The sequence below is a fragment of the Scyliorhinus torazame genome, chromosome 13 (genome assembly GCF_047496885.1).
Source record: "Scyliorhinus torazame isolate Kashiwa2021f chromosome 13, sScyTor2.1, whole genome shotgun sequence".
Taxonomy (NCBI): Eukaryota; Metazoa; Chordata; class Chondrichthyes; order Carcharhiniformes; family Scyliorhinidae; genus Scyliorhinus; species Scyliorhinus torazame.
In genome coordinates, this window is record NC_092719.1 from 116,768,564 (window position 1) to 116,839,704 (window position 71,141).

The following is a 71,141-nucleotide window of genomic DNA, read 5'->3' on the forward strand; positions in this document are numbered from 1 at the left end:
TCTCCTGAATCCTCGTTGTGAATCAGGCCTCTGGAGATGAGTGGCAAGAGACAGGGAGAGCAGCTTCGACTTAGGTCTTTGACTCAAATCACTTAAAAAAAAAGAATTCTTGAGGCAGATTTGTCCTTGAATATTGAAAGGAGGAAGATTTTTCCTACAGAGTGAGTGGATTTTTGAGTGTGACCCTGAAAATAAATAGCTGCAGTGACGCTAGGACCCTGGGGACACGACTGCAGTGAGGAGTGGTGTAAATCTGTGCAGCAGAAAGCAATATTTCATAGGCTTACATGAATTTCATAGAATTTACAGTGAAGGAGGCCATTCGGCCCATCAAGTCTGCACCAGCTCTTGGAAAGAGCACCCTTCCCAACTGCACACCTCCACCCTATCCCCATAACCCAGTTACCCAAACCAACAATAAGGGCAATTTTGGACACTAAGGGCAATTTAGCATGGCCAGTCCACCTAACCTGCACATCCTTGGACTGTGGGAGGAAACCGGAGCACCCGGAGGAAACCCACGCACACACGGGGAGAACGTGCAGACTCCGCACAGTGACCCAAGCCGGGAATCGAACCTGGGACCCTGGAGCTGTGAAGCAATTGTGCTAATCACTGCAATGAAGTTACTGTGAAAACCCCTAGTCGCCACATTCCGGCGCCTGTTCGGATACACAGAGGGAGAATTCAGAATGTCCAAATTACCTAACAGCGCGTCTTTCGGGACTTGTGGAAGGAAACCAGAGGAGCCGGAGGAAACCCTGGCAGACACGGGGAGAACATGCAGACTCCACACAGAGTGGCCCAATCCGGGAATCGAACCTAGGACTCTGGAGCTGTGAAGCAACTATGCTAACCACTGTGCTACCATATCTTTGTACTATCAGCTAATGGGAGCAGCTCTTCTTTGCCTATCTTACCTGTTATAATCTTGTACACTCATCTCCCCTCAATTTCCTTTATTCCAAGAAAAACTGCCCAAGATTCTACAAACTAGCCTTCCTAACTAAAATCCTTCATTCCTGGGCCCATTCTGGTAAACCTCCTCTGCACCCTCACAGGGACTGTCACATCCTTCCTAAAATGCAGTGATGAGAACTGGATGCAATACGCTAGTTGGGGCCTAACCAGAGATTTATAAAGGTTCAGCATAACTTTCCTGATTTTGTACTCAATGCCTCTATTTATGAAGCTGGATATCCTATATGCTTTGCTAATTACTCTCTCAATGTGACCTGCCACTCTCAAACATCTATGCACATGAAACCCCGATATGGAGTGTAAGTAAATAATTAATTCCTGGTTTCACACACTGTTGCATTAATCGTAAAAAAAACCCAATTATAACAGCCCCAGTTTGGCATTTCTGTACTATCGGGACCTGCAATTTCACAACCCCAGAGCTCTAGCTTTGGATCGATCTGGATTGGGATCTTCCATCAATGGGAGCAGAGGTTGAAGAGAGAAAAGCAGCGAGCAGAGAGTTGAGGAGCAGGAGGTTTAGCGATCGGAAGAATCAGCAACAGGGTCAGTCAGGGAATGGGAGGTGCTGAAAGGCAGACAGCAGAAGAAAGGATCAGGGAATGGAAGAAGTCACTCCAAAATGGCAGCAATCAGGTAATATGGCCCCATGTCAGACCAGCAAGAAGCAATTTTAAAACAAATCTCTTGAAACAAAGTGAGATTACAAGCTCCATTAACTTATTGATGTTAAAACAAAACAATGTTAAATGGGGCAACATTAAGTGGGAAGTTATTGTACCACTTTATCCTCTCTTTTACGTTTATCTGCAGGTACTTGCCCAACTCCCTCTCCAATCCACAACTCGGACAAGACATTCACCTCCTTGTTAATTTGTCTTACTTTTCTAAATTTGATGTTGAATTCCAACTGAGGATTATTGTTAGGGACAGATCCTCTGAATAAACTGGTCAGAAACCATGGAATCAATCCAAACCTTTATTGTAAAATTTAAATAGTAATTTTCAAATAAGACAAAATGTACTCATTTATTTGAGTTCAGATGCACTCTCACCAACGCCTCTCAGTACATCACAGCAATGGGCAAATTCTCACTTTAATGTAACCAGTTTATAAAAGCAAAATATTGCTGATGCTGGGAATCCCAAATAAAAACAGAAAAAGCTGGAAATACTCGGGTAAGACAGCACCCGTAGAGAGAAACATAAGCTGAGAAGTTTGGACTTTAAACATTAGCTGTTTCTCTTTCCACAGATGCCACCAGACCAGAGTATTTCTACTAAATATATTTTGGCCCTGTTACAGGTGTGAGAAGGGCAATTAGATCAGCCTGCAGGTAATCTTCAGACTGAAGACAAGCACACACTGCCCACCCATCACATTATGTAGCAGGCTGCAGGGAGTGCCTCAAAATGAAGACAAGGTTACATCAGCAGTTTCTGCAGCGGTTCACTGTACAGAGCACTCAAGATTCTCTTTTCATATTGATGTGATTAAGACTTCAGATAAAAGCAGGAATATGAATATAACACCAGGGTCTGTTGTAAGAGTTTCTCTCAATACTAGCGACTTGATGATGGAGCAAGAGCCAAATGTAGCTCAGACATCCAGCAGTTTGAAGGATCATTCTTCCCCCGTGATCGTAAGCCTCGAATATTTAACCATGAGGAAATATCAGCCAATAGTCCCACATCTGCTCTGATGAGGAGTGGAAATTCCGACTCTTCTTTTCCCACCACCTACTTAATTAAGAGATGATGAGGGAAATTGTCGGAACACCACTGGGAATATTTCTGGTTCACATGTGGCATTTACCTAACAGGGTAAAGCATTCAGAAACCGAGGTATTGAGCCTAAGACTTTAGAGTGGACGACGGAAGTGGTGTGATGAGGGAAATTAATATGGGTGAAAAATTCAACCGTCAAAGAGGAAGGTTAACCTTTTCGAAAAGGAGGATATTAAACATTTACATTCCACCTTCTTTATGCATGTCATTAAAAAGGCAAGTGGAATGTTAGCGTTTATTGCAAAAGGACTGGAGTATAAAAGTAGAGAAGGGTTGTTGCAATTGTATGGGGTGTTAGTGAGACCACATCTGGCGTATTGTGAACAGCTTTGGTCTCCTTATTTGAGGAAGGATGTGGTGGCATTGGGGCAATTCAAAGGAGGTTCACCAGATTGATTCCGGGGATGCAAGGGCTGCCACATGAGTAGAGATTAAAAAGTTTGGGCTTATACTCACTGGTGTTTAGAAGGAGGAGAGGGGATCTGACCGAGGTGTATAAAATACTAAATGGGATTGATAAAGTAAACGTAGATCAAATGTTCCCCCTTGTGGTGCAATCTAGAACGAGAGGTCACGGATATCGGTTGAGAGGAGGTAGATTTAGAACTGAGATGAGGAGGAACTACCTCTCGCATAGAGTGGTGAATTTGTGGAACTCGCTGCCCCATAGTGCGATGGAATCGTAGTCATTAAATGGTTTCAAGAAAGAGATAGATATATTTTTGATAATAAAACAGTTAAACAGATGGGGAGATGAATTCAATCTAATCATGGACATCAGCCATGATCAGATTGAATGGCAGAGCAGGCTCAAAGGGCTGAATTGCCTACTTCTGCTCCTAATTCTTATGCTTCTATGTTCCTTTGTTTATAATACGACAGCCCCCCAAAAATGAAATGTTTGACACTGGCTGATACCTTTCAACAAGGGGCTGGGTTCTCTGCTCCACCAGCCGTGTGTTTCTCAGTGGCGCACCTTTCGTTGGCGGCGGGATTCTCTTCTCCCAACACTTGTCAGTGGGAATTCCCAATGAAGACATCCCATGCTGCTGGAAAACCTGCGGGAAGGAGTGTGCTGCCGGCAGGAACAGAGAATCCCAATGGCCAGTGAATTCCAGTCAAGATTTCAATATAAATTTTAAACATGGCAGAATAGGAAATTCTTAAACTGAAATGCAAAATGTTTCTAGTCAGTTAGCTTTGGCTCATTTGAAGGAAAGATTTTGCCCATTGTTTGCGTTCCATTTTTTACTTAGTTCTGTGCGTCTTACCAATATTAACAACCAACTTGGGAAATGTTGATCAAAGTTCAACATTGTATCTGTGACTGAAGATGGGGACATTCTCACCTGTTTCCTGAAGGTAAATGGTCACATCCAGTGTTACTGAGCTTACAATTTCTTCAAACTGTATTACCTTGTTCTCCTCTGAATTACCAAAGTGTTTGTTCTTGTAATGCTGTGCACCATCACCCTGTATTGTTCTGCCAAGGTGAGGCGCAGAAAGGCTGAAAATGGCATCCAACATCAACTGGCAAGAGAGGACACATATTTCCTTACCACTAGGACAGCAACAGTCTGTCCCTTTCCCTCTTTTCCAAAATGACACATTTATCCCACACAGAATATTTTCCACTGTGAGTGTACACTCCCAGCTCCTCCTACTCTTCTGTCGCCGCTTCACAGGGTATCTCCGGACGATCAGCAGATTCTTGAGGTGTCTTAAGTAACTTGTCAAAGGAAAGACCAGTGCGTTTCAGCAGGTATACAGCAGCGTGGAGCCCACCAACATTCACCCAGACGGTGTGAGACTTCTTCCAGAGGTGACCCATTCTGGACATGGCCTACAGTAAGAAAATGAACATGGGTTTTACATTCTCGGTCTTCAGAAAGGTTTCAGACCCTGATTGTTTGGGCTCACAAAAAATTATGTCCACAAAAAACTTGTTTAGGACCAGAACAACTTGTGGCCCTGGCTCAGCACGGAGTGGTACTGACTCGTTACTGGCCACACATACGTGCGCACATGGCAGACATGCAAAGAGACAGACACAGGCACACACTGACACACGTACAGACACATGCACATTCATAGACACACATGTAGACATTCACAGGTATAGACGCGCAGATGCTCACAGGCACGCAGATGCTCACAGGCGCGCAGATGTGCACAGGCGCACAGATGTGCACAGGCGCACACAAACAGAAATTTTTATGATGATCAAAAGCTGAAACAGGAGACACTAATGCCATGGCGTACTTGTATCACTACCTTTGCTGAAATTATGCATGTGTGCCATGTAAGCATCAGCTACTTAAAAGGTCGTATACTAAGCAGTCCATCTAATGGATTATATTAAAGTGTTACCACAGTAATAATCACCATTGGTATAGACAGGCAGGGTGCTGCTTCAATGCTGCAGCATTGATAAGCAATAGGTTCACGCTCCCTATCGTTTGCCCACTAATTTAGATCTTAAACTCCCATAATGCTGGGAAGAGCAGCAAAAATTGGTAGCAGGTTTGTCATCAGCCTATAGTCTATACAATCTGAACATAGGAGGGTGCCACCTTCTCACAGCTGCCATGTTAACACAGGCACTGTTCAGGGGAAATGGAAAAATGGACCACCTGCTTGTAAAATCTGTCATGGGTTAGGATGGCATCATGAGATGCATTTGGCTGGATCTGCCCCTCATATGACCAGTCTGGACACAGCCAGGGAAATGGTGGGTTGTGTAGTTTTTTTTAGGGGGGGGGGGGGATGGTTGCTCCGTAAACTTAATATGAGATGACTGAGTCACCGAGCAGAGACCCAGAAGATTAAGCGAAGTAGATTTCAGAATTCGATTCTCAGTATGGAGGGGGTGGCAAAGTGGTGCAGTGGTTAGCACTGCTGCCTGGCGACACCGGGGACCCTGGTTTGATCCCAGCTCTGGGTCACAGTCCGTGTGGAGTTTGCACATTCTCCCTGTGTTTGCTTGGGTCTCACTCCCTCAACCGAAAGATGTGTTGGGTAGGTAGATTGGCCACGCTATATTGCCCCTTAATTGGAAAAAAATTAATTGGGTACTCTAAATTTATAAAAAGAAATTGATTCTCAGCATGGCACATACGTCTACAAGGGGTCAGCGCATACCGTCCTTTCACTTCCAGGACCAAATCTAGTCCGTACTGATGTAATGAAAACCTCTCATCTGCCGGCTACAAAGGCTTGACATGAAGTAGGTAAAGAGTCATCTCGATCAGTCTCCCAATGTTCTGTGATTAAATAACAAAACTGCCCCAATATACTATAGACTTCTCAAACCGATGTCAGGATATCACTGCAACGAGCAACCTTTGATTGATACAAGGTCTTCCCTTTGATTGATACAAGGTCTTCACTTAGCAGGCTGCAACCAAATTCCCCTGTGAAACTCGATACATTAACATCTCGCACAATTTCAATTGGGGCTCCATGTTCTAGTTTGACAGGATAATCACAGGAATACAGCCACCGTCTTACCTTTATAAAGCATTTCTTGTCCTGAGTTAGGAGGGCTGCTCTGCCAGTCTCTGGTCTGCAAATGCGCCCCATTTCCTTCAGACAGGCTGGATACAGGTCCCAATTTTTTCTCCTCGAGCCCATCCTAGTTTTAGTCAACATATCGAAAGCAGTCAATATTTTCTGAACTTTAGGGTTCTCTTTTAACCAACCCCAAAGATGACAAGACTCCGGAGGGAAGACGCCAGCTACATTTCCTCTCCCTAAACCACAGGTTACCTCTGTACAAACCATGACCAGCATTTCAACATGGAACAGAGACAAATCAGACACCTTCAAGTGGGGGGGGATGGTTGCTCTGTAAACTTAATATGAGATGACTGAGTCACCGAGCAGAGACCCAGAAGATTACATCAGTACGGACTAGATTTGGTCCTGGAAGTGAAAGGATGGTATGAGCTGACCCCTTGTAGATGTATGTGCCATGCTGAGAATCAATTTCTTTTTATAAATTTAGAGTACCCAATTAATTTTTTTCCAATTAAGGGGCAATATAGCGTGGCCAATCTACCTACCCAACACATCTTTCGGTTGAGGGGGTGAGACCCAAGCAAACACGGTGAGAATGTGCAAACTCCACATGGACTGTGACCCAGGGCTGGGATCAAACCAGGGTCCCCGGTGTCGCCAGATGTAACCAGTTCCATCTCCTACTCAACGGGTGTGCAGGGGCCAGTGGCTATAATTAAATGACATGGGCCATGAATAAACATGGTTAACAGAAACAGGACCTGTAAAATTTCTGAGTGTGACACTCACAGTGGCATAGTGGTTAGCACTGATGCATCATAGTGCCAGGGATCCGGGTTCAATATCAACCTTGGGTGACTGTGGGGAGTTTGCACTTTCTCCCCATGTCTGTGTCCTCTGGATTCTTCTGGATGCTCCGGTTTCCTCTCAGTCCAAAGATGTGCAGGTTAGGTGGATTGGCCATGCTAAAATTGTCCCTTAGTGTCTAAAGGTTAAGTAGGGTTATGGGGATAGGGCGGGGAAGTGGTCCTTGGTGGAGTGCTCTTTCGGAGAGTCAGTGCAGACACGATGGGCTGAATGGCCTCCTTCTGCACTGTCGGGACTCCAGGATTCTATGGGGATTCAATGATAGAATTCAGAGTCAAGCTCTGGATCACCACTGTGCCTGCTTTGTCAGGGTAGGTACTCACTGACTGAAGCCAGTACCAGCAACAGTGAATATTTTTCTGTGCGTCAGCCATGGTTCAGTTGGTAGCATGCTCATCTCGGAGTTGAAAGGTTCTGGGTTCAAGTCCCTTTCCAGGGGAGCAGAAAAATCAAGGCAGACATATCAGTGCAATATTGAATGAGTGCTGCACTGTTGGATATGCCCTGTCTCATAAGATGTTAAACTGAGGTCCCATCTACCCCCTGAGATCGACGGGAAAGATTCTAAGGCACTAGTTCCAAAAATTGCAGAGAAGTTTTTCCTGGTGTCCTGGCCAATAGTTATCCCTAAATCAACATCACAAACACAGATTATCTGACCATTACCACATTTCTGCTTTTGGGAGCTTGCCGTATGCAAATTAGCTGCTGCATTTCTACATTACAACAGTGATTATACATCAAAGTATTTCATTAGCTGTTAAGTGCTTTGAGATGTCCGATGGTCATGAAAGTTGCTCTATAAATACATGTCTTTCTTTAGCTTTTCTCCCTCCTCCTCAGCAACCAGAACCCAGTTTGCTGTGGCTCCCGAGACTTTACGTCAGAGGCAGTGTAAGGTACAAGTCTCTTCCATTGGAGAACCAATAGGGTCTGGAAGGTGCAATGGGTGCAGCTATCATCTTCTGCACATGGACTGCAGCTGCTCAAGAAGTCAATCCACCATCACTGTCTCTTCACAACTAGGGATGGCAATGGCTGCTGGCCTCCTGTTATGCCCATAAATAAACAACAAATGCTAGTTCTTTATTTCCAGGGACACCATAATGTTCGCCACCACTTCCAAAACCGTGGGATTTTTCAGGAGCATAGTAGCCTCACTGAGGATTTCTTATCGCATGGGTGTTTCTCAAAATTATAGAAATGAGACAGCCTCATTCAGAAGTGATCTCGGGCTTTAACCTTCCACCTCTGATCCTATTGGATCTGTGGGCAGATTACCTAGGAACAACACACCTAATTTGGGTAATAATCTCATGGCATGGGACCTTTCAAATCTAGATTTTCACTGCATAGTGTACCATTGATATTTAATACATTATAATGTTAGTACTTATTTCAGTGCTACAGTTCAAGAGTGAGGTGGAACACAGATGTTTCCCTGAACCTACTAGCAGTCTAGAGTATTCCTGGGGTGGCATATTCACCAATGGACTCCAAAATCAATTGCAATCAGCTGCACTCGTGACATTTTGTTGGCGCTCCAAAAAAAGTGATATTTCGGATAAGTGATACTCAACCTGTATGCTGAGAATTGGAGAACTTAGAAAGTGTGGATGATAACTTTATGGCCAAGAGTTTTGAGTAATTCTTAAAGGTGGACAGATGGAGGGGTTTTGGGAGGGAGCAAGTGAATGTTCTGTCATCAGTGACAGGAGGAATACACAGAAGACCAGAATCAGACAACCCCACAGTATAGCATCTTATCACTTTTATGAAATGTGGCACAGCATTTCGCCATGAATTGCTTTGAACTGGAATGACTGTTATTACGTAAGCACATGGGGGTGACCATTTTTGCACGCCAGAATATCCCATAAACTGATGAATGATCAGTTGTTTTGTTTCTGGTGATTATTAAATTAATTTCACAGTTAGTGTCGTACCTCTTTCCAAAAGGCATGTCAGATATGACCACATCTACAGAGCTGGTTTTTAGAGGCAGGTTACAAATATCCCACTGGATAACATCCAACGGCAAGCCCCAGGTAATTCTGCAATGAAACACAATTCAATATAGGAATGGATGTTAACTGAGGTCACAGCGTGGTCCCCACTTCAACAAGGTGCTTTTCTTACACCTGCCCCCACTCTCACTTGTATGTCTCATTAAGCTGATTGGCTCAAGGACAACAGACCAAACACCAGATTATTAGGGCGAAGCTAGGAACTTAACTTATTGGTCCTTATCGGATGAAAGAGTTAGTTTAGTCTATATTGGTGTCGCATTCGCACACACACGCACACGCACGCACAGATACTAACAGAGTCTCAATAGTAGCCAGATGTACAATGTGCAGCTCCAGCAGTTAAGGTGAACTAGAGGATTTAGCAGTTAAGGTAGACTGGGAAATTAGAGTTGGGGGTCTTTAAGCTACAAAGGAACTTGTATATATGTGAAAGTTAAGTTGATTAAATTAAAATATTGAAAGATGTCACGAGTCAAGAGACCAAGTTCAGGGAATCGAGAAGAAGAGAAGACCCAGAGGTCCCTAGTCCACAGAAAAACAGTAAGATGTTTTAGAACACCAGGTTAAAGTCCAACAGGTTTGTTTTGATGTCTTGTTGGACTTTAACCTGGTGTTGTAAAATTTCTTACTGTGCTCACCCCAGTCCAACGCCAGCATCTCCAGATCACAGAAAAACAGTCCGACACGTGTTGAACTTCGCACCATGCTTCCACTAATGAATGTTAAGTATTAATAATTTTTGTCCATTTAATGTTGTTAGCTTGCATTCTAAATTAGCGACTGTCCTTTTTGCCAATAAGGTTATTCCTCAACAAAATTGTCTTACTCTGGTGTTTGGCATCGAGTCCAAATCTCAAAATGTGGATGAAATAATTGTTTTAGTTGAACAATGTCAAAATACTCAGATGGTAAAATACTACAGCACAATAGATATTCTTTAATCAAGCTTGATCCCATCTGACTTCCGGTTGCGGCTATGCAGAGCTAAGTCGCACGTTCGGCAGCTCCCGCTTGGAACGGACTTTTGGGCTCTTTTCAGGGCCCCCAACGGCATTTTTCTGACATTTCCCGGTGTGGGAAGAAGATTGTAATATTCCTCTGACAGTGTATGGCTTGGACCAGGAGCGGGACGACTAAAAAAGTGGTGGTGAACCCAAAGAAAGTGCGAGGGAAGAGGAGCAAGATGACGGCGGGCGGGGACCAGGCAGCGTGGATGCAGTGGGCGCAAGAGCTGCAGGAGGTTATCCAGCGCTGCTTCAGGGAGCTCAAAGCGGACCTGCTGGAGCTGATGAAGGCTTCTATCGACAAGCTGCTGGAGACCCAGACAACCCAGGGGGTGGCGATCCGCGAGGTCCGACAAAAGATCTCCAACAACGAGGACGAGATCTTAGGCCTTGCGGTAAAGGTGGAGGCGCACGAGGTGCTCCACAAGAAATGGCAGGAACGGTTCGAGGAGATGGAGAATCGGTCGAGGCGGAAGAATTTGCGGATTCTGGGCCTCCCAGAGGGGCTGGAGTATTCGGACGTGGGGGCCTATGTGGTCACCATGTTCAACTCGCTGATGGGAGCGGGGTCCTTCCAGGGGCCCCTGGAGCTGGAAGGGGCCCATAGAGTGCTGGTGAGGAGGCCCACGGCAAACGAGCCGCCGCGCGTGGTGCTATGTGCGGTTTCATCGGTTCGCTCATCGGGAGTGCGTACTCAGGTGGGCCAAGAAAGGGAGGAGCAGCAGGTGGGAGAACGCGGAGGTTCGAATATATCAGGACTGGAGTGCTGAGGTGGCAAAGAAGGGGGCCGGGTACAACCGGGCGAAGGCGGTGCTGCACAGGAAGGGGGTGAAGTTTGGCATGCTGCAGCCGGCCCGACTGTGGGTCACCTACAAGGACCGGCGCCATTATTTTGAGTCCCCGGAGGAGGCTTGGGCCTTTGTTCAGGCCGAGAAGCTGGACACAAACTGAGGGTCGGGATGGGTGGTCGGGGAGTGCTGTTGGTGTGTTACATTTTGAGGGTTGTTCTTTGCTTTTGTTTCTTTTTGGTTCGGTGTGGGTGGTTAGGGTGGGTTGGGCACTGTTTTGGTTGGGTCTGTCGGGTGGGCTCTTGGAGGGGGTAAGTAAGTGGAGTAGGGGTGGATGGCCGGTAGGAGGAATGGGGCCCTGCGGGGGAGGGGGAGGCCCGAGTCGGGGGTGAGGGGACTGGGCCTGTAAAAGGAGCTGCGCCAGAGGTGGCGGGGTCGAGCAGGTGGAAAGCGCGGGCTTTTTCCTGTGCTGAAGGCTGGAGGGGGCGGGGCCGGGGCGGAGTAGTGAGGGTTGTTTCCCGCGCTTGGGATGGAAGGGGGAGGTGGAGAGCCTGCTGACGGGTAATGGAGGAGGAGGGTATGTCCCACAATGGGAGGAGTCGAAGGAGAGGCGGGAGTGGCCGGGGTCAGCAGACTTGCGGGAATGCAATGGGGGGAGCAAAGCAGCTAAGAGGGGTCCTAGCTGGGGGGGTGGGGGGAGAACCGGGTTGCTGCTGGTATGGTCAAGGGGGAGCTGGAGCGAGTAGAGGGGGCTGGGACAGGGTGTTGCCGCCGTGGGGAACGGGCCGGGCGTGGGGTGCTGGCGCGTGGCTGGCCGAGGAGGGGTTACGGCTAGTCGGCGGGGGAGGGTAGCCCCCTGATCCGGCTGATAACCTGGAATGTAGGGGGACTGAACGGGCCGGTTAAGTGGGCCCGGGTGTTCGCGCACCTGAAGGGGCTGAAGGCGGATGTGGTCATGCTCCAGGAGACACACCTGAAGGTGGCAGACCAGGTAAGATTGAGGAAGGGGTGGGTAGGTCAGGTGTTTCATTCGGGGCTGGATGCCAAAAATCGGGGGGTGGCGATCCTGGTGGGATAGAGGGTGTCGTTCGAGGCGTCGAGCATTGTGACAGGCAATAGCGGCAGGTATGTAATGGTAAGTTGCAAGGGGAGAGGGTGGTGCTGGTCAACGTGTACGCCCCGAACTGGGACGATGCGGGTTTTATGCAGTGCATGCTGGGTCGGATCCCGGATTTGGAAGTGGGGGGCCTGATAATGGGGGGGAACGGGGCTTTAACACGGTGTTGGATCTGGCACTGGATCGTTCCAGGTCTAGGACGGGTAGGAAGCCGGCGGCGGCTAAAGTGCTGAGGGGGTTTATGGACCAGATGGGAGGGGTGGACCCTTGGAGATTTGCAAGGTCGGGGGCTAGGGAATTTGCATTCTTCTCGCATGTTCATAAGGCTTATTCCCGGATCTACTTTTTTATTATGAGTAGGGCGCTGATAGCGAGAGTAGAGGATACCGAGTACTCGACGATAGCCATTTCGGATCACGCCCCGCATTGGGTAGACGTAGAGCTGGGGGAGGAGAGGGACAAGCGCCCGTTGTGGCGCTTGGAAGTGGGGCTGTTGGCGGACGAGGAGGTGAGTGAGCTGCTCCGAGGAACCAAAGAGAGATACCTGGAGGCCAACGATAACGGGGAGGTCCGAGTGGGGATGGTCTGGGAGGCGCTGAAGGCAGTGGTTAGGGGAGAGCTGATCTCCATTAGGGCCCACAAGGAGAGGAGAGAGCAGAGGGAGAGGCTGGTGGGGGAGATGGTGAGGGTAGACAGGAGGCATGCGGAGGTGCCTGAGGAGGGACTGTTGAGGGGGAGGCATAGCCTCCAGGCCGAATTCGACCTGTTGACCACCAGGAAGGCGGAGGCACAGTGGAGGAAGGCCCAGGGGGCGATTTATGAGTATGGGGAAAAGGCAAGTCGGATGCTGGCGCATCAGCTTCGGAAGCGGGATGCAGCTGGGGAGATCGGGGGAGTTAAGGTTAGGGGAGGGAGTGTGGTGCAGAGTGGTGTTGGCATCAATGGGGTCTTCAGGGACTTTTATGAGGAACTGTATCGGTCCGAGCCCCCACTGGAGGAGGGAGAGATGGGCCGCTTTCTGGATCAATTGAGGTTTCCGAAGGTGGAGGAGGGACTGGTGGCGGGATTAGGGCCCCCGATTGGGCTGGAGGAGCTGGCCAAAGGGATAGGGAGCATGCAGGCGGGGAAGGCATCGGGGCCGGACAGTTTCCCGGTCGAATTCTACAAAAAATGTGGACCTGTTGGGCCCGTGCTAGTTAGGACCTTCAATGAGGCAAGGGAGGGGGGGGGGGGGGCTTTGCCCCTGACGATGTCCCGGGCACTGATCTCTTTGATCCTGAAGCGGGACAAGGATCCCCTGCAGTGTGAGTGTGAGTCTTACAGGCCAATTTTGTTGTTAAATGTAGATGCCAAGGTGCTGGTGAAGGTCTTAGCCACGAGAATTTAGGATTGGGTGCCGCAGGTCATCCACGATGACCAGACGGGGTTCGTGAAGGGGAGGCAGTTGAACGCGAATGTGCGGAGGCTCCTGAACGTTATGATGCCGGCGAGGGAGGGGGAGGTGGAGATAGTGGTGGCGATGGACGTTGAGAAGGCCTTCGATAGGGTAGAGTGGGGGTACTTGTGGGAGGTGCTGAAGAGGTTCGGGTTTGAGGAGGGATTTGTCAGGTGGGTTAGGCTGTTGAACGAGGTCCCGATGGCGAGTGTGGCCACGAACAAGAGGAGGTCGGTGTACTTTCGGTTGCATCGAGGGACGAGGCAGGGGTGTCGCCTGTCCCCCCTGCTCTTCGCACTGGTGATTGAATCCCTGGCTTTGGCACTGAGGAAGTCGAGGAACTGGAGGGGGTTGGTGCGGGGTGGGGAGGAGCATAGGGTGTCGCTCTATGCGGACGACTTGCTGCTATATGTGGAGGACCCGGTGGGGGGAATGCCGGAGGTAATGAGGATCCTCAGGGAGTTTGGGGATTTCTCAGGGTACAAGCTCAACATGGGGAAGAGAGAGTTGTTCGTGGTTCACCCAGGGGACCAGGAGAGGGGGATTGGCGAGCTCCCACTAAAAAGGGCGGAGAGGAGCTTCAGGTATTTGGGGGTCCAGGTGGCAAGGAGCTGGGGTGCCCTGCATAGGCTTAATTTCATGAGGCTAGTGGAGCAAATGGAGGAGGAGTTTAAGAGGTGGGATGCGTTGCTGCTGTCCCTAGCGGGTAGGGTGCAGTCAATTAAGATGACGGTGCTCCCAAGGTTTTTGTTCCTGTTTCAGTGCCTCCCCATTCTTATCCCGAAGGCCTTCTTTAGGCGGGTCAACAGGAGCATAACGGGGTTTGTGTGGGCGCGAGGGACTCCGAGGGTGTTCCTGGAACGGAGTAGGGATGGGGAGGGGGGACTGGCACTGCCCAACCTCTGTGGGTACTACTGGGCTGCCAATGTGGCGATTGTGCGCAAGTGGGTGATGGAGGGGGCTGCATGGAAGAGGCTGGAGATGGCGTCGTGAGGGTACGAGCACGGGGGCGCTGGCAACGGCATCGCTGCCTCCAATGAGGTATACCACGAGCCCGGTGGTGGCGGCTACCCTCAAAATCTGGGGGCAGTGGAGGCGGCACAGGGAGGAAGTGGGGGCCTTGGTGTGGACTCCAATACTGGGGAACCACCGGTTTGTCCCAGGGTGAATAGATGGAGGGTTTTCGGGGTGGCAGAGGGCAGGGATAAGAAGGTTGGGGGACCTGTTTGTGGATGGGAAGTTTGCGAGCCTGGGTGAGCTGGAGGAGACGTATGGGCTCCCCCCCCGGGGAACACCTTTAGGTATTTACAGGTAAGGGATTTTGCCAGGCGGCAAGTGGTGGAATTCCCGCGGCTGCTGCCACGCACGGTACAGGACAGGGGGCTCTCGGGGGGGGGGGGGGAATTTTGGAAGGGCGTAGCGAGGATGGTGTCGAGGGTGGTAGGATCCAGGGTCAAACCGGCTGGGGACTCGCAATATTTGGGGTTGCAGGGGAGCCGGGAGTGCAGGAGGCGAAAGAGGCCTGCGTCCCTGGTAGCCCGGCGAAGAACTCTTCTTCATTGGAAGGATGCGAGACCCCCCAAGAGTGGAATCCTGGATCAACGATATGGCGGGGTTTATTAAATTGGAGAGGGTGAAATTTGCCTTAAGGGGTTCGGTGCAAGGGTTTTTCAGGCGGTGGCAACCGTTCTTGGACATCCTGGCAGAACGGTAGACAATGGTCAGCAGCAGCAACAACCCGGGGGGGGGGGGGGGGGGGGGGGTTCTATTTTATTTTTGTTTGTTTACACTGGGGGATCTGAGGGGGTGTATATATTTGCTATGTGTTAATTCGGGGTGTTAATTTATTATTTATGTATAGGGGGGGGAGGGGGGCACGGGGGTTGTTTTATTTTGTTCTGTATTTAATTCTATTGGGTTCCTTTTTCATTCTGTTGTTGATATTTTGTGAAAACCTCAATAAAAATATTTTTTAAAAAAAGCTTGACCCCATCTAATTCTTCTACAATTTATCACATATACTCGCCAAAACTTTTAAAGCTTCACGATGTCCTGTGTTATGAATTAATAACTGAAATTTTCCTTCATGAAAAATATTTTCAGTTTTGACTTTTGATGTTCAATTGTCAATTTTCCAGGAACCTTTTCTCGTCTTTTGATACAAAAATCCAAGTTGCAAACGGGAAAAGAACTGACCCGAGCACCCAGTTCTCCTGAAGACCCTGACGCGTGGCATACACCCAGACACTCTTCCTGTGTCAATCTTCATGTGTGAGTGGAAAGTGAGTGCCAGCAGCTTATTTAGCCATAAAGCAGGTGACATCCCAACTGAGCACAAACCTCTTTGAACATAGAACATACAATGCAGAAGGAGGCCATTCGGCACATCGAGTCTGCACCGCCCACTTAAGCCCTCACTTCCACCCTATCCCTGTAACCCAATAACCTCTCCTAACCTTTTTGGTCACTAAGGGCAATTTATCATGGCCAATCCACCAAACCTGCACGTCTTTGGACTGTGGAAGGAAACCGGAGCACTCAGAGGAAATCCACGCAGACACGGGGAGAACATGCAGACTGCGCACAGACAGTGACCCAGTGGGGAATCGAACCTGGGACCCTGGCGCTGTGAAGCCACGGTGCTATCCACTTGTGCTGCCCGACGATTACAATTTCTGAGCATTGACCACTGACCCCAGTTACATTTGCAAATTGTACAATTATAATGAACATCTGATTCACTTAGAGAAATGCAGAAGTCAGATCGGTGCCCGTAGCAGGATGAATCCTTACCTTCCCTTTTCCAGTCTCTTCTTTTGAAGCGAGTTGATGTTATTTATGGATCTGTTCACAGCAAGTGTATTGTTATCTCCACCAAGGAAGTAACACTGTGAGAATTCTAAAGCTCCCTAGAGGAATATTTAAATAAGATACTGAGGTCCACAACATAAGGTGTAGTGCAGAAGGAATATCTTTTCTTCAAAGTACTATCTTGTTTTATACAGGAAGAAGTAATTATACGCACCTTTGACCCTCTGGACAACCTTCTGACTACAGTGTAGCCATAGGCCTTCTGACCCATGGCAGCACCAGTAAAGGTGTTTAGTCTTGCGTGCATGGAAGGTAGAGTGTGAGAGACTCCTTCTAGACCTCAGGCAAGTCACATTGTGAGGATTTTCAAAACCACTATAAATTTGAAAGTCTACTACAAATCCACTGCTTTCAACTTTTGACTGATTTTCAATACTGCCCACACTGTACATACAAATTGACAGACAAGACCTAACTGGTCCACCCATTGTACAGCTGTGCTGCCACTATATCACAATAGAACAGTCCCCACCCCAAGCTGTGCCATATAATTTCAAGATCGGTTTTACTCTTTGTTTATGACTCGAAAAACTAATAAAAAGGAGACTTAACATGAAGATCATGGAGGTGAGAATCTACCTGAAGGAATAAATAAAGTTTAAAACTTTATTTATTCTTACCCCTCTGCCTAGGGAAGATGCCAACTCTTTTTGGGCTACAATTCCATTGGTCCTGGGCACCTTCCACTAACCGAACCAGTGATCATTCTCCAAATGATTCCAGATAGTGAGGGTCAGCAGAATTAGCTGTGGATGACATCACAGCCAGGCCTCATCTAAAGCATAGGCTTGGCCAGAGGAAAACACACTACACTTGATCTAGTTCACTTTTTACCAACGTGGGACTGGTATGATACAACGATAATGAAATTGCTGACTAATCACTACAATCAATCTCTGTCAATTAATTTATCTACAATAACCCCAAAAATGACTTGAGCAAAACCCAAAAATCAGATAGATTTAGGAATCATAGGTCCAACGTCACTGGTCCGTCCAAGCACACTACAATTAGCCACATGTCAAAGTGCTAAGGTGTCTGGGTACTGGCTGGGTGAGAACCCTGGCTATTCTTTTCTTCCAATAGCAAGTAGGTTAACTTTAATGTACCTACTATCATCCTCATCCGAGACTAGCTAACTTCCGACAGATCATGGGCATCATCATGGTCTGTACAGCTCAGTGCACCACTGGTGGGATGCAAGGCCTGTCTAGGTGGGTTTTGAAGACAAGTACGAATAAATAAAGCATTATGCGACGATACGTGATGCTGGGCAACAAAATTATATGGTGATGCAGCAACAGAGCTCCGAATGTGTGCTCAGTCACAGCTTGGTGTATGGGATTCAATGTAGGAGGTGCTTGGATAGTCAAGGCCAGACCACTCTGCAAGGGGAGGCGGTGGCATGGCGGTATTGTCGCTGGACTAGTAATCCAGAGACCCAGAATAATGATCTAGGAACAAGGTGAAAAACTGAAGGAAGTGGAGGAGGCCGTATCGCAGCACAGCGACCAGCTCACCTCGATGCTGCGGAGGGTGGTGGAGGTCAACAGAGAGTTCCGAGTAAAGCTGGAGGACTTGGAGAACCACTTGAGGCAGCACAATCTGAGGATTGTGGGCTTGCCGAAGAGGCAGAGGGTTCGAGGCCAACGCTAGAGTACTTCGCTAAGGAGGAGTTGATGAGGGAAGGTGAAGACCCCTTCCGGTATGAACTGGACCGAGCTCATCGGTTGTTAAGGCCAAAATCCAAAGTAATTGAGCCAAGAGCATTAATTACCTGCTTCCATGGGGGGTGGAGAGAAGGATCTATACTGGGTGGAATTTTTTTGAGGGGAAGAGTGTGGGTGGGGGGATTCTGGAAGTGGGGGGGAGGAGGTTTGATGTTAATAATGGACAGGGGCGGGTCAGGCTAATGGGCAGGGCCCGGTGGTATGATGATGGTGGATAAGGGGGGGGGTGAGACACCCCCAGTTAGGATAGTCACGTGGAACGTAAGGGGGTTGGGAGTTCCAGTCAAGAGGTCAAGGGTGCTTGCGCGTCTTCAAAGTTTGAAGGTCGATATAGCAATGCTGCAGAAGACTCACTTGGGAGTGAAGGACCAGGTGAGACTTAAAAAGGGCTGGGTTAGCCAGGTATTTCACTCTGGATTTGATGGAAGGTCTTGAGGGGTAGTCAGCAAAAGGGTACGGTTACAGATGGAGAAGGTGGTTGCTGATCAGGGGGGTAGATCAGGGGCTGGTTTAGCACAGTGGGTTAAACAGCTGGCCTATAATGCAGAACAAGGCCAGCAGAGTGGGTTCAATTCCTGTACCGGCCTCCCCGAACAGGCGCCGGAATGTGGCAACTAGGGGCTTTTCACAGTAACTTCATTTGAAGCCTACTTGTGACAAAAAGCGATTATTATTATATGTGATTGGAACAGGGGTGCTGGAGGGGAGGGTAGTGGTGCTGGTAAGTATGTATGGTCCCAATTGGGATGATGTGGGATTCGAGAAGAAGGTGTGTGGAGCCATCCCTGACTTGGGCTCACACGAACTGATAGTGGGGGAGGGGACTGGAACTTGGTGCAGGAGCCAAGGTTGGACAGGTCCCAGGCGTTGGCTGGGCTAATGGTGGAAATGGGAGGAGTGGACTCTTGGGAGGTTTCTGCACCCAAGGGAACGGGAGTAGTCGTTTTCCTCAGCGGCCCGTAAGGTATACTCGTGGATCGACATTTCCGTGATGGGGAAGGTGCTGCTGGCTGGGGTTAAGGGGTCACAGTACTCGGCAATTGCAATATCAGATCATGCTCCGCAATGAGTGGACATAGTACTGAAGAAGGGGGTGGTACAGAGACCAGGGTGGAAATTAGATGGGGGACTGTTGGGGGACCGAGGGTTCTGTGACAAAATTGAAAAAGTAATCGAGGAATACGTAGGTTTCAACTGCACCGGTGAAGTGTCGAAGGCGGTTGTCTGGGAGGCTCTAAAGGCAGTGGTGAGGGGTGAGGTGATCTCGTTTAAAGCTAGGCTAGACAAAGAGGAGAGGTTTGAGCGTCAGAGGGTAATAGATGAGATGTGTAGTCCGTGTCATGATGTAGGCAACGCAGAAACCAATTTCAGTACAGCAGTTTTCTGATGTTAATTGCAGGATAATTGACCAGGACAGTTGGAATAACTACCCATTTGTCTTTGAAATAGTGGCAATGGGATCTTTCACATCCACCTGAGAGGGAAGATGGAGTTTCATTCGAAAGATAGCACCCTCAACAATGCACCACTCCCTCAGTGCTGCACTGGAGCGTTGGGCAGTATTTCCATAACCATCTAACTCAGGGATGAAAATGCTAGTTCAGCTTCAACTAATATGGAAGGACAAACATGAAGGAGAGAATGCAAGGAGGAGGGAGGAAGAGTGATGTAGAAGGAAATAAAGGAAGACAGAGAGAAAAGTGAATGGGAGAGAGATAGAGACAGAGGAAGAAGTACCGGGGGGGTGGGGAGGGGAGACAGGTCAGTAGAAGATTTCCTAAGTATTTGGCAGTGCAAGCCAACTCTAAAACAGAGGGGCATGGGATTGGCTTCCTTGAACAATTGATACCACTGAACCCGAGAAAGTGTCCATAGCTGACTTGGAATTTGTATAGGTGTGAGATTCAGTGCAAGAGATAATATACTGGATGGATTGCTTGAGCCACAATGCTCTGCACTAAACCTTTCCCCTCAACTCCTTACCTCGATCGGTATAGCTGCAGTTCCACACATTGGGTCGACAATGATGTCGGTTGACAGAGGATTACAAAGCCTGTGATGCAAAATTTAAAAACAAATTACGAATGACAGAGATGGGATTACTCTAGACTCTAAAGGTGTCAAGTGGTATGGGGTGCGCACTGGAGTCTGGTGCTGATCAGCCATGATCATGTTGAATATCGGAGCAGGCTACAATGGCTGCATGGCCTGCTCCCGCTCCAATCTTCTATCTTTCTACTCACTCTTACATTTACCTGCAGCATAAGATTAGACCTGTGAGTTAATGTTTAAATCCATGATTATGTACTGTGATCAATATAGATATGGCATAGAGAGATATGAGCCAAATGTGGACAAGTGGGACTAGCATAGTGATAGAAACTGGGCAACATGGACAAGCTGGGCCAAAGAGCCTGCTTCCATGCTGTAAACATCTATCTATATTAGACATTATATTTTATATTCTGGTGCAGTAATGTTATTAAAAACCAGTTTAAAATGCATACAGGCAGTATGCCTGCTAAAGCTGTAATTAAGAAGTAGTAAAAGGTAATTGATTCCAACCGCTAACTTGGTTAGAGATAAAGGGCTAATGGTTTCATGTTTTTATTGCTGGAGATTCCCTGGAGTGTAATTTATGGGTGAGTGGTGTTTAGTCCTAGCTAAGCAGGTCATGGGACATAGTGCGATAGGTGATGTAATGCATGGGAGGGTCCAGGTCTGTCTGTAGTTTTGCAATTTGATGTAGGATTTAGGTCTGACAGACAGAGGTGAAGATGACCGAGGTGATGGCGGTGAAGCTGGAAAAACAGTTTATGAGGCACATGGAGGCCTTGAGGAAAGAGACGGCGGTCGTGTTGAGGTAATTGGTGGAGGAGGCGATCGGCCCGATGAGGGTGGAGGTGGCAAAGTCATCCACCGAGGTGAGAGAGCAGGGCGAGAAGATGAAGGAGGTGGAGGAGGCCGTGACACGACACAGCGACCAGGTCACCTCGATGGGGGACGAGCTGCGGAGGGTGGTGAAGGTTAACACAGGACTCTGAACAAAGCTGGAAGACTTGGAAAACCGCTCAAGGCGGCACAATTTGAGAATTGTGGGCTTGCCCGAAGGGACAGAGGGCCCAAGGCCAACGCAATACTTCGCTGAGAGGTTGGCGGAGCTGATGGGGGAGGGTGAGAGCCCCACCCTGTACAAGCTAGACCGAGCTCATCGGTCATTAAGGCCGAAGCCCAAAGTGAACGAGCCGCCAAGGGCAGTAATTATCTGCTTCCATAAGTTTTGCATGAAGGAGAAGGTATTAAGCTGGGCGAAGCAGGAGCGTGAGGTGCTGTGGGATGGTACTGCGGTTCGGATCTACCAGGACTTGACGGTGGAGTTGGCAAAAAGACGAGCGGCGTTTGAGCGAGTGAAGGCGGCTTTGTACAAGAAGGGGGTGTGATTTGGTGTGGTGTACCCGGCGAAGTTGAGAGTAACATATAACGCCAAAGACTTTCATTTTGAGACAGCGGAGGCGGCTGAGGCGTTCGTGAGGGCAGAAGGCTTGGGGCAGACGTGAAGAGCGGAACTGGAAGAGAGACTGTGGACTGTGTTTGAGTGGCTGGAAAACGTACAATTATTACAACTTTCTTTTTACTGATTTGTATTGAAATTTACTTCTCTTTGCATTGTTACAGAGTTCAAGTTAATGGCGTTCTGTGTTGCGACGGTTAAATGTTATGTTAGTGAATTGTAGGGGTTGGATTGTTGGGTTTGTTTTGGTGTTTCTTTCTCTGGGACTGGGTGGAAGGGGGCGAGAGGTCTTGGCAGGGGGAGCCACCCGCGCTAGCTTACTAAAGTCAGTTCGTGAACCGGGGTGAGGTGAGAGGAGGACTGCGGACGTTGGAGCCTGGATAGCAGGCTTCAATGGGCCTACGAGGCAGGCAAGAGGGGGTGGAGGGATGGATGTTGGGGGATGTTTTTGTCAGGGGTTTCTTGGGGGGGGGGGGGGGGGGGGGGGGGGGGTTCGATGTTAACAATGGACAGGGGCGGGTCAGGCTTATGGGGCAGGGCCCGGTGGTATAGTGATGGTGGATAAGAAAGGTGGGGGGGGGGGGGGAGAGAGACCCCCAGTAAGGATAGTCACGTGGAATGTGAGAGGGCTAGGAGGTCCGGTCAAGAGGTCAAGGGTGCTTGCACATCTTAAAAGTTTGAAAGCCGATGTAGCAATGCTGCAGGAGACTCACTCGAGGGTGAAGGACCAGGTGAGACTTAAAAAGGGCTGGGATAGCCAAGTGTTTCACTCCGGATTTGATGGAAGGGCTCGAGGGGTAGCGGTGCTGGTCAGCAAAAGGGTACTGTTCCAGATGGAGAAGGTGGTGGCAGATCAGGGGGGTAGATATGTGATTGTGGCAGGGGTGCTGGAGGGGAGATTAGTGGCGCTGCTAAGTGTATACGTTCCCAATTGGGACGATGTGGGATTCACGAGGAAGGTGTTTGGTGCTATTCCCGACTTGGACACGCATGAGCTGATTGTGGGGGGGGGGGGGGGACTGGAACTTGGTGCAAGAGCAAAGGTTGGACAGATCACGGCCGCACTCGCTGGTCCCATCAGAGGGGGGCGAAGGCGCTGGCTGGGCTAATGGTGGAAATGGGAGGGGTGGACCCTTGGAGGTTCCTGCACCCAAGGGAACGGGAGTACTCGTTTTTCTCAGCGGTCCATAAGGTATACTCGCGGATCGACTATTTTGTGGTGGGGAAGGCTTTGCTGGCTGGAGTCAAGGGGTCGGAATACTTTGCAATTGCAGTGTCAGATCATGCTCCACACTGGGTGGATATGGTGCTGGAGAAGGGGGCAGCGCAGAGACCGGGGTGGAAGCTGGATGTGGGGCTTTTGGGGAACGTGTTCTGTGAGAAAATTGAAAAGGTAATTAAGGAATATGTAGGTTTCAATTGTACGGGTGAGGTGTCGAAGGCAGTCGTCTGGGAGGCTCTAAAGGCGGTGGTGAGAGGTGAGGTCATTTTGTTTAAGGCCAGGGTGGATAAAGAGGAGAGGTTGGAGCGGCAGAGGGTAATAGATGAGATGTTGGAGGCAGATAGGAGGTATGCAGAGGATGGGGACCCGGCGAAGCTGGAAAAGAGGAAGGAACTACAGGCGAGCTTCGACCGACTGTCCACCAGGAAGGCGGTGCGCCAACTGAGACGAGCAAGGGGTGCAGTTTATGAACATGGAGATAAGGTAACATGGTATGTTAGCAGGTCAGCTCCGGAGGGAGGCAGCTGCAAGGGAAATTCTTCAGGTGAAGGATAGGGCAGGGAAGTTGGTGGTGGCTCTAGTGCTGATTAACAAGGTTTTTGAGGAGTTTTATGAGAGGTTGTACAAGTCAGAGCCACCCGGGGGAGACCGTGAGATGCAGGAATTTCTAGATGGGTTGGAGTACCCGAGGCTAGGGGAGGGGGGACAGGGCTACATTAGAAGGAGCAATAGTGGAGCAGGAGATAAAGGATGCGATTGGGAGGATGCAGTCGGGGAAGGTGGCAGGGCCGGATGGGTTTCCGGTGGAATATTATAAAAAATTTAAGGAGAGGTTGGCACCCCTGATGGTGGGGATGTTTGAGGAGGCGACAAACCTTGGGGCAGGCATCGATTTCCCTGTTGCTAAAAAAAGATAAGGATCCGACGGAGTGTGGGTCGTAACGGCCCATATCACTTCTGAATGTGGACGTAAAAGTGTTGCCGAAGGTACTGGCGGGTAGGCTGGAGGAGTGCCTCCCGAAGGTGATAGGGGAGGATCAGACGGGGTTCGTGAAAGGGAGGCAGCTGTTTTCGAACATTAGGAGGGTTTTGAACGTTGTTATGGCACCGGCGAAAAGAAAGTAAACAGAGGTAGTTGTTGCATTGGACGCCGAGAAGGCGTTTGATCGGGTAGGATGGGGGTACCTGATGGCAGTGCTGGAGCGGTTTGGGATTGGACCAAGGTTTGTGGAAGGAGCCGAAGGCGAGTGTCCGCACAAATAATATCAGTTCGAGATACTTTTCTCTCCACCGTGGGACGAGACAGGGATGTCCTATGTCCCCCCGCTGTTTGCACTTGCGATTGAGCCGTTGGCCATTGCATTGAGAAGTTCGGGAGCATGGAAAGGAATAGTGCGGGGGGGGGGGGGGATAGAGCATAGGGTGTCCTTATATGCTGACGACTTGCTGCTGTATGTGTCGGAATCGAGTGCGTCGATAGGAGGAATATTGGAGCTACTGCGGGTATTTGGGACTTTCTCGGGGTACAAGTTGAACCTGGACAAGAGTGAGTATTTTGTGGTGCCTCGGCCGGGGGTGGGGGCAGGGGTGGGGGGTCTGCCATTCCGTAGAGCAGGGACTCATTTTAGGTATCTGGGGGTGCAGGTTGCCCGGGAGTGGGGGAGGCTTCGCAGGTACAACATCACTAGTTTGGTGGGGAGAGTGAAAGCTGATCTGGCAAGTTGGGACAGCCTTCCTCTGTCACTGGCAGGTCGGGTACAGGCGGTTAAAATGAATGTGTTGCCGCGATTCCGGTTTATTTTTCAATGCCTACCGATTTTCCTGCCAAAGTCTTTTTTCAGGGAGATTGAGGGAAGGATTACCTCATTCATATGGGGGGTGGGGGGAAGGTGGCCAGAGTGAGAAAGGTGCTGCTACAGAGGGGAAGGCAGGCAGGGGGTTTGGGTTTCCCGAACCTGTTGTACTACTACTGGGCGGCGAATGTGGAGAAAGTGCAGGTCAGAGGGGTTGATTCTCAGTGGGTCAGAATGGAGGAGAGTTTGTGCAGGGGGTCGGGGCTGAAGGCACTTGCAACAGCGCCGCTCCCAATAGGTCCGGGGAAATATTCAGGGAGTCCGGTAATAATAGCTTCATTGAAAATCTGGAGGCAGTTTCGCCAACACTTCGGGTTGGGTTTAGAGCCAAGGGAAATGCCGATTTGTGGGAACCACAGATTTGAGCCAGGGAGGTGGGAAGAGAAGGGGATTAAGACGCTAAAAGATTTGTTTCTTCGGGGTCGGTTTGCAGAATTGAGGGAGCTGGAAGCGAAGTATGGGCTAGAGCAGGGAGAAGTGTTTAGGTACATGCAGGTTTGGGATTTTGCCAGGAAGGAGATACAGAGCTTCCCAGAGGAACCGGCCTCCACATTGCTGGAGGAGGTGTTGACGACAAGGGGACTGGAGAAGGGGGTAGTGTCAGCGGTGTACGGAGCTATTCTGGAAGAGGATAAGGCACCACTGGAAGGGATCAAAGCAAAGTGGGAGGAAGAGCTGGGAGAGGTTATAGAGGAGGGGGTCTGGTGTGAGGTGCTCCAGAGAGTGAATGCCGCCACCTCATGTGCGAGGTTGGGGCTGATACAGCTGAAGGTGGTATATAGAGCGCACCTCACGAGGGCGAGGATGAGCCGATTTTTTGAAGGAGTAGAGGATGTGTGTGAGCGTTGTGGGGGCGGGGGGGCCCGCGAATCACGTTCATATGTTTTGGCCCATTCCAAACCTAGGGGAGTATTGGAAGGAGGTGTTTAGGGTAATTTCCAAGGTGGTGCGTGTGAAACTGAACCCGGGTCCCCAGGAGGCCATATTCGGGGTGTCGGACCAGCCAGGGTTGAAAACGGGAGCGGAGGCAGATATCATAGACTTCGCCTCGTTGATCGCCCGAAGGCGGATCCTGCTGGGAGGGAGAGCAGCTCTCTCCACCCAGTGCCCTGGCGTGGCGGGGTGACCTGTTGGAATACTTGACCCTTGAGAAGGTTAAGTTCGAACTTAGGGGAAGCTCGGAGGGTTCTACAAGTCATGGGCACTATTTATTATGCACTTTCAAGAACTGGATAACATCGAACATTAGTTGGGGGGGGTGGGTGGGGGTTGTGTAGATTAAGGGTGACTATGGGTAATCCCTGATTCCTTTTTGTCATTTGTTTATGTAAACATGCGGGCTGATGTTTGGGGGTTGGTGGGCGGATGGGATCGTTGTTATTATGGGGATTGACATATCTTGCTGATTATTGTTTATTGTTGATGGGTGTAAATGCGGGAGAAAATGTGAAAAAGGAGAATAAAAATATTTTTTTAAAAAAGAAGAGTGGTGAAGTGGTAGTAGGAGTAATAGAGAAACTATCTTGTCCAGGAATAGTTTATCTTGGGTAATGATATAGCTGGATTGCAGGTGGGAGTGAGGCCTACTGTGGTTGATAAGCCAGTGGCAAATTAGACAACAGGGACGCGATTCTCCAACCCCCCACCGGGTCCGAGGATCGCCGGCGGCTGGCGTGAATCCCGCCCCCGCCGTGTCCCGAATTCTCCACCACCAGAGATTCGTCGGGGGCGGGAATCGCGCCTCGCCGGTCGGCGGGAATCGCGCCGGTCGGCGGGCCCACCCCCGGCGATTCTCCGGCCCGAGATGGGCCGAAGTCCCGCTGCTGTCAACCCTTGCCAGCCGGCGTGGATTAGACCTCCTTTTGAACGGCGGGACAAGGCGGCGCGGGCAGGCTCCAGGGGGCGCGCGGGGCGATCAGGCCCCAGGGGGAGCCCCCACGGTGGCCTGGCCTGTGATCGGGGCCCACCGATCCACGGGCGGGCCTGCGCCGTTGGGGCACTCTTTTTCTTCCACCTTCGCCATGGTCTTCACTATGGCAGAGGCGGAAGAGACCCCCTCCCCTACGCATGCGCGGGGATGCCGTGAGCGGCCGCTGACGATCCCGCACGTGTTGCCCGGCGAAGTCCTTTCGGCGCCGGCTGGCGTGGCGCCAGAGGCCTTTCCCGCCAGCCGGCGGGGCGCCAGAGGCCTTTCCCGCCAGCCGGCGGGGCGCCAGAGGCCTTTCCCGCCAGCCGGCGGAGCGGAAACCGCTCCGGCGCGGGCCTAGCCCCTCAAGGTGAGGGCTTGGCCCCTAAAGGTGCGGATCTCCGCACCTTTAGGGGGCAGCCCGACGCCAGACTGATCCGCGCCGCTTTTGCCGCCGGGTAGCGGACATCGCGCCATTTGCGGAGAATCTCGCCCCTGAAGTGCGGAAGGACGTATGTCCTGGAATTTTCCCGGATTGTGTAGTAACAAGGTCGCAAAGTCACAGGTTAAGACAAGAGGGGAAATCAAAGAGGGAAGATAAAATTGAAGTTCAATTATCAGAAACGATTTTTGATCAGATGGTTGGAAAAGAACAAGAACAGCTGGAGGATAAGGCGGATATTTGTAGTTCTGGGAAATTGGCGGAGTTACAACAGAAATAAAACGGATGCATCAGAAAGCATACATGGAAGAGCAATCGGAGTGTATACCAGAATGTTATTACCGTAAAAGTGATGTCTTGATGAGAAAATGGAGACCTTTATACATGCAGGCGGATGAAAAGTGGGCAGATGTTCATCAAGTGATTTTGCCGGTGGGGTATAGAAAGGAGGTGTTGTGAGTAGCACAATTGGTACCAGTGGGAGATCATTTGTGAGTAAGGAAAACTCAAGCTAAAATACAAAACATTTTTATTGGCCTGGACTACATAAAGATGTAGTAAAATTTTGTCAATCATGTTACACATGTCAAGTGATAGGGAAACCTCAGTGATAAAACCAGCGCTCTTAATACCCATTCCAGCATTTGAGGAACCTTTTACAAGGGTCTTAATTGATTGCATTGGACTGCTTCCTGAAACGAAAAGTGGGAATCAATATCTTTTGACTATAATGGATGTGTCTACTAGGTTTCCAGAGTCCATTCCAGTACGCAATATTACAGCTAGATTGTGGAGGAGTTACTTAAATTCTTTACTAGATATGGACTACCCACAGAAATACAATCGGATCAAGGATAAAATTTTACCTCAAAGTTATTCAAAGAAGTTATGGATAGCTTAAGAATAAAACAATTTAAATCAACTGCGTACCATCCAGAATCGCAGGGAGCGTTAGAAAGGTGGCATCAGACATTAAAGACAATGTTGAGGGCTTATTATCAAGATTATCCAGAGGATTGGGAGAAAGGAATTCCATTCGTACTGTTTGCAATTAGGGATGCACCTAATGAGTCAACCAAATTCAGTCCTTTTGAACTAATTTTTGGTCATAAGGTAAGAGGACCACTTAAATTGATTTAAGGAAAAATTGGTGAGTGAGCAGTCGGAATTTACATTATTGGATTACGTGTCAATTGTTTGGGAACGATTAAATAGAGCAGGGGAATTGGTTAGACAACATTTAAAGGTTGCACAAAATGTGATAAAACGGGTAGCGGACAAGAAAGCAAAAGTTTGTAGTTTTGCCATTGGAGATAAAAGTTTTAGTATTGTTACCAGTGGTAGGTGAACCTTTAAAAGCAAGGTTTTGTGGAACTTATCAGATTGAAAGGAAATTAAGTGAGGTGAATTATGTGGTAAAAATGCCAGATAGAAGGAAAACTCACCGTGTGTCATGAGAATATGCTTGAAAGGTACTTTGAAAGGGGAGAGCAAAAGGAGGAGGTTTTAGTGATTCTAACTCAAAGTGAAGAACCAAATCCAGATGACTTTGAATTTGACATCCCTCAAATTAAATTGGAAAACGAGGATGTTCTTAAAAATTGGGGTAAATTGTTGAGTTACTTTCCAGAGGAAAAACTGACCTGAAAGTTTTTGATATCACATGGGCAAGTTTGTGGAGATAAGTTGTGAAGTACTAAAATGGCTATACATGATGTAGATGTGGGAAATGCTGTTCCAATTAAACAACATCCATATAGACTTAACCCGTTAAAATTGGAAATTGAAAGTATGCTTAAAAATGGCATAATTGAAGGGGGTTGCAGCCAATGGAGCTCACCCATAGTGATGGTACCGAAACCAGACGGTACCCAACGGTTGTGTGTGGACTATGGAAAGGTTAATGCAGTTACAAGAACAGACTGTTATCCTATCCCACGTTTAGAAGATTGCATTGAGAAGATGGGACAATCAGCTTTTATATCCAAACTGGATGTACTTAAAGGTTACTGGCAGGTACCTTTATCCGAAAGGGCGAAGGAGATTTCAGCTTTTGTGACTCCAGATGGTATATACCAATTCAAAGTTATGCCATTTGGCATGAAAAACGCTCCAGCCACATTTCAACGGTTAACTAACAAAGTCGTTTCAGGGTTACCCAATTGTGCGGTATACATTGATGATCTGGTAATTTTTAGTCAGACATGGAAAGAACATTTGAAGCATCTGATGGAGTTATTCGATCGACTTCAGGAGGCGGGTTTGGTGGTAAACCTAGCCAAAAGTGAATTTGGAAAAGCCCAAGTCACTTTCCTTGGCCATACAATCGGACAGAGTCGAATGGTCCCACGGGATATGAAAACAAAAGTTATTGGGGAGTTTCCAATACCCTTGACACGGAGGGAAATAGTGATTTCTTGGCATGAGTGGATTTTACCGGAAATTTGTGCCGAATCTTAGCAGTCTGGTCGCTCCACTGACGGACTTGCTAAAGAAGTGTAGCAAATGTTAATGGACAGCGGAGTGTCAACAGGCATTTGACGGCCTGAAGTCTGTGTTAATCAATGCTCCTGTGTTGGAGAATTACAAGTGGCTCTATGATCATATTGAACTAAAGTATCTGACCTTAAAGAGAAATGCCGCGGCGTAGAGAAATGGATGGATCGTGCAGAGACCTTCTTGTCCAAAGAAGACTGTCAATCAAGAGAGATTCCAGTTGCAGGAAGAAGAACTAAAATGGACGATGTTATTATAAATGTTTGACTGTTTTGTTTTGTTAAACAAAATAGTATATTTACTGTCAATGTTGTTTAAAAGAAAGTGAAAAGGTGAAAAATGAAACCCTCTTAAAGTTGATGGTTTATTTTTTTTTCTTGGGGGGAGGTGTCATGGGAATGCCACTTTAAGAAATGTTTGTCTTCGCAAGTGGCTGCAGTGATGTCATTGTGTGGATGGAGCTGGGCTCTGGCTCTGCTTTTTACTTTCGTTTTGAGCTCGAAGCTTTGATTTATTATTGTCACCTGCATTAGTATACAGTGAAAAGTATTGTTTCTTGCATGCTGTACAAACAATGCATACCGTACATAGGGAAGGAAGGAGAGACTGCAGAATATAATGTTACAGTTATAGCAAGGTGTAGAGAAAAGATCAACTTAATACGAGGTAAGTCCATTCAAAGGTCTGATGGCAGTAGGGAAGAAGCTGTTCTTGAGTCGGTTGGTACGTGACCTCAAACTTTGGTATCTTTTTCCTGACGGAAGAAGGTGGAAGTGTGTGTGTCCGGGGTGCATGGGGTCCTTAATTATGCTGGCTGCCTTTCTGAGGCAGCGGGAATTATAGATCGGGTCAATGGATGGGAGGCTGGTTTGTGTGATGGACTGGGCTACATTCACGACCTTTTGTAGTTTCCTGCGGTCTTGGGCAGAGCAGGCTCCATACCAAGCTGTGATACAACCAGAAACAATGCTTTCTATGGTGCATCTGTAGAAGTTGGTGACGGTCGTAGCTGAAATGTCAAATTTCCTTAGTCTTCTGAGAAAGTAGAGTCGTTGGTGGGCTTTCTTAACTAGTGTCGGCATGGGGGGGGGGACACCAAGATAGGCTGTTGGTGATCTGTACACCTAAAAACTTGAAGTTTCTACTTCGTTTCCATTGATGTAGACAGTTTCTACTTCGTTTCCATTGATGTAGACAGGGGCATGTTCTCCACTACGCTTCCTGAAGTCGATGACAATCTCCTTCGTTTTGTTGACATTGAGGGGGTGATTATTGTCGTTGCACCAGTTCACCAGATTCTCTATCCCATTCCTATACTCAGTCTCGTCATTGTTTGAAATCCGACCCACTACGGTGACGTCATCAGCAACTTTGAAAATCGAGTTGGAGGGGAATTTGGCCACACAGTCAAAGGTGGATAAGGAGTATAGTAGGGGGCTGAGGACAAAGCCTTGTGGGGCACCGGTGTTGAGGATGATTGTGGAGAAGGTGTTATTGCCTATCTTTACTGAGTAGATTGTGGCCTGTGGGTTAGAAAGTTCAGCATCCAGTTGCAGAGGGAGGAGCCGAGACCAAGGCCACAAAGTTTGGAGATGAGATTCGTAGGAATGATGGTGTTGAAGGCTGAGCTGCAGTCGATAAATAGGAGTCTGACATAGGTGTCTTTGTTATCTAGGTGTTCCAGGGCTCTGGCTCTGCTTTTTACTTTCGTTTTGAGCTCGAAGCTGTTTTTGGATCTGAGTTTTAATTTTGTTTTCAGTTGGAGAGCTGCATTCACACCGAGGAGGGGTATTTTGGTCTCTCTCTCTGCATGCTAAAGAATGTCTCCAGATCCCTTGATGATTTCAAAGTAATACCTGTTTCTGTAAGGAATGCAAACCTACTGTCTTTGTTAAAAAGGGTCTTTGACTTATGGATGTTGTTAGGAAAGTTACTACGGGTTACCTATAGAGTACTGTATCTGTGGGGTGGGGGGGGGGGGGGGGTAATAGTGCTGGTAGTTGATAAGAGGTTTACTCTGCGTTTATAAAATGTTAACTGGATTCACAGAATAAACATTGTTTTTGTTTAAAAATATCTTAGATCTCTGTTGCATCACACCTGTCAAGTGGGCCCTTGTGCTCCCCATAACCAAATCTATTAAAGGTTGTGGGTCATGTGAACTCCATGATATACTTTGGTGTTCTCTAAACTCTGGCCCATAATACCACAACCCAAAGGTGTGCAGGTTAGCTGGATTTGCCACACTAAACTGCCCCTTAATTGGAAAAAAATAATTGGATACTCTAAATTTATATTTTTAAAAAACCCTGGTTGAAGATACACAGGCAGTAGGTCTGCTAAAACTGTAATTAAGGTGTTGCAAGAGTGAGGTAATCATTCATTCCAACCACTTACTTTGTTGTAGATAAAGGGTTAATGGACTAGTGTTTATATTTTGGATGGTTCCCTGGGGTATAGATAATTTGAGGGATTGTATTTAGTCCTAGCTGAGGTGATGGGACATCTTAGTGGGATACATATGATGCACTAATTGGAGGAGCTAGGTCTGTCTGCAGTTTGCCATTTTGCCAAATGCTGTTAGGTTGAGCAGAAGGGTCTGACAAGACAGAAGTGTACTGGATCTGCTCTTGAAATGGTCAAGTAAACATGTTTTGTTAACTTTATTTATAAGTGGCATTTGAACTGAATTGGGTTGTTTGGTTGGAATATTTGTAGTGAATGTGTAGGGCATAAATTAAAGTTTTCCTTTTATTTTAAGAACTATTTAGTTGTGAATTGTAAAGATATTTCTTTGATTTTAATGTAGTTAATACTTTGTTTAATTAAAATCTGTTTTGTGTGCGAGGCTGGGGTTAATACAGTTAGGAAAGGTGGTGCACAGGGCAAGGATGAGCCGGTTGTTGAGGGGGGGGGGTTGAGGACACTTGTGAGCAGTATGGAAGAGGTTCGGCCAACCATCTACATATGTTTGGGCCTGCCTGAAGTTGGAAACATTTTGGGGATCATTTACCAGCACCATGTCGGTGATCTTGTAGTTGGATTTGGAGAGGACTTGCTGGCGCTGCAGACGGGTGCGGGGGCAGATGTTTTAGCCTGAGCCTCGCTGATTGCTCGCAGGAGGGTTCTGTTTGGGTGGAGGTCAACTTCTCCGCCTCGTGCCTCAGTGTGGCTGGGGGACCTGATGGAGTTCCTGTATTTGGAGAAGGTTAAGTTTACCTTGAGGGGGCGATTGAGGGGCTCCACAGGAGGTGGGGGTCTGTTTATTCTTAATTTTAAAGAGTTGGTTACCGTCAGCTGCTGGGGGGGGGGGGGGGTTATTCTTTTGAGTTATTGCGGTGTTGGTTGATAGAGCGGGGGGGGGGGGGATTGTTCTTGTTGTTTTGCTTTATGTATATGTTGTTAACTTGTTAAAAAACAAATAAAAATATTTTCAAAAAACATTAAAGTCTGTTTTAACATAGAATGTACCTATTGGTCAGAATCATCACTCCTTTTCTAACAGTTTTACAAATTGCAAATTGTTGGGGTTTCAGGTATTCTAATTTAAGCCTGGTGCGCTATCATAACAATATTTTTTTCAAAATTACACTCTCCTACTTTTAGATTTACCAGATGGGACTTCACCATCACCAGGGAGAGGGGGGATGGGACATAAATGCTGGCGTAGACAGCAACACCCACATTCTGTGAAATAATAAATCAAAAGTGATTGACCAGGCTGAATTTGGTGGTAGAAGTTGGTCAGTGCAGGTAGTCCTGGGACTTCAGCTACTACCTGCACTGATCAGCTTCTGCCACAAGATGGAGTTGAGGACTTCAGTGTAAGTTCAGAATGGGAGCCAGGAGCAGAACAACTGAAGAACAGACTCCAGTGGCTAAGGTAAGAACAGAGGCTGGGCGGCAAGGCAAGTGGGGAGGAGGTGATGTGAGGCAAGGCCGAAGGGAGGAGGCAGCAATGCCAGGAGGCAGCCACAGGAGCAGAAGGAAGAAGGTCAGAAAGCAGGAACAGAAGTATTGCGGGAAAGCTGATGCAAACATGCAGGGTACAGACGAGGAAGCTGGTGGCAAAAGGCATTAAAGTGAAGCTGGCTATGTTAAACAGATATATTGACATCACTTTATCAATAACACTAAAGCGAAACAACGTTGAGTCCATGATAAGCGGGGCCTTACTCGGCGGTCTGGTGGTTAGCACTGCTGCCTCATGGTGCCAAATACTGTGGTTCAATCCTGGCCCTGGGTCACTGTCCATGTGGAATTTGCACATTCTCCTTTTGTCTTCGTGGGTCTCACCCCCATAACCCCATTAGTGGGCAGCACGGTAGCATTGTGGATAGCACAATTGCTTCACAGCTCCAGGGTCCCAGGTTCGATTCTGGCTTGGGTCACTGTCTGTGCGGAGTCTGCACATCCTCTCCGTGTGTGCGTGGGTTTCCTCCGGGTGCTCCGGTTTCCTCCCACATTCCAAAGATGTGCAGGTTAGGTGGATTGGCCATGATAAATTGCCCTTAGTGTCCAAAATTGCCCTTAGTGAGGTTACTGGGTTATGGGGATAGGGTGGAGGTGTTGACCTTGGGTAGAGTGCTCTTTCCAAGAGCCGGTGCAGACTCGATGGGCCGAATGGCCTCCTTCTGCACTGTAAATTCTATGATATGAAAACCCAAAGATGTGCAGGGTAGGTGAATTGGACACGCTAAATTCCCCCTTAATTGGAAAAGAAAGCGGGGTCTTACTGTACTATTATTTTACGGGATGTGGGCATTGCTGGCTAGGGCAACATTTACTTCCCTTAAGAAGGTAGTGGTGAGTTACCTTCTTGAACTGCTGTAGTCCATGTGCTGTAGGTACACCCACAGTGCTGTTAGGCAGGGAGTTCCAGGATATTGACCCAATGACAGTGAATGAACGGCGATATAGTTCCAATTCAGGATGGTGTGTGACTCAGAGAAGTTGTAGGTGGTGGTGTTTCCCTGCGTCTGCTGCCCTTGTCCTTTGAGTTGGTAGAGGTTTGTGGGTTTGGAAGGTGCTGTCAAAGGAGCCTTGGTGATTTGCTGCAGTGCATTGTGTATATGTTACACACGGCTGTCATTGTGTCTCAGTGGTGGAGGGAGTGAATGTTTAAGGTGGTGGGTGGGAAATCAATCAAGTGGGCCGCTTTGTCCTGGATGCAAGAGATTCAGTCTAACTTGATAACTCTTCCAAAGAGATGGCACACATGGCAGACTGTGATTGAAATGGATTAAGTATTGTCCCGCCCTAATTTTCTCCCCTCCTCAATCTTAAACATCAACTTGCAATGCAATTCAGTTCCAAAGGGAATGGGCAGCCTTTGATACCTCACTTAGGTGGCTAATCCTCACATGAGCAAAGCTGTTGGGAGCATTGTAATTAAACCCCTGAGCCAATGTCCACACTTGTTCCAAGGAGGTGGGAGAGGGGTGAGGTTTACTGGCTAGAGGCTCCCCTTTTCAGAGTTCAACTGCACACCCTTGCTGAGACCAGCAACCTGAACACAGGCCAGAGATTAATGCTGAGACTCAGTTGAGTAGTACCATTACAAGCTAAGCTACCAGTGGAAGCTGTCGCTTAGACCTTTGACGGGCAGTAGAAAGAATTCACCATCCAATTGATGTTCAATAAACTGCACAGCTAGCACGAGACGTACCTTAACATCCCATAGGCTAAAGTAGATCGAAGAGTTGTAGGCCCAAAGTGTGTTATGTTGCGCTTGTGGAGACTTTCCTCTGTAAGAGCTATGCCAATTACTACTTCATTCTCATGAATGTTGAGGAGGATCTGTAAAATAAATGATGCGCAAGACAGAAACAAGATAGTTAATGATGGGAGCACAGCAATATCATTTACCTCCCAGGTTGTAAAATACTTCTCACCATTACAATGGTTACTTTCAGATGAAGGGAACATTCCTGCTTGGCGATTGTCACTCGATGTCCGCTCACCCGTTGTCGCAGCGTCTGCATGGTACATACTTGTGCGACTCGGCCAACGTTGTCTACCTCATACGCTGCAGGAAAGGATGTCTCGAAGCGTGGTACATTGGCGGGACCATGCAGACGCTGCGACAACGGATGAACGGACATCGCGCTACAATCGCCAGGCAGGAATGTTCCCTTCCAGTCGGGGAACACTTCAGCAGTCAAGAGCATTCAGCCTCTGATCTTTGGGTAAGCGTTCTCCAAGGCGGTCTTCAGGACGCGCGACAACTCAGAATCGCCAAGCAGCAACTTATAGCCAAGTTCCGTACACATGGTTATGGCCTCGACCGGGACCTTGGATTCATGTCGCATTACATTCACCCCCCACCATCTGGCCTGGGCTTGCAAAATCCTACCAACTGCCCTGGCTTGAGACAATTCACACCTCTTTTTAAAAAAAAATATTTTTTATTCTCCTCCTTTTTCACATTTTCTCCCAAATTTACACCCACCAACAATAAACAATAATCAGTGACAAATATGTCAATCCCCACATCAATAACAACAATCCCATCCTCCCACCAAACCCCAAACATTAGCCCGCATGTTCACATGAACAAATGACAAAAAGGAATTAGGGATCTCCCATAGTCGCCATTAACCCCCCCCCCTCCCACCCACCCGCCCCAACTAATGTTTGATGTTATCCAGTTCTTGAAAGTGCATAATGAATAATGCACATGAATTGTAGAACCCCTCCGAGCTTCCCCTCAGTTCAAACTTAATCTTCTCAAGAGTCAAGAATTCCAACAGATTCCCCCCGCCACGCCAGGGTGGAGAGGTTGCTCTCCAACATATCAGGATCCGACTTTGGGCGATCAACGAGGCGGAGGCTACAACATCTGCCTCCGCACCTGTTTCCAACCCTGGCTGGTCCGACACCCCGAATATGGCCTCCTGGGGTCCCGGGTCCAGTTTCACGAGCACCACTTTAGAAATTACCCTAAAAACCTTCCAGTAATCCTCTAGCTTTGGACAGGACCAAAACATATGAACGTGATTAGCATGGCCCCCCCCGCAACGTTCACACATCTTCTCCTTCAAAGAATTGTCTCATCCTCGCCTTCGTGAGGTGTGCTCTGTATACCACCTTCAGCAGTATCAGCCCTAACCTCGCGCACGAGGTGGAGGCATTCACTCTCCGGAGCACCTCACACCCCTCCTCCATATCCTCTCCCAACTCTTCCTCCCACTTTGCTTTGATCCCTTCCAGTAGTGCCTACTCCTCTTCCAAAATAGCTCTGTAAACCGCCGACACTACCCCCTTCTCCAGTCCCCCCTGTCGTCAGCACCTCCTCCAGCAATGTGGAGACCGGCTCCACTGGGAAGCTCTGTATCTCTTTTCTGGCAAAATCTTGAACCTGCATGTATCTAAACATTTCAATTCACACCTCTTTAATCTGTGATTATCCCGCTCTCTGGATCTGTAAAGGCTTAATTACCTGCAAAGGCTCGCATTCAAAATATCGTCTTGCATCATTGACTTTGTCTATATATATATATGTATGTTTCTGGAACCCACCTCTTCATTCACCCGTGGAAGGAGCAGTGCTCCGAAAGCTAGTGATTCGAAACAAACCTGTTGGACTTGAACCTGGTGTTGTTACCACATTCCTAAATAATAAATACTAGCATTTTCCTTTCTACTGAGGCCAGGCCAATCTTTAGCTTGTTTGTTTGTTGTCACCATATCATTAGCAGGGCCAACCTGGGTACAGAAAGTAATTAGGAAAGCTAATAGACTGTTATTGTTTATTGTGAGGGGAATTGATTACAAAAGTAGGCAGGTTATGCTTCAGTTGCACAGAGTAAGAAGTCTTACAACACCAGGTTAAAGTTCAACAGGTTTATTTGGAATCACCAGCTTTCTGGACTGGAAAGAGGGAAAATTACAGGTTATCCAGTCGCACCATCTGGACCTGAAAAGACTTAATTACCTGCAAAGACTCGCATTCAAGTATCATCTTGCATCATTGGCTTTGTCTTTATATGCCATGTTTGTGAAACCTACCTCTTCGCTCACCTGAGGAAGGAGCTGCGCTCCAAAAGCTAGTGATTCCAAATAAACCATGAAGTGGAGATGCCGGCGTTGGACTGGGGTGAGCACAGTAAGAAGTCTTACAACACAGGTTAAAGTCCAACAGGGATAGAGGAGTGCTGCCCCCGACGATGTCACAGGCCACCATCTCGTTAATATTGAAGCGGCAAAAGAACCCGGAGCTATGAGGGTCCGATAGGCCGCTCTTGTTGCTTAATGTGGACGCTAAGTTGCTGGCCAAGGTGTTGGCCTCCAGGATTGAAGATTGTGTGCCGGAGGTGATTATGGAGGACCAAACCGGATTTGGCAAGGGTAGGCAGTTGGCAGCCAATATAAGAAGGCTGCTTAATGTGATTAAGATGCCCCCGGAGAGAAGGGAAGTTCAGGTAGTTGTGGCCATGGGCACAGAGAAGGCGTTTGACCGGGTAGTGTGAGACTATCTATGGGAGGTGCTGGGACGGTTTGGGTTTGGTAGGGGCTTTATCGACTGGGTCAGGCTGGTGTACCAGGCCCCGGAAGCCAGTGTAAGGACGAATAAGATGACCTCGGACATTTTAGGCTGCACCGGGGGGTTAAGACAGGGATGTCCCCTCTCCCCACTGCTGTTTGCATTATCCATAGAGCCGCTGGCAATTGCTCGGAGAGCTTCTAGGGGCTGGAAAGGGCTGGTTATGGGGGGGGGGGGCATAGGGTATCGCTTTATGCGGATGACTTACTCCTATATGTAGCAGATCCAGGGGCAGGGATGAGGGAGATTATGGCGATTCTGGGGGAATCCGTCCGGTTTTCAGGATACAAATTGAATATGACGAAGAATGAGATGTTTGTAGTCCAGGCAAGAGGTCAGGAAGGCCAGCTGGGGGAGTTACCGATCAGGTTAGTGCAAGACAATTTAAGATATCTGGAGATACAAGTGGTGCGCGACTGGAGCCGGTTACACAAGTTGAACTTATCCTGGCTGGTTAAGCAGATGAGGGGCGAGTTTCGGAGATGGGATGCGCTCCCACTGTCACTGGCGGCGAGGGTGCAGACGGTTAAGATGACGATATTGCCGAGATTTTTATTTGTGTTCCAATGCCTCCCGATTTTCATCCCACGGTCCTTTTTTTTTTTAAAGAGGGTCAACAAAATTTTGGGGGGCTTTGTTTGGGCGGGTAAGTCCCCACGGGTGAAAAAAGTGATGCTCGAGAGGAATCGGGGGGGGAGGGGGGGGCTGGCCCTGCCAAATTTGAGCAATTATTACTGGGCGGCGTGGGGACAGGGGCGGCTTGGGAGCGGATGGAGGCAGCCTCATGCAGGGGCACCAGCTTGGGGGCGCTGATAACGGCACCGTTGCTGTTCCTGCCGGCGAGATATTTTACCAGTCCCGTGGTGGTGGCGGCCCTGAGGATCTGGGGTCAGTGGAGGAGGTACGTTGGTGCAGTGGGTGTATCGGTTTGGTCCCCAATATGTGACAACCAACAGTTCGCTCCTGGGAGCCTAGATGGAGGATTTCGGGTATGGCAAAGGGCGGGAATTGAGAAGATGGGGGACCTGTTTCTGGAAGGGAGCTTCCCAGCTTGAGGGCGCTGGAGGAGAAGTTCGGGTTGGCAGCAGGGAATGATTTTAGATATCTTCAGGTGCGGAGCTTTCTGCACAAGCAGGTATTATCCTTCCCACTCCTGCCACTAAGGGGGATTCAAGATAGGGTAGTGTCTAGGGGATGGGTGGGGGAGGGGAGCGTCTCGGACATCTACAAAGAATTAATGGGGGCGGAGGAGACGCATATAAAAGAGCTGAAGCGTAAGTGGGAGGAGGAACTGGGGGGTGAGATGGAAGACGGCCTATGGGCGGAGGCGCTGAGCAGGGTCAATGCGCCCACTACATGCGCACGGCTCAGCTTGATCCAATTTAAGGTGGCGCACCGGGCGCACATGACAGCAGCCCGGATGAGTAGATTTTTTGGGGTGGAAGACAAGTGTGTCAGGTGTGCGGGTGGACCAGCGAACTATGTCCACATGTTCTGGGCATGCCCAAAAATTAGGGGATACTGGCAGGGGTTCGCGGATGTCATATCCAGGGTATTGAAGACAAGGGTGGAAATGAGTCCAGGGGTAGCGATCTTTGGGGTGTTGGAAGACCTGGGTGTTCAGGGGGAGAGAGAGGCAGATGTTCTGGCCTTTTCCTCCTTGGTAGCCCGGCAACGGATATTACTGGCTTGAAGGGAGTCTAGGCCTCCGAAGTCAGAGGCCTGGTTAACCGACATGGCGAGCTCTCTCGGCCTGGAAAAGATCAAGTTTGCCTTGAGAGGGTCGGTGTCAGGGTTCGCCCGGAAGTGGCAACCATTCATTGACTTCTTTGCGGAGAATTAATCGTCAGCAGCGGTTGCTTTTTGATTACTGTTCTTTGTACTCTATTGTTTTTGTACTATGGTTGTTTGTTATGCCACAAATACCTCATTAAAAATTGTTTGTTTAAAAAATATATATGTTTATAAAGTCCAACAGGTTCGTTGTGGCAACATCTGCATGGTCTCGCCAATGTACATCCTTTCCTGCAGCGTATGAGGTAGACAACGCTGGCTGAGTCGCACAAGTATGTACCGCGTATCTGGTGGGTGGTGTTCTCATGTGTAATGATGGTCGATGATCTGACACGTCTTGCAGAGATTGCCATGGCAGGGTTGTGTGGTGTTGTGGTCGCTGTTCTGAAGGCTAGGTAGTTTGCTACAAGCAATGGTGTGTTTGAGGTTGCGTGGTTGTTTGAAGGCAAGTAGTGGGGGTGTGGGGATGACCTTGGGAAGATGTTTGTCTTCATCGATGATGTGTTGAAGGCTGCGAAGATGTTGTAGTTTTTCCGCTCCGGGGAAGTACTGGACGACGAAGGTACTCTGTCGGTTGTGTCCCGTGTTTGTCTTCTGAGGAGGTTGGTGCGTTTTTTTGCTGTGTTGATCGATGAGTCGAGTGCCATATCCCGTTCGTACGAGGGCATCTTTCAGCGTCTGTAGACGTCTGTTACTCTCCTCCTCGTCTGAGCAGATCCAGTGTATATGGAGGGCTTGTCCATGGGGGATGGCTTCTTTATTGTGTTTGGGGTGGAAGCTGGAGAAGTGGAGCATCGTGAGGTTATCCGTGGGCTTGCGGTAAAGTGAAGTGCTGAGGTGATCGTCCTTGATGGAGATGAGTGTGTCCAAGAATGCAACCGATTTTGGGGAGAAGTCCATGGTGAGTCTGATGGTGGGATGGAATTTATTGATGCCATCGTGTAGTCGTTTCAATGATTCTTCGCTGTGGGTCCAGAGGAAAAAAATGTCATTGATGTATCTGGTGTATAACGTCGGTTGAAGCTCCTGTGCGGCGAGGAGGTCTTGTTCAAACTTGTGCATAAAGATGTTGGCATATTGAGTTGCGAATTTGGTCCCCATGGCTGTTCCGTGTGTCTGGATGAAGAACTTGTTGTCGAAGGGGAAGACACTGTGATGTAGAATGAAGCGGATGAGTTGCAGAATTGCGTCTGGAGAGTGGCAGTTGAGTACTGAGGCTGTTGCAGCAATGCCGTCGTCATGGGGGATGCTGGTGTAGAGTGCCGGGACATCCATTGTGACGAGGAATGTTCCTGGTTCAACTGGTTTATGGGTGCTGAGTTTCTGTAAGAAGTCAGTCGTATCACGACAGAAGCTGGGAGTTCCGTGTACAATGGGTTTCAAGATGCCCTCGATGTAGCCAGAGAGGTTCTCACAGAGTCCCATTGCCTGATATGATAGGACGGCCTGCTGTATTGGCCGTGTGTATTTTCAGGAGGCAGTAGAGATCTCCAAGAGTATGTGGGATGAGCGCATGTAGGGTGCTCTGAAGGTCTGGATCCAAGGTCTTCAGCAGTCCGTTGAGTTGGTGAATGTGTTCCTTGGTCGGATCTGCGGGTAACTGTCTGTAGTGTTCCTGGTTGTTGAGTTGTCGGTACACTTCTTTGCAGTAGTCCGTTCTGTCCAGTATGACGGTGGCCCCTCCTTTGTCTGCTGGTTTGATGATGATGTTGCGGTTGGTCTTGAGAGCGCGGGTGGCATTGCGCTGTGCTTGGGTGACGTTCGGGGCTGTCTTGTGAATGCGACTGATGAATCTGGCATTGACGTGACTCCTGACGGCTTGAGCATACAGGTCAAGTCCAGGGCCTTCTTGGAGGGGTCCAAATTGATTCTTTCCTCTTCGGTTGCCGCACCGCAGATCTCTCGGTCTGCTGTTCCGGTTTATTGGTTGTCTCATTGGGTTCGCTGTCGGCTGCTTGTGGTCTGTGGAAGAACTCCCGGAGCGTCATTCGCCTGATGAATTCCTCTGTGTCTGCCTTTGACTTTGTCTATAAATATGTTTCTGGATCCTACCTCTTCATTCACCTAAGGAGTAGTGCTCCGAAAGCTAGTGATTTGAAACAAACCTGTTGGACTTTAACCTGGTGTTGTAAGACTTCTTACCAAATAAACCTGTTGGACATTAACCTGTTGTTGTAAGACTTCTTACTGTGCCCACCCCAGTCCAATGCCGGCATCTCAACGTCAGTTGTCCAGACGATTGGTGAGATATAAATGCATTAGAAAGAGTTCAGAGAAGGTTTATTGGACTCATACCAGAAATGAGTGGGTTCTCTTGTGGGAAAGGTTGGAGAAGCTAGGTTTGTAGCCACTTCATGAGGTGGAGGCGACTTGATTGAAACCTTCAAGATTGTATCGGAGAATCTATAACTAGGGTCACTGTTTAAAAATAATGAGTCGCTCATTTAAGATGGAGATGAGGAGAAATCTTTTCTCCCTGAGGATAGCGAGTCTCTGGAACTCTCTTTCTCAAAAGGCAGTTGAAACAAGAGTCTTTGAATATTTTTAAGGCAGAACTAGACAAATTCTTGATTAACAAGGGGGTGAATGGTTATCGGGAGTAGGCAGGAATGTGGGGTTGAGGTTACAATCAGATGAGACATGACATTATTGAATGGCGCTCCAGGCTGGAGGGGCTCAGTGGCCTCCTCCTGCTCCTAATTCGTATGTAACCTCGTCTACAGTTCTCCATTTTCTCTCTCCCTCTTTTCTTGAATAGCAGGATTACATTTGCTACCTTCTGTATCAGAATCTAAGGAATTATGAAAGATTAAAACCACTGCATCCACTATCCCTTTAACTTGTTCCTTTGTTGTCAACATACCATAGGCATCGCTTGCTGCTTCTCTAGTTTGTTTCAAGTCTCCCCTAGTCCACATCTCAATGTTATCCGTCCATCTGATTTTTCTCCTTCCTGCCAACAGAAGCTGGGGAGGGATCGGGGATGTGGAAGTGAGGTAGGGCTTGTTGGTGACTGTGTAAATGGGAAAACCAATATTATCGAACAGCCTCGTCGCATCCGTTAAGCCTCTCGCTAGATATGCAATGCTTGGAACGCCTTGCGAAATCTAACGAGATCTCGTGATCTGGATCTTGTCCTCACAGGGTGATATCCAGATTAACATATTTAAATGAGCATTAGACTCATTTAAATATGCCGGCGCCGGATTCTTCTGAGGCCTGGGAATGTCCACGCCTGGTAGATCTTGCTATGGCGCCGTTTAGCACTGGTCCACATGGCTTAACGGCACCTGGGAGGTGTCTCCCAGACCATCGGAAGCCCCGGGTGGTCGGATTCTGGGCATGGTGGTACCCTGGCACTCTTGCCACCCAGGCACCCTGGCAGTATGAGAGGGGATTTTTAAAATAATTTTGTGGGATGTGGGCATTGCTGGATGGGCCAGCATTTATTGCCCATTCCTAATTGTTAAGAGTCAACCACATTGCTGTCGATCTGGAGTCACGTGTAGGCCAGACCAAATAAGGGTGACAGATTTCCTTCCCTAAAGGATGTTTTTTTACAGCAATTGACAATGGTTTCATGGAGATCATTACACTTTTAATTCCAGGTGTTTGTATTTAAATTCCACCATCTGCTGTGGTGGAATTCGAACCTGAATCCTCAGAGCATTATCCAGAGTCTCTAGATTACTAGTTCAGTGACAATACCACTACGCCATCACCATGGCCATGGAGGGTGTTATTTGTGACTTGGATTAGGGGCATTTCCAACTGTGTCAAGAGGTGGAAACCTGATTGGAGATAATCTGACATGGAGTTGCTGGAATGATGGATGCAGATTTGTGAAGCAAAAGTAAAAGTACGTTCAAGCACTTTGGAGTGGAAAGGAAGGATGGTGACCAGGCAAGTAGTTTGGAAGGACGGGAGAGGGAGGGGTGGGATGTTTTTTTTTTGGAAGAGGGGGATGATGATGGCAGATTTAAAGTTTACAATATCAGCTAGCATGGGAGCCAGGAGGGTTAGTAGCTCAAATCTAGACATTTAAATCATACCTTGCTTCAATGTCTTTGTCAGTAGGCAATTTCTTTGCCAAACTCAAGAATTTGCAAAAGGTAAGCTGCTTCTTTTACAGCAATGACATAAATGTCTCTGTAGGACAACTGTCTTTTTTGTGTATATTTAAACACTCTGTGCCTCTGTGTAAAATTTAGCAATTTGTTTGCCTGGTTGTCCTGATTGTCATTCTTCCATATTTATTTATTTATTATAAATTTAGAGTACCCAATTAATTTTCTCCAATTAAGGGGCAATTTAGCATGGCCAATCCACCTACCCTGCACATCTTTGGGCTGTGGGGGCGAAATTCACGCAAACATGGGGAGAATGTGCAAACTCCACACGGACAGTGTTCCAGAGCCGGGATCGAACCTGGGACCTCGGCACCGTGAGGCCATAGTGCTAACCACTGCACCGCCGTGCTGCCCCTACTTCCATATTTTAACTAATTGGAGATTTAATTCCAATACATGTTTTATTGCAACACAGATGAAGATATATCTGAAGGGACTAGAAGCCAGGGGTCTTCCAGTCGAAATTTCTCAGCACCCAATTGGTTGCTGTTTTTAAATCAATTATTTGTATTTTTGAGACATCTTTTTGCTACATTTTGTTCTGTGACTTCCCTCATTGAAAACAGAGCAAGTATGACACAGTGGCGATGCGACATGGTGATTGGGACTCAATGTGTTTGTGCTGATATAGGGTGGGTTTATTCTGGTTGTGGGCAAGCAGCCATCTGATCCTTGTGGCCGAGTCCTGTGCGTGAAGAACAGTTGCCTGAGCAAGATGGAGATGGTGGAGGGAAATCTACAGCAACTGGCAGCTTTGGGACAAGAGGGATTGAATAAACTGCATACCTCCACGTCGAATTTGGTCATATCAGCCTTCCACTGGAACAGATCCTGCACTGCTCCACCAAATTCTCTGGCTGCCTCCATTGAAGTGAAGCTGTGCTTTTCTCCACTTCTGTTGCAGGTGACCCGAAACCGAAGAAGTCCACAGGCCCTCCCTCCGGCCTCAGCTATAGCTGTGTTTATGTCTTTGTCGGACGGAAGCCCCTCAGGTGAAACCGATGCTCGATCATTTAGCTCCATCTGATTGGTGCGGGTATCACTGGATAGCTCTTTGATTTCAGGGGGCTGATTGCCACTTGTCTCAGTATCGGAGGGGGGATTTCTCGTGCTGACAGGCAGCTGATCTCCAGTAGTTGTTTGGGCAAAGGGAACAGGCTCCATCAGGCCATCTTTATTTGCATCAGTCTCCTGTGATGCTTCTAGACCTGGGTTCTCGCCTTGGCTGCCTTTTCTGCGCTGGCCCTTCCTCTTCTTCAGACTGTTGTTCAATTCCCATACTGTAAGGGGACAAACCCATAGAAGCTGGCCAGCCAACTGTCTGAGGTCCTCCAGTACATTTTCCTGTTAAAAGCAAAGAGAACAAATAAAAGCAAAGAGAACAAAATCTAGGGTGTCAATCTAATGCAGTACTGTTTGTGTTGGACGTCAGAGGCGCCATCTTTCAAATGATATATTAAGTTGAGGCCCTGTCTTCCCCTCAGATGGGCATCAAACATCCCAAGACACTATTTTGAAGAAGAGAATGGAAGTGCTATATAAAGGTAATCTAATGGGCGATTGACCTTTATCACAAATGGGCTGAAATACAAAAGGGTAGAAGAGTAAGAGTAAAGGGTACAGAGCTCTGGTGAGACTCACCTTGGGACTGCATTCAGTTCTGGGCACTGTAAATCGAGAAGGACATACTAGCTCTGGAGTGGGTGCAGCACAGATTTAGCAAAATGTTATAAGGTGGAAGTGTTATTAAGAAGGAGGTCGGCACAGTGGCGAGCATTGCTGCCTGACGGCACTGAGGACCCGGGTCCCAGGTCACTGCCTTTGCACATAAGAACTAGGAGCAGGAGGAGGCCAACTGGCCCTTTGAGCCTGCTCCGCCATTCAATGAGATCATGGCTGATCTTTTGTGGACTCAGCTCCACTTTTCGGCCCGAATACCATAACCCTTTATTCTCCAAAAAACTATCTATCTATCTTGAAAACATTGAATGAAGGAGTCTCAACTGCTTCACTGGGCAGGGAATTCCATAGATTCACAACCCTCTGGGTGAAGTTTCTCCGAAGCTCAGTCCTAAATCTACTTCCCCTTATTTTGAGGCTATGCCCCCTAGTTCTGCTTTCACCCGCCAGCGGAAACAACCTGCCACATCTATCCTATCTATTCCCTTCATAATTTTATATGTTTCTATAAGATCCCCTCGCATCCTTCGAAATTCCAACGAGTACAGTCCCAGTCTACTCAACCTCTCCTCATAATCCAACCCCCTCAGCTCTGGGATTAACCTAGTGAATCGCCTCTGCACACCCTCCAGTGCCAGTACGTCCTTTCTCAGGTAAGGAGACCAAAACTGAACACAATACTCCAGGTGTGGCCTTACTAACACCTTATACAGTTGCAGCATAACCTAAGTCTTTAACGCCATCCCTCTAGCAATGAAGGACAAAACTCTATTTGTCTTCTTAATCACCTGTTGCACCCATAAACCAACTTTTTGTGACTCATGCACTAGCACGCCCAGGTCCCTCTGCACAGCAGCATGTTTTAATATTTTATCATTTAAATAATAGTCCCTTTTGTTGTTATTCCTACATTTGTCAACATTGTATTCCATCTGCCAGACCCTAGCCCATTCACTTAACCTATCCAAATCTCTCTGCAGACTTCCAGTATCCTCTGCACTTTATGCTTTACCACTCATCTTAAGTGTCGTCTGCAAACTTGGGACACATTGCACTTGGTCCCCAACTCCAAATCATCTATGTACATTTTGTTCTGTGTTCCCTCTGCATGGGTTTCACCCACACAAATCAAACATGTGCAAGTTGGTGAATTGGTCATGCTTAATTGCCCCTTAATTGGAAAAAAAAGAAGTGGGCACTTTAAATTTATTTTTAAAAAAGGGAAAGTTGTGAAGGTCACAGAAACCAGGTTTGTATGTGCCTGAATCTAAGGTCACAAGGTGATAAATTGATGTGTTTAAGATGACTAAAGGTGTTGATAGAGCAGATGAAGAGAAACTATTTCTTCTGGTGGGAGAGTCCTAACTAAGGAGGCATAACCATAAAATTAGAGGCAGGCTGTTCAGGGATGATGCCAGGATGCGCTTCATCATACAAAGAAAGGACAGTTGAAATCTGCCCAACCACCACCAAAAAGCCAATCAGGGGGTCACTTGAAAGTTTCAACACCAAGATTGATAGCTTTTTGTTAGACAGGTTATAGTTGCTAAGGCACAGATCAGCTATCATTTAATTGAATAATGGGACAGGCTCGAGGAGATAAATGACATACTCCTCCTTATATGTTTCTCATCATTCAGAGTTGAGCTAGCTGATCTCAGCCATGAAAGTAGTTGGGTTTTACCATTGTCTTTGTCACCCCCAGGTTAAACATGAGCTGGAGTTCCTAGCACTGATCACTCCAGATAAACCCAAGAGGACACGGTGGGATCAACCTGAAGTCCTCCCTAAGTACACACATGAAGAATGATAACTTGTGTGGGGTACTGAGGGCAGCAGTGTGCCAGAAAAAGCCAGAACCCAAGGATGAGGAGTTGCAGTGGGAAACGAAAGACACACCTGCCAGAGCAGACTAACTTGGAGAAAGGTGACAGTCCAAAATTCTGACAGTTCATGAATGGCCTGGATCATGGCATGATTAACAAACAACTGTATGGGCGTTGTACCTTGACATTTAATCTAGTTAAACTGCTAATGGCCAGAATGAGGGCTTCACCGAGAAGCAGGGATTCCAGTCACTGCATAAGGCAGGCAAGGATGCTTTTTCTTGTGGGACTTGCTGGCCTACTTGCTGGTATACTGCAGCCTTAATCACTGCCATTAATGGTGATCAATGGAGGGCCAGTTTAGCTAATTTGGCTGGACAGCTGGTTCATAATGCAGAACAAGGCCAACAGTGTGGGTTCAATTCCCGTACCGGCTGAGGGAATTCATCAACCTTCTCCACCTTGCCCCTTGCCTGAGGTGTGGTGAGGCCCAAGTTAAATCACCAGTCAACTCTCCCCCTCAAAAGGGAAAGCAGCCTGCCTATGGTCATCTGGGACTATGGCGACTTTACTTACTTTAATGGTGCTCAGCAGAAAGGGTCCCCATTGTGGTCTAGGTAGAAGTGAGGAAAGGACAGGAAGGTTAGGACAGGGCCAGTTTCATCATGATTTAGTCAGAAAAGCATGTAAATTGTCAGGGTCATACAGTGATAAGACTTTTATTTAGTTTAAATGTAATTAGTTTATTCCTTTTGTAACATACTTACTTTGGTTTCACCAAACTGATAATGAGGAAACTCCTGGATGACAACAAATAGATTATCAACAGATCTCAAAAGATGAATCTGGAATAGAGGAAAAAATACTGGTGAAATTCCCATGAATTAGGAATTGAAGGAGCAGTTATCAGTTGAGAATATAATTTTAGTGGCCTCCCTGATGGCTTATTCAGCAAACAGATTTGCATTTCTAAGCACTTTACACATCCTGACGAGATTCCACGCGGGCTGTGAGGAATGAGGCACTTGAGGTGCAATCACTGTTGTAACGTAGGAAACACAGCAGGCAGTGTGTGCATAGCAAGATCTCACAAACAGTAGTGATACAAATGGGATGTTGATGAAGGGATAAATATTGCCTCGTGACCAGGGGACCTGACCTGACCTCACCACCCCCCCAAAAATAGTACCATTTGGTCTTTCACGCCCATTTGCAAGGGCAGATAGAGCCTCAGTTTAACATCTCATCTAAAAGATGGCACCTTCATCAGTGTAGCAGTAACATTCTATCAGTACTGCACTGGAAGAGTCAGTCTACATCTTCAGGTTCTTGGGATTGGTCCTCAAATACACAAGGTGCTGACTCGGAGGAAAAGGTGTTCCCAATTGAGCAGATCACAAAGGCTCATGCTTTAGATTCCCCATCTGCTTGGAGCTATTGAGGCTATGGGGATGGATGGAACAATTCTCCTCTGCTAGATTAATTCTCACTCACATGAGAAGAATTGAGGCTGCCGTCACTTGTAAGAATATGGAGAGGAAAAAAAGCACACAGAACAATATAAACTAACCTGGAAAAGATTATCTGTTGAAACCGCAAAATAGATCTTTCCTCGATCCTTGCTGATCCTGGACTTGGATCCAATTTTTTCCAGGACTTCGTCAGCAGCGGTGTTCTCGAAGCCGGTAGGAACTGTTGCTCCGATGGTGACCCAACCTTCCTGTGTACAGAGAGGCTGCTGTGTTCCTACATCCCCATGTTCAAGAGGACCTTCCCCCACTTCAGGCACCATTACTGTTGCAGTTGGTCCATCTGTACTGCCGTTACGCACAGACATTTCTTCAAAAATTAAAAAAGGACTTCCATTTATACAGCGGTTTACACAATGTCAAAACGTTTTACAGCCAATTAATTTTTCTTTGGGCATGTAGTGTACTTTGTAATGTGGAAAACACGGCAGCCATTTTGCACCCAGAAAGATCCCACATATCACAATGCCCAGATAATCTGACAGTGTTGCTGGTTGAGGAGAACACCACAGCTTTTCTTCAAAATAGTGCAGTGGGATCTTTCACATCCTCTGAGAGATCAGATTAATTTCTTTTTAAACTTAAGAGTACCCATTATTTTTTTTCTCCATTAAGGGGCAATTTAGCGTGGCCAAAACACCTAATCTGCACATCTTTGGGTTGTGGGGGTGAAACCCATGCAGAAACGGGGAAAATGTGCAAACTCCACACAGACAGTGATCCAGGGCCGGGATCGAACCCGGGTCCTCAGTGACGTAGGCAGCAATGGAGATCAGAATAATTTCTCATCTGAAAGACAGGACCTCCAACAATGCAGCACTCTCTCAGTGCTGCACTGGAGTGTCTGCCTGAGAATATGTGCTCAAGTCTCTGGAGTGATGCTCAAACTGACAACCCACCAGTACACAAGTCACATATGACTCCTGGACTCTGAAGGTACAGGGATCTGTATGCAGTAAGAGACATGGTCTTGGAGTTTGGTGTCAGATTGACTCAGTGACACCCGTCACTCCCACCTCACAGTCCGGCCTCTGCTGCTTCAGGATGTTCACACACACCTCAATCAGGGAACGTTACAAAGTACAATCAACAATAAATCGAGTCACCGCCCCTGGGTCTGATATGCCCCCCATCCCATCCTCACCCGCTCCGCTCTCCAACTGCCAGGTCCTCCCGCTCCGCTCTCCAACTCCTGGTCCTCCCGCTCCGCTCTCCAACTCCTGGTCCCCCCGCTCCGCTCTCCAACTGCCTGGTCCTCCCGCTCCGCTCTCCAACTCCTGGTCCTCCCGCTCCGCTCTCCAACTGCCTGGTCCTCCCGCTCCGCTCTCCAACTCCTGGTCCTCCCGCTCCGCTCTCCAACTGCCAGGTCCCCCCGCTCCGCTCTCCAACTCCTGGTCCCCCCGCTCCGCTCTCCAACTGCCTGGTCCTCCCGCTCCGCTCTCCAACTGCCAGGTCCCCCCCGCTCCGCTCTCCAACTGCCTGGTCCTCCCGCTCCGCTCTCCAACTCCTGGTCCTCCCGCTCCGCTCTCCAACTGCCAGGTCCCCCCGCTCCGCTCTCCAACTCCTGGTCCCCCCGCTCCGCTCTCCAACTGCCTGGTCCTCCCGCTCCGCTCTCCAACTGCCAGGTCCCCCCCGCTCCGCTCTCCAACTCCTGGTCCTCCCGCTCCGCTCTCCAACTGCCTGGTCCTCCCGCTCCGCTCTCCAACTCCTGGTCCTCCCGCTCCGCTCTCCAACTGCCAGGTCCCCCCGCTCCGCTCTCCAACTCCTGGTCCCCCCGCTCCGCTCTCCAACTGCCTGGTCCTCCCGCTCCGCTCTCCAACTGCCAGGTCCCCCCCGCTCCGCTCTCCAACTGCCTGGTCCTCCCGCTCCGCTCTCCAACTGCCTGGTCCTCCCGCTCCGCTCTCCAACTGCCTGGTCCTCCCGCTCCGCTCTCCAACTGCCTGGTCCTCCCGCTCCGCTCTCCAACTGCCTGGTCCTCCCGCTCCGCTCTCCAACTCCTGGTCCTCCCGCTCCGCTCTCCAACTGCCTGGTCCTCCCGCTCCGCTCTCCAACTCCTGGTCCTCCCGCTCCGCTCTCCAACTGCCTGGTCCTCCCGCTCCGCTCTCCAACTGCCAGGCACGCGCGCGCTCACTTCCGCCGGAAACTCCAACACCACAACCGGCACATGCGCACAGAGAACGGCTTACAGCACCTGGCAATGGAATCGTCCTGAGTGTGTGTTGAAGGCAATTGGGGGGAGGTGGAACTCAGTGCCCGGCGGGGTTTAAAATCAATGCATGGGAGGAGGAGGCGGCTGAAGGTCAATGCTGGGCGTTACAATCAGTGCCTTGGCTGGGTGAGATGTGGTGCTGGAGACACACGCCGCTTGGCGGAGGTGCAGTCGCTGTCCAGGATGGTTACTACCATATTGCCCAAATGGATACACTTAATGTTCTGGCTTATACGCTCAACTGCCTGGTTAGAAACATTACCTGGAGTGCTACTGAGCCATATGCAACCAAAGAATCCGCATTTACACAGCAATGGACAACACGATAGCACATTGGTTAACACAGTTGCTTCACAACTCCAGGGTCCCAGGTTCGATTCCCGGCTGGGTCATTCGGTGTGGAGTCTGCACATTCTCCCCGTGTCTGCGTGGGTTTCCTCCGGGTGCTCCGATTTCCTCCACAGTCCAAAGATGTGTGGATTGGCCATGCTAAATTGCCCTTAGTGTCCCAAAAAAGGTTAAGTGGGGGTTACTGGGTTATGGGGATAGGGTGTCATAGACTCATAAAATTTACTGCAGAAGGAGGCCATTCGGCCAATCGAGTCTGCACGGGCCCTTACAAAGAGCAACCTACCTGAGCCATCTATCTACCCTATCCAGTAACCCCCCCTTAACCTTTTTGGTCAAGGTAGATACGTGGGCTTGAGTAGGGTGCTCTTTGTGAGGGATAGTGCAGACTCAATGGGCCGAATGGCCTCCTACACTGTAAATTCCACGATCTTGTACATCACATATTCAGGGTGTCCCAAAGGCAGTGTAGTATTGTTAAAATGTAATTATTGGGGCAGCAAGGCGGCGCAGTGATTAGCATTGCTGCCTCACAGCACTGAATAACCCAGGGTTGATCCTGGCCCCGGGTCACTGTCCGTGTGGAGTTTGCACATTATCCCCGTGTCTGCGTGGGTCTCACCTCCACAAAGATGTGTAAGATAGGTGGATTGGCCACACTAAATTGCCACTTAATTGGAATTTAAAAAAAAAGGACATTTTAAAAAATGTTAAATTATTGTTATGCAGGAAAAGGGCCAGACAGCATGTGCGCAGCACAATCCCACGAACAGCAGGAATCTTGGTTAGACCGCACTTGGAGTACTGTGTGCAGTTTTGGTCCCCTCACCTTAGAAGGGATATTATCGCTGTAGAGGGAGAGCAACAAAGGTTCACCAGACTTGTTCTGGGGATAGGGGACTATCTTGTGTCGGGCAAAATGGGCCTGTACTCTTTAGCGTTTTAAAGAATGAGAGATGATCTCATTGAAACCTACAAAATATTTGGTTCGGGAGCCTAGAACCGGGGGCACAATTTCAGAATAAGGGTGATGCCACTGAGGACCAAGATGAATATAATTTTCTTTACATGGAGGGTTGTCAATCTTTGGAATTCTCTACCCCAGAGGGCTGTGGCAGCTCAGTCATTGATCTCTGATTAGCAGGGACTGATAGATTTCTGATGAACAATATCATAAAGGGTTAAGGGGATAGTGTGGGTGTCATGTGAGAGTACCTTTAAGAAATGGGTGTTTATTACTGCAGCGATGTCAGAGTGGGTGGAGCTGGGCTGTCAGCTTTTTACTTTTGCTTTCGGCTTTTTGCTGCAGTGTGGGTTTGGTTTCATTTTAGTTTTGGAGAAGCTGAAATCACAGCAGGATGTGTATGAATCTGCAAGTTTATGAATGTTCATTTGGGATTTTCAAAGTGGTAACTGCTCTCAATAGTGAATTTAAACCTGATCTTTGTGTTAAAAGGGTCTTTTGTCTTCTGAATGTTGTTTGGGAATTTATTAAGGATTACTTAGTGTTGTACTCTTTGGGTGTTGTATTTGAATTGATGGTTGCTAAGATGTTCACTGTATGTTTTAAAAAGGTTAACTTGAGTTCATAGAATAAACATTGTTTTGCTTTAAAAAATACTTTTCCATTTTTGCTGTCCCACACCTGTAGAGTGGGCCGTGTGCTCCCCATACCACAATCTATTAAAAGTTGTGGGTCAGGTGAACTCCATGATACACTTTGGGGTTCTCTAGACCCTGGCCCATAACATGAGTAAAAGGCATTGAAGTGTCCAATCAGCCATGATCGTATTGAATGCCCTACCCCTGTTCCTATTTTCCTAAGAGGATTGGCTAGTCAATCTGTGTCCATTCTTGTTGTTTGTGGGTAACTGTCAGTGAGGACAGTAGGAGGCTTCCCCTGCTCTTTGAACAACCCAGTGGCATCTTTCACAACTAGATGGCAGGTTAGATGGGATCTCAGTTTAACACCTCGCTCCAAAGTTGACAGCTGCGGCAATTTGGGACTCCCTCAATATTCCACAGCAGCGTCAGCCTGGATTCCCAGCTCGAGTCGCTAGAGTGGGGCCTGACCTCGAGGAATAAATGTTACAAAATGAGATGCACCTGACACTGAATTTAGTTCAGAAATGTTACAGGAAGGGGAACATAATCAACATCCTTCTTTGCTGTTTGGCCGATGGGTGCGTGTTTATCAGGTAAGGACAGGACCTGCTGTGATGACCATGTAGTTGGACAACACGCACTGGCTTGCTTTACACATAAAAGGTGGCAAAGGTACGAGTGAGTGCTCGGTATTGAAAAGAATGCAAGGACCAGTCAGCACCTTCAGGTTTTAAGCAAGAAATATTTGCGGGGTTGGAAATGTAAAAAATGATGGTAGCCTCCAGCTTTCACTGCCTCGTACATAAAAATTTGGTCGATGGCTTTAGCTACATTCTCCTTTAAGTAAGATTAATGGTCCTGTAAACATTATAGTGTGATTCTGGGAAGACGAGAATGAAGTCTTTAATGGTGCAAGACTGCATAAAGAGGTCAATACTGTCAGTTTGGGGCAGTGAGAGAAAAGAAAAATGACAGAACCTGTTTTAAGATCGACTTGGAGAGCTGCTCCATAGAATACCTCAGATTATCATGATCAATACTGAGCCAGCAGTCCGAACCTGGCTGTCTGTAAAGATCCCATTTGTATTCTCCCCTGGGTGCTTGTTATCCACAGCCTGCTGCTGTTTCTTTCTCCTTGGTTTCTGAACAAACAGCATTCTGAGTGATTGTAAATCTGCTCAGCCCTCACTTCCAATGGGCTAGAGGAAAGCAGCGGTTGCAGAAAATTTCACAACATTCCATTTACAGCAACGAAACACGTGAGTTAAGCTAACAGGCCATTTTGGTGTTTAAACTCTACCCACGTCACTTCACCTCTTCCTATCAGCATTCTTCACTCTCTCATGTGTTTGTTTAGCTTCCGATTAAATCCTATTCACGTGAACCACTTCATTTGCTAATGAGTTAATCTCACCACTGCTGAGTAAAGGCATTGTTCCTGAATTCCTTATTGAATTTATTAGTGACTATCTTACATTTGTGCCTAGTTTTGGACTGCCCTCAAGTGGAAACATCTCTATGTCTACATCAAATATCTTCATTATTTAAAGGCCTCTATTAGGCTAACCCTCAGCCGTCTCTTTTCTAATGAAAAGGGCCGCGACCTGATCAGTCTTTGCTAATAATTGCGTCCTCTCAGTTATCTTCCTATTGTAGGGCATGGGGTCTCAAAGACTTTAACTTCCAAGGTGTTAAACGTCTACAAGAGGAATACATTATCAGGGTAGGGCCTGACTTACACAACTTTGAGCAGAGTAGCCTGTCAGCTCTGTTCCAATCCAGCTCAGGCTGATCCTGATCCTGTTCCTGTCAGCTGGTTGCCAGGATCCAAAATGAGCCATTCCCGATTCAATTTGTGAACTCACTATGAGCGCATTCAAAGCGGTCACGAGGCAGATGGAGTGGAGAAAGGGAATGTCAAACTGGTGGTGAGGGGGAGGTGGGGTGGTGTGGGGTCGTACTATGTGTGCCATGGGGACACCTACCGCAGCGGGGGCTCCCTGGTTGCCGACCTCTGCCTCAGCGATTGCCCTCTATCCAGGCCCACCGACCAAGTTCAGTGCCCCCTGTTCCGTGACGGTGAGGGACCGCAGATCCGGCGGTGACCCTCTGTTCTCTCTCTCTGGTTATGCGCCGCAGGTGTGTGGGATGGGGGTTGGTGCCAGAGGCACAGTGCTGGTTACTCACCCTGGCCGCCCTGAGGAGGTCGTGCAGCTTCTTCCTAATCTCGTTATGTGCCACTATCAGCACCCTTCGTAGCCTTAATCAACCCCATTTACATTTGCTTTGTCTTTCTGTCCACGACACATTTGTCAATCTCCACCTATCGTTGCTCCCTATCCAGCCCCACCACTCCACGTCCCCCCACAACAGTTTTAATCTGACCCTATTTCCAGTTCTCTCCAGCTTTGACAAAGAGTCATCCAGACTCGAAACATTAGCTCCCTTCTCTCTCCAGTGGTAGTATCTGGACAGTTTACTCCAGACTTCAGTCACACCATGTTCAGGAAAGAACGATAGTCTGAGTAAAAAGGGGCAACCCATGTGAAGTAGAGAATGAAGAATTGGGGACTTCCGGTTATGGCCATGCGTAGGTAGGTAGCACGTTCGGCAGCTCCCGCCGGGAACGGACTTTTGGGCTCTTCAGAGGGGCCCCAACGGCAATGGTTCGACGGCTTCCAGTGTGGGAAGGTGACAGCAATGTCCCCCCGACATTATATAGATTGGACCAGGAGTAGAGCAGTTAAAAAAGCGATCCTGGTGCAGCAGAAAGTGCGAGGGAGGAAAAGCAAGATGGCGGCGGGTGGAGACCAAGCAGCGTGGGCACAGTGGTCGCAGGAGTTTCTTAAAGGCTGCTTTGAGGCGCTGAGGAAAGAAATGCTGGCGCCAATGAAAGCGGCGATTGAGAAGCTGGCGGAGACCCAGAAGGCCCAAGGGGCGGCGATCCTGGAGGAGCGGCAAAAAGCCTCGGAGAACGAGGACGAGATCTTGGGCCTGGCGGTGAAGGTGGCGCTGCACGAGAGGTGGGCGGAAAAATTTGAGGACCTGGAGAATAGGTCGAGGAGGAAGAATCTTCGAATTCTGGGTCTCCCTGAAGGAGTAGAGGGGCCCGATGCCGGGGCATATATGAGCACGATGCTCAATTCGCTGATGGGCGCGGGAGCTTTTCCGAGGCACCTGGAGCTGGATGGGGCTCATCGGGTCCTGGCAAGGAGACCCAAAGTCAACGAGCCGCCAAGGGCTGTAGTGGTGAGGTTCCACCGCTTTATGGACAGAGAGTGTGTCCTGAAATGGGCCAAAAAGGAGCGGAGCAGCAGGTGGGAGAACACGGAGATCCAAATTTACCAGGACAGGAGTGCGGAGGTGGCTAAGAAGAGAGCTGGTTTTAACCGGGCTAAGGCGGTGCTCCATCGGAATGGGGTGAAGCTCGGGATGTTGCAGTCAGCGCGATTGTGGGTCACGTTCCAAGATCGGCACCACTATTTTGAAATGCCTGATGAGGCATGGAACTTTATCCAGACTGAAAAGTTGGACTCAAACTGATGGTTTGTCGTGGGGGGATGTTTACTGTGTTTACTGCATTTGGGGAATGTTCTTTTTGTTTTGGTGCTGGGTGGGGATGGGTACATGGATTTGATGTGGGGGCTGTGGGAGAGTGTGGGCGTCGGTGTTGGAGGGGCAGGGCCCTGCGGAGGAAGAGGGGGGGCTGGAGGCCCGGGGATGGGGAGTTGGGGTAAGGCCGCAAAAAGGAGCTGTGCCAGAGGGGGCGGGGCTTGCTCAGGAAAGCGCGGGAAGGATGGGGGCGGGGCCGTGGGGAGAAGGGCGGTGCTGGAGAGGAGCGCACACTGACTGCCAAGGGGTGGGGGGATTCTCACACTGGAGGGTCGATGGAATGGCGGGAGAGGCCGAGTCAGCTGACTCATGGGGGGAGCAAAATGGCTAGATGAGGATCTAGTGGGGGGGGGGGGAACTGGGTTGCTGCTGCATTGGCCAAAGGGGAGCTGGAAGTAGGAAAGGTAGTCGGGGCGGGAGTCCGCCGCCTGGGGGACGGGAGGTGTGGGCACGTGGCTGGCCTAGAAAAGGAGATGGCTAGTTGGCGGGGGAGGGGTGGGGGGGTGGGGTGCGAGTAGCCCCCTGATCCGGCTGATAACTTGGAATGTGAGGGGCCTGAACTGGCCGGTCAAGGGGGCCCGGGTGTTCGCGCACTTAAAGGGACTGAAGGCAGACGTGTTTATGCTCCAGGAGACACATCTGAAGGTGGCAGATCAGGTTAGGCTGAGAAAGGGATGGGTAGGGCAGGTCTTTCATTCAGGGCTGGATGCGAAGAACAGAGGGGTTGCAATACTGGTGGGGAAGCAGGTGTCGTTCGAGGTACTGAATATTGTAGTGGATAATGGAGGTTGATATGTGATGGTGAGTGGTAGGTTGCAGGGGGTGCGGGTGGTACTGGTGAACGTATATGCCCCGAATTGGGATGATGCCGGATTTATGAAATGCATGCTGGGTCGGATTCCGGATCTGGAGGTAGGAAGCTTGATAATGGGGGGGGGGACTTCAACACGGTGCTGGACCCAGCACTGGACCGTTCTAGGTCCAGGACGGGTAAGAGGCCGGCTGCGGCCAAGGTGCTCAGGGGGTTTATGGACCAGATGGGGGAGTGGATCCATGGAGGTTTGCCAGGCCGCTGGCCAGGGAATTTTCCTTATTTTCCCACGTCCATAGAGCCTACTCCCGGATATATTTTTTCATTTTGAGCAGGGCGCTAATCCCAAAAGTGGAGGGAACGGAATATTCGGCCATAGCCATCTCGGACCACGCCCCGCATTGGGTGGAGCTGGAGTTGGGGGAGGAGAGGGACCAGCACCCGCTGTGGCGCCTCGATGTGGGACTGTTGGCGGATGAGGGGGTGTGCGGGCGGGTGCGCGGGTGTATTGAAAGATACTTGGAGGCCAATGACAACGGGGACGTAGTCTGGGAGGCGTTGAAGGCGGTGGTCAGGGGAGGGCTAATCTCCATTAGGGCCCACAGGGAGAAAAGAGAGGGGAGGGAGGGAGAGGCTGGCTGGTGGGGGAGATTTTAAGGGTGGACAGGAGGTATGCAGAGGCCCCCGAGGAGGGGCTACTTAGGGAGCGACGGAACCTCCAGACGGAATTCGACGTGTTGACCATGGGGAAAGCAGAGGCACAGTGGAGGAAAGCGCAGGGGACGGCGTGTAAGTATGGCGAGAAGGCGAGTCGGACGCTGGCACATCAGCTTCGTAAGAGGGAGGCAGCGAGGGAGATTGGTGGAGTCAAGGATAGAGGGGGGAATACGGTGCGGAGTGCGGTGAGAATAAACAAGGTATTTAGGGACTTCTATGGGGATCTGTACAGGTCTGAGCCCCCAGCGGGGGAGGAGGGGATGCGACGATTCCTAGATCAGCTGAGGTTCCCGAGGGTGGAGGAGGAGGAGGTGGCTGGTTTGGGGGCGCCGATTGGGCTGGAGGAGCTGGTTAAAGGATTGGGGAGCATGCAGGCGGGGAAGGCCCCGGGGCCGGATGGGTTCCCGGTTGAATTTTACAGGAAATACGTGGACCTGCTGGGCCCTTTGCGAGTGAGGACTTTTAATAAGGTGAGGGAGGGCGGGACCTTGCCCCCGACAATGTCCAGGGCGCTGATTTCTTTGATCTTGAAGCGGGGCAAGGATCCATTGCAATGTGGGTCGTATAGACCGATCTCGCTCCTCAATGTTGACGCTAAGTTGCTGGCGAAGGTGCTGGCTACGAGAATTGAGGACTGTGTTCCAGGGGTGATTCATGAGGACCAGACCGGATTTGTGAAGGATAGGCAGCTAAATACAAATGTGCAAAGGCTCCTCAATGTGATTATGATGCCCTTGGTGGAGGGGGAAGCGGAGGTAGTGGCAGCTATGGACGCGGAGAAGGCCTTTGATCGGGTGGAGTGGGAGTATCTTTGGGAAGTGTTGCGGAGGTTTGGGTTCGGGGAGGGATTCATCAGTTGGGTCAGGCTGCTATATAGAGCCCCGGTGGCGAGTGTGGCTACGAACCGACGGAGGTCGGAGTACTTTTGGCTGTACCGGGGGATGAGGCAGGGGTGCCCCTTATCACCCTTGTTTGCACTGGCAATTGAGCCGCTGGCCATGGCACTGAGGGAGTCCAGGAAATGGAGGGGATTGGTCCGGGGGGGAGAGGAACACCGGGTGTCGCTGTATGCCGATGACCTGTTGTATGTTGCAGATCCAGTGGAGGGGATGGCGGAGGTCATGTGGATCCTTAGGGAGTTTGGGGACTTTTCGGGGTATAAACTCAACGTAGGGAAGAGTGAGCTCTTTGTGGTGCATTCAGGGGACCAGGGAAGGGGGATAGACGAGCTACCGCTGAAGAGGGCGGAAAGGAGCTTTCGGTACCTAGGGATCCAAGTAGCTAGGAGTTGGGGCCCTGCACAAGCTCAATTTGACGCGGTTGGTGGAGCAGATGGAGGAGGATTTTAAAAGATGGGATATGTTGCCACTCTCACTGGCGGGTAGGGTGCAGTCGGTCAAAATGACGGTCCTCCCGAGGTTTTTCTTTGTGTTCCAGTGCCTTCCCATTTTGATCCCCAAGGCCTTTTTCAAACGGATAAGCAGGAGCATCATGGGATTTGTGTGGGCGAATAAGACCCCGAGGGTGAAGAGAGTGTTTCTGGAGCGTAGCAGGGACAGGGGGGTGCTGGCGCTGCCGAATTTGTGTGGCTATTACTGGGCAGCCAATGTGGCGATGATCCCTAAGTGGGTAATAGAGGGAGAGGGGGCGGTGTGGAAGAGGCTAGAGATGGCGTGCTGTGTGGGCACGAACCTGAGGGCGCTGGTGACGGCACCGCTGCCGCTCTCGCCGACAAGGTACACCACGAGTCCGGTGGTGGCGGCGACGCAGAAGATCTGGGGGCAGTGGAGGCGACACAGGGGCGAGGTGGGAGCCTCGGTTTGTCCCCGATTCGGGAGAACCATCAGTTCGTCCCGGAAAGGATGGATGGGGGGTTTCGGAGCTGGCATCGAGCAGGGATTAGAAGAATGGGGGACCTGTTCATCGATGGGACGTTTGCGAGCCTGGGGGCGCTGGAAGAGAAGTTTGGGCTACCCCTGGGAAAAGCTTTCAGGTACATGCAAGTGAGGGCGTTTGTGAGGCGGCAGGTGAGGGAATTCCCGCTGCTTCCGGTACGTGGGATTCAGGATAGGGTGATTTCGGGTGTATGGGTTGGAGAAGACAAGGATTTGGCGATTTACCAGGAGTTGAAGGAAGAGGAGGAGGTCTCGGTGGAGGAGTTAAAGGGCAAGTGGGAGGAGGAGCTTGGGGAGGAGATAGATGAGGGTCTGTGGGCTGATGCCCTGAGTAGGGTTAATTCTTCCTCCTCTTGCGCCAGGCTCAGCCTAATTCAGTTCAATGTTACTCACAGAGCACATATGACAGGGGCAAGGTTGAGGAGGTTCTTTGGGGTGGAGGACAGATGTGGGAGGTGCTTGGGAAGCCCGGCAAATCACGTCCATATGTTCTGGTCGTGCCCGGCGCTGGATGGGTTTTGGAGGGGTTTTGCCAGGACTGTGTCCAAGGTGGTGAACGTCCGGGTTAAGCTGAGCTGAGGATTGGCATTATTTGGGGTATCGGACGAGCCGGGAGTGCAGGAGGCGAAAGAGGCCAGTATTCTGGCCTTTGCGTCCCTGGTAGCCCGGCGGAGGGTTTTGCTACTATGGAAAGATGCGAAGCCCCCTAGTGTGGAAGCTTGGATCAATGACATGGCAGGATTCATCAAGCTGGAGAGGATAAAGTTTGCCTTGCGAGGGTCTGTGCAAGGGTTCCTCAGGCAGTGGCAACCGTTCCTAGACTATCTCGCGGAGCGTTAGGAGGAGGTCAGCAGCAGCTCCCCATGGGCGGGGGGGGCTTCTTTTGGGGTGGCGTTTGGGTGAAGGTGGGGGGCTTTCCCTATTCATGTTTTTAAATGTTATATGGGGGGGTTATTGTATATGGGGGAAATCCAATGTATAATTTCTGATTGTTGTGTTGTTTCTTTCTTTTTGTTGGGGGGGGGGGGTTTGCTGAAAATTTGTTGAAAAATTTGAATAAATATATATTTTTTTAAAAAGAGAATGAAGAATTGCAGGAATTGATTCTATCCAACAACAAACTTGCTATCAGTGAGGATAAGGATAAAGACCATTGGAAGTAAAGCCAGTGTATGGATCCCATGGCACCTTGGAGTAGGAGGCTGTCCAAAGGGAGGACAACAGGAAGAGAAGCATAATGTAGGGAATTCAATGATTAGGCGGGAAGGTAGCATCCTTTGTAAGCAGGATTGAGAGTCACATATGGTGTAACATCTCCCAGGGTGAGGATCTTCTCAAACTGGCTTCAAAGGATATTGGAGTGAAGGGGAGGATTCACTTGTGTTTCACCTTGGCACCAAAATCATAGGGATGAGTAGGTAAGAATTTCTGTTCGAGAGTACCAGTAATAGGAGTTCAAGGGTGATAATCTCTGATTATTTCTCATCCCACATGCCGATTAGCATCAGTATAAGCAGTTGAAGGAGGTGAAAATGAGGCTGAAGGAGTGGTGCGAGAACAAGATTTCATTTCATGAGGACACTGGCACCCATACTGGGACAAGGAAGAACGATACCATTAGGACTGGCTCCACCTGAATGGGATGTCAGCGTCGCTGGCTGGGACAGCATTTATTGCCCATCCCGAATTGCCCTTGAACTGAGTGGCTTGCTAGGCCATTTCAGAGGGCATTTGAGAGTCAGCCACATTGCTGTGGGTTTGGAGTCACATGCAGGCCAGACCAGGTAAGAAATCCAGATTTCCTCCCTTCAAAAGCATTAATGAACTAGATGGAAGCCCCGATTGATCTCACAGGCCACATGACCCTTACTCTGCTGTGTTGCCCTTAAAAGGACAATCAAGTCCTTTATGCCCTAACTTGAAGGTGTACCTCAGCAAGAGACCCTAGCTGTTCAAGTGAAGACAAGCATCCAGCAGAGGGCAGTAGAGCGGAGCTGCTGATTGGCTGTTGCGGGGAGATTTGCATACGTGCGTGTGCTCACCCTAACTTGAAGGTGGTTTGTAGAGGAGCTGTTGTCAAGTGACACTTAAACCCGAAACACTTCTTCAGTGTTTCCCTCCCTACCCCCTCCTCTAACCAAAAAAACAACAACCGCTGTTAAGATCAAGAGGAAGGTTCGAGGGCAGGTAGAAGTCGAAAGAAGTTGAACCGTGAGCCTGCAGGTAAGGGACTGGCTGGTGACTGGTAAGTAGTTTTTCTTTTATTTTCCCTCGGGTGTTGTCGTGCGGGGCGCAGAAGTTGCTGAGTGAGTGCTTGCTGAGAAGGGGAGTGAATAACAGGTAAGCTCTTTTTCTTTTTCTTTTTTTTATCTAGAGGGGATGGCAGGGAAGGTAATGCAATGATCCTCCTGCAGAATGTTTGAGGTGAGGGACACCGCCAGTGTCCCTGCTGATTTCATCTGTGGGAAGTGCACCCATCTCCAGCTCCTCAGAAACTGCGTTAGGGAACTGGAGCTGGAGCTGGATGAACTTTGGATCATTCGGGAGGCAGAGGTGGTCATATATAGAAGCTTCAGGGATGTAGTTACTCCGAAGAATAAAGATAGATGGGTGACGGTGAGAGGGGCTGGGAGGAAGCAGTCAGTACAGGGATCCCCTGTGGTCGTTCCCCTTAGTAACAAGTATACCGCTTTGGATATTGTTGGGGGGGGGGACTTACCAGGGGTAAGCCATGGGGTACAGGTCTCTGGCACAGAGTCTGTCCCTGTTGCTCAGAAGGGAAGGGGGGAGAGGAGTAGAGCATGAGTCATAGGAGACTCCATAGTTAGGGGGATAGATAGGAGATTCTGTGGGAACGAGAGAGACTCGCGGTTGGTGTGTTGCCTCCCAGGTGCCAGGGTGCGTAATGTCTCGGATCGTGTTTTCGGGCTCCTTAGGGGGAGGGGGAGCAGCCCCAAGGCGTGGTCCACATAGGTACCAACGACATAGGTAGGAAAAGGGATAGGGATGTAAGGCAGGAATTCAGGGAGCTAGGGTGGAAACTTAGATCTAGGGCAAACAGAGTTATTATCTCTGGGTTGTTACCCATGCCACGTGATAGCGAGACGAGGAATAGGGAGAGAGAGGAGTTGAACACGTGGCTACAGGGATGGTGCAGGAGGGAGGGTTTCGGATTTCTGGATAATTGTGGCTCATTTTGGGGTCAGTGGGACCTCTACAAACGGGATAGTCTACACCTGGACAAGAGGGGTACCAATATTCTGGGGGGGAAATTTGCTAATGCTCTTCGGGAGGGTTTAAACTAGTTCAGCAGGGGCTTGGGAACCTGAATTGTAGCTCCAGTGTACAGGAGGTTGAGAGTAGTGAGGTCATGAGTAAGGTTTCAAAGTTGCAGGAGTGTACCGGCGGGCAGGAAGGTGGTTTAAAGTGTGTCTTCTTCAATGCAAGGAGCATCCGGAATAAGGTGGATGAACTTGCGGCATGGGTTGGTACCTGTGACTTCGATGTTGTGGCCATTTCGGAGACATGGATAGAGCAGGGACAGGAATGGTTGTTGCAGGAGCCGTGGTTTAGATATTGGATTGGATTTGTTTGTTGTCACGTGTATCGAGGTACAGTGAAAAGTATTTTTCTGCGAGCAGCTCAACAGATCATTAAGTACATGAGAAGAAAAGGGAATAAAAGAAAATACATAATAGGGCAACACAACATATACAATGTAACTACATAAGCACTGGCATCGGATGAAGCATACAGGGTGTAGTGTTAATGAAATCAGTCCATAAGAGGGTCATTTAGGAGTCTGGTGACAGTGGGGAAGAAGCTGTTTTTGAGTCTGTTCGTGCGTGTTCTCAGACTTCTGTATCTCCTGCCCGATGGAAGAAGTTGGAAGAGTGAGTAAGCCGGGTGGGAGGGATCTTTGATTATACTGCCCGCTTTCCCCAGGCAGCGGGAGGTGTAGATGGAGCCAATGGATGGGAGGCAGGTTCGTGTGATGGACTGGGCGGTGTTCACGACTCTCTGAAGTTTCTTGCGGTCCTGGGCCGAGCAGTTGCCATACCAGGCTGTGATGCAGCCTGATAGGATGCTTTCTATGGTAAGCTCAGTAAGCTCAGGGAAGGTAGTAAAAGAGGGGGAGGGGTGGCATTGTTAGTCAAGAACAGTATTACAGTGGCAGAAAGGACATTTGATGAGGACTCGTCTACTGAGGTAGTATGGGCTGAGGTTAGAAACAGGAAAAGAGAGGTCACCCTGTTAGGGGTTTTGTATAGGCCTCCGAAAAGTTCCAGAGATGTAGAGGAAAGGATTGCAAAGATGATTCTGGATAGGAGCGAAAGCAACAGGGTAGTTGTTATGGGGGACTTTAACTTTCCAAATATTGACTGGAAACGCTATAGCTCGAGTACTTTAGATGGGTCTGATTTTGTCCAATGTGTGAAGGAGGGTTTCCTGACACAGTATGTAGATAGTCCAACGAGAGGCGAGGCCATATTGGATTTGGTACTGGGTAATGAACCAGGACAGGTGTTAGATTTGGAGGTAGATGAGCACTTTGGTGATAGTGACAACAAATCGATTAAGTTTACTTTAGTGATGGAAAGGGATAGGTATGAGACTTCCGGTGAAGGCGGGCGGGAGGCAGCCGCACATTGGAGGGCTCCCGTTCGGGAACGGCATTTTCGCGGAGTAACGCCCGGTCCTAGGGCCAGCGACGGCAGTAAAAGTTGGGGGATAGCGCAAGGAGAAGAAGGATGTCGAAAATCACCAAAAAAACGGCCGGGAAAAAAGCGGCTGAAAGTCCGTTGGAGAGGGGAAAGGCCACCGCGGGGTCAACAAAGAAAATGGAGGCTGGAGCACCAGGGGAGGCCGCAGTGCTTACGGCTGAAGAACTAACTAAGGTGATGGCTGCGGAATTCCAAAAGCAGTTGGCGCAGATTGAGAAATGTATGGAGATGGTGAGGAAGGAGATGAGGAAGGTTTTGAATGTGCTGGCGGAGGAGACGGTTTCCCCGGTGATGTCGGCGGTGGCGAGCACAGTGGCGGAGGTACGAGAGCAAGGGGAGGCGCTGAAAGAAGTGGAGGAGACAGTATTGCAGCACGGTGATCAACTTGCCTCGATGGGGAAGGAGATGCGGAAAGTGACGGACACAAACAAGAATCCGAGAGGAAAAATGGAAGATCTGGAAAACAGATCCAGGCGACAGAATCTGAGGGTCGTGGGGCTGCCCGAAGGAGTTGAAGGACCGAAGCCGACTGAGTATTTTGCCGCGATGCTGGCAAAACTACTGGGGGAGGGGGTGGACCCCTCCCGATATGAACTGGATCGGGCTCATCGGTCGTGGAGGCCTGAACCAAAGGCGAGTGAGCCGCCAAGGGCAGTGACTCTGTGCTTCCGTAGGTACAGTGTGAAGGAGAAGGTCCTGAGCTGGGCCAAACAGAAGCGGGTGGTGCAGTGGGCTGGAGCTGGTATACGTGTATACCAGGACTTTACGGTGGAGCTGGCGAAGAGGCGGGCTGCCTTCAACCGGGTGAAGAGGGCACTATACATTGGCAAGGTGCAGTGCGGCATTGTATATCCAGCGAAGCTGAGGGTGACTTACAAGCTCAGGGACTTTTATTTTGGAACGGCGGAAGCCGTGGAGGAGTTTGCTAAGGCAGAAGGACTGTGGCAGAACTGACAAATTGAGGAATGGTCATGTGCCGATGTAACCTCATGACTGTATTTTCTTCTTTTTTTTTGTATCACTGCGCGCGGGTGTAGAGGCTAAAGGAGCCAATGTTGCATACATTTGGACAAGGGAAGGGACGGGACTTTCACTCGAAAGGAGGGCTCTTTGGGGTGTAGGTGGATATGCGGGGTTTGTGTGCTAAAAGGGGATCTTTGGGCTTTCCTAGGGCCAGGCAAGGGGAAAAGGGACCCGGGCGGGGACCTCCACGCTGGCTGGTTTAAGCCGGCCAGTGAACGGGAGTGAGGTGGGGGGGAGGGGCTGCGGCCATCGGAGCCTGACAGAACGGGGTCCGAGTGGTCTAGCCGGGGTGGAAAGTTGGGGGGAGGGAACCGAGGTTGGGGGAGGGAACCGAGGTTGGGAGGAGGAGTTTTAGAAGAGACATTGGACAGGAGGAGCTGGAGACTTGGTGGCGGGGGTACAACTTTGGGGTATCATGTACGGTACTCTCTTAGAGGCTGGATGGCGTTGGTTGGGGGGGTGGGTGGGTGGAGAGCCGTGTAGATTAAGGGTGACTACGGCTAATCCCTGATTCCTTTTTGTCATTTGTTTATGTAAACAGGCGGGTTGAGGTTTGGGGGTTGGTGGGCGGATGGGATCGTTGTTATTATGGGGATTGACATATCTTGTTGATCATTGTTTATTGTTGATGGGTGTAAATGTGGGAGAAAACGTGAAAAAGGAGGAGAATAAAAAAATTTTTTTTTTTTTTTTAAAAGAAAGGGATAGGTATATACCGCAGGGCAAGAGTTATATCTGGGGGAAAGGCAATTATGATGCGATGAGGCAAGACTTAGGATGCATCGGATGGAGAGGAAAACTGCAGAGGATGGACACAATGGAAATGTGGAGCTTGTTCAAGGAACAGCTACTGCGTGTCCTTGATAAGTATGCACCTGTCAGGCAGGGAGGAAGTGGTCGAGCAAGGGAACCGTGGTTTACTAAAGCAGTTGAAACACTTGTTAAGAGGAAGAAGGAGGCTTTTGTAAAGATCAGACATGAAGGTTCAGTTAGGGCGCTCGAGAGTTACAAGTTAGCTAGGAAAGACCTAAAGAGAGAGCTAAGAAGAGCCAGGAGGGTACATGAGAAGTCTGTGGCAGGTAGGATCAAGGATAACCCTAAAGCTTTCTATAGATATGTCAGGAATAAACGAATGACTAGGGTAAGAGTAGGGCCAGTCAAGGACAGTAGTGGGACGTTGTGCTTGGAGTCCGAGGAGATAGGAGAGGTGCTAAATGAATATTTTTCATCAGTATTCACACAGGAAAAAGACAATGTTGTCGAGGAGAATACTGAGATTCAGGCTACTAGACTAGAAGGGCTTGAGGTTCATAAGGAGGAGGTGTTAGCAATTCTGGAAAGTGTGAAAATAGATAAGTCCCCTGGGTCGGATGCGATTTATCCTGGGATTCTCTGGGAATCTAGGGAGGAGATTGCTGAGCCTTTGGCTTTGATCTTTAAGTCATCTTTGTCTACAGGAATAGTGCCAGAAGACTGGAGGATAGCAAATGTTGTCCCCTTGTTCAAGAAGTGGAGTAGTGACACCCCGGTAACGATAGACCAATGAGCCTTACTTCTGTTGTGGGCAAAATCTTGGGAAGGTTTATAAGAGATAAGATGTATAATCATCTGGAAAGGAATAATTTGATTAGAGATAGTCAACATGGTTTTGTGAAGGGTAGGTCGTGCCTCACAAACCTTATTGAGTTCTTTGAGAAGGTGACCAAACAGGTGGATGAGGGTAAAGCAGTTGATGTGGTGTATATGGATTTCAGTAAAGCATTTGATAAGGTTCCCCACGGTAGGCTACTGCAGAAAATACGGAGGCATGGGATTCAGGGTGATTTAGCAGTTTGGATCAGAAATTGGCTAGCTGGAAGAAGACAAAGGGTGGTGGTTGATGGGAAATGTTCAGACTGGAGTCCAGTTACTAGTGGTGTACCGCAAGGATCTGTTTTGGGGCCACTGCTGTTTGTCATTTTTATAAATGACCTGGAGGAGGGCGTAGAAGGATGGGTGAGTAGATTTGCAGATGACACTAAAGTCGGTGGAGTTGTGGACAGTGCGGAAGGATGTTACAAGTTACAGAGGTACATAGATAAGCTGCAGCGCTGGGCTGAGAGGTGGCAAATGGAGTTTAATGCAGAAAAGTGTGATGTGATTCATTTTGGAAGGAATGACAGGAAGACAGAGTACTGGGCTAATGGTAAGATTCTTGGCAGTGTGGATGAGCAGAGATCTCGGTGTCCATGTACATAGATCCCTGAAAGTTGCCACCCAGGTTGAGAGGGTTGTTAAGAAGGCGTACGGGGTGTTAGCTTTTATTGGTAGAGGGATTGAGTTTCGGAGCCATGAGGTCATGTTGCAGCTGTACAAAAGTCTGGTGCGGCCGCATTTGGAATATTGTGTGCAATTCTGGTCGCTGCATTATAGGAAGGATGTGGAAGCATTGGAAAGGGTGCAGAGGAGATTTACCAAAATGTTGCCTGGTATGGAGGGAAGATCTTATGAGGAAAGGCTGAGGGACTTGAGGCTGTTTTCGTTAGAGAGACAAGGTGACTTAATTGAGGCATACAAGATGATCAGAGGATTGGATAGGGTGGACAGTGAGAGCCTTTTTCCTCGGATGGTGATGTCTAGCACGAGGGGACATAGCTTTAAATTGAGGGGAGATAGATATAGGACAGATGTCAGAGGTAGGTTCTTTACTCAGAGAGTAGTAAGGGCGTGGAATGCCCTGCCTGCAACAGTAGTGGACTCGCCAACACTAAGGGCATTCAAATGGTCATTGGATAGACATATGGACGATAAGGGAATAGTGTAGATGGTCTTTAGAGTGGTTTCACAGGTCGGCGCAACATTGAGGGCCGAAGGGCCTGTACTGCGCTGTAATGTTCTATGTTTTATGTTATACAGTCTTCAATAACGAATTCACTCGGTCCCAAATAACATAGAATTTACAGTGCAGAAGGAGGCCATTCGGCCCATCGAGACTGCACCAGCTCTTGGAAAGAGCACCTAACCCAACGTCAACACCTCCACCCTATCCCCATACCCAGTAACCCCATCCAACACTAAGGGCAATTTTGACACTAAGGTCAATTTATCATTGCTAATCCACCTAACCTGCACATCTTTGGACTGTGGGAGGGAACCGGAGCACCCGGAGGAAACCCACGCACACACGGGGAGGATGTGCAGACTCCGCACAGACAGTGACCCAAGCCGGAATCGAACTTGGGACCCTGGAGCTGTGAAGCAATTGTGCTATCCACAATGCTACCGTGCTGCCCCCTAGTTTATACTAGTTTAATACGCGTTAAATACTAGTTTAACATTATGTACATGAATTGGACAATTATAAATCGAGTCTTTAAGGGGGTTTTCTGTTTCTTGGACAGTGACGTAATTTTGTAGCCTGAGATGCTTCCACAAGATTGACATTAACAGGAACTGCAATAATGGTACAGGCAGTTCATCACTACTTGCTTCCACGGATACATCAGTTATGCCTATAACAGGATGATCAGGTACTTTGGTGCTTTCAGGTTCAAAAATATTTCTTGATGGCAACACTGACTCCTGGACCGTCTCTCTACTCAAGTGGTCCACGTGTTTACAAACGATCCATTCCTCCACGTCCACTTAGCATGAAAGGGGTCGGTCTCAGAAACAACAATTCCGAGGATCCAACTTGACCCACTATCGAAGATTCTCACATTTACGACTTCATTTACCATAAATGATCGTGCTGTACTTTGTGAATCAAGGTTTGCTTTCTGATTACTTTGGCTGGCTTCTATCCTCCTTGGCTAATTTGGAAACACAAGGCTCAGTCTCGTTCTGAGGTGATGTTTCATTAGCAGTTCTGCTGGTGGAACTCCCATTGTTGCATTTGGAGTGGTACAATAGCGAAGGGGGAATCGTGAGCTTTTGGTCTCCAAGGTTCCTCCTGACAGTTTCTTTAGGCCAGACTTGGAAGTTTGGATGGCTCTCTTGGCTAGTCCATTTGATGCTGGGTGGTAAGGCGCATTCTTAATGTGTTTAATACCGTTGGAAGTGGTGATGTTTTGAAATTCAGCACTTACGAATACGGTTCCATTGATACTATGACTTCAGGTAATCCGTGAGCTGAAAAGCATTGCCGTAATCTTTTGATGATAGCACGCGATGTAGGTGACTTCACCTCTAAAATGTCCATCTGTTTCGAGTGTTCATCAATCATCAGCAAAATCATTGTGCCCAGGAATGGACCAACATAATCGATATGGATTTGTACCCATGGCCAGCCAGGCCATTCCCAAGGATACAGTGGGGCTGGAGCAGGCAACCTTTGCTGCAGTTGGCACTGTTGACAGTACTTGACGAGCTTCTTGCTATCAGCATCACACACCTGGCAAACCTCTTCATTTTAGAGACGCTGTGTAATTCAGTTAGGTGCAGCTCTGTCTGGTACAGGAATGACTACTCTTGCTCCCCAGAGTATGATACCATCCTGACAACTCAATTCATTCTTTTTTCAAATAAATTTAGAGTATCTAATTCTTTTTTTTCCAATTAAGGGGCAATTTAGCGTGGCCAAATCACCTACCCTGCACATCTTTGTGGGTTGTGGGGGTGAGACCCATGCAGACACTGGGAGAATATGCAAACTCCACATGGACAGCGACAACTCCACATGGTCAGGATCAAACCCAGGTCCTCAGCGCCATGAGGCAGCAGTGCGAACCACTGCACCACTGTGCCGCTCTCAGTTCATTCTTAATTTCCTCGGAAACTGTCTGATTTATTTATCATATAAGTATTTTGTCTCTCACTTTGGACCGAAGTGGATCTCGATTGGTCCAGTTCCTGTTTCATCGAGACTGGCAATGTGTCTAAAAACTTTAATGCCATGATGGTTTCTTGTGGTACCGGAGTACATGTGACACTCTTTCTTGCAAGAGTAAGCAGCTAAGAGCATCCGCATTCGCTGTGTGTGTTCCAGGTCAGTGCTGGAAAGTGAATTTATAGGCAGACAGAAATAACGCCCAACATTGAACTCTTGCTGAGGTGATTGGCAGGATAATCTTGTCCTCTTTCAAGAGACCCAAGAGCTGTTTGTGGTCAGAAACAATGAATAAGTGTCTACCATGTAAGTACGGTGGAATTTCA

General features: G+C 48.9%; 1 protein-coding gene across 3 annotated transcripts; it reads right to left on the reverse strand.

Annotated features, from left to right (window-relative positions):
• Window positions 1–1,946: 1,946 nt before the first annotated feature.
• Window positions 1,947–51,186, reverse strand: thumpd3 (THUMP domain containing 3). Of its 3 annotated transcripts, XM_072472091.1 has the most exons (10): window positions 50,209–51,185; window positions 49,106–49,374; window positions 48,303–48,380; window positions 44,816–45,373; window positions 35,229–35,359; window positions 20,114–20,183; window positions 16,323–16,438; window positions 9,102–9,209; window positions 6,280–6,403; window positions 1,947–4,612 (listed from the first exon to the last, which is right to left on the reverse strand). In XM_072472091.1, exons 2-10 carry the CDS (start codon window positions 49,370–49,372, stop codon window positions 4,430–4,432), a joined length of 1,635 nt encoding a protein of 544 aa, XP_072328192.1. In that variant the 5' UTR covers window positions 49,373–49,374; window positions 50,209–51,185; the 3' UTR covers window positions 1,947–4,429. The 3 variants fall into 3 exon arrangements, with proteins under 3 accessions (XP_072328192.1, XP_072328193.1, XP_072328194.1); XM_072472092.1 differs by lacking the exon at window positions 9,102–9,209 and having other exon boundaries at window positions 50,209–51,186; XM_072472093.1 differs by lacking the exons at window positions 16,323–16,438; window positions 20,114–20,183.
• Between the last annotated feature and the right edge of the window lie 19,955 nt (window positions 51,187–71,141).

What these genes read in the sequence shown, in the direction of transcription:
- thumpd3 (XM_072472091.1), bottom strand. Translation starts at nt 49,372, where the DNA reads ATGTCTGTGCGTAACGGCAGTACAGATGGACCAACTGCAACAGTAATG. An exon ending in GACATGCCTTTTGGAAAGAG is followed by an intron (nt 6,404 to 9,101) that starts GTACGACACTAA and finishes GACTAAAACTAG; the next exon opens with GATGGGCTCGAGGAGAAAAA. An exon ending in ACAAGAAATGCTTTATAAAG is followed by an intron (nt 4,613 to 6,279) that starts GTAAGACGGTGG and finishes TTCTTACTGTAG; the next exon opens with GCCATGTCCAGAATGGGTCA.